This window comes from Nyctibius grandis, chromosome 10 (assembly GCF_013368605.1).
Source record: "Nyctibius grandis isolate bNycGra1 chromosome 10, bNycGra1.pri, whole genome shotgun sequence".
NCBI lineage: Eukaryota > Metazoa > Chordata > Aves > Nyctibiiformes > Nyctibiidae > Nyctibius > Nyctibius grandis.
Window position 1 is genome coordinate 1,700,632 of NC_090667.1, and position 61,926 is coordinate 1,762,557.

The 61,926-nt window shown below is 48.0% G+C and overlaps 2 protein-coding genes across 4 annotated transcripts; both read right to left on the minus strand.

Moving 5' to 3' along the window:
* Positions 1 to 4,119: 4,119 nt before the first annotated feature.
* On the minus strand, positions 4,120 to 33,282 carry LOC137667742 (organic cation/carnitine transporter 2-like). 2 transcript variants are annotated; one of them, XM_068408798.1, is made up of 10 exons: positions 32,812 to 33,282; positions 23,072 to 23,175; positions 20,294 to 20,448; positions 19,363 to 19,534; positions 17,901 to 18,027; positions 14,196 to 14,296; positions 11,555 to 11,769; positions 10,162 to 10,344; positions 9,572 to 9,707; positions 4,120 to 8,945 (listed from the first exon to the last, which is right to left on the minus strand). In XM_068408798.1, exons 1-10 carry the CDS (start codon positions 33,202 to 33,204, stop codon positions 8,927 to 8,929), a joined length of 1,605 nt encoding a protein of 534 aa, XP_068264899.1. In that variant the 5' UTR covers positions 33,205 to 33,282; the 3' UTR covers positions 4,120 to 8,926. The 2 variants fall into 2 exon arrangements, with proteins under 2 accessions (XP_068264899.1, XP_068264898.1); XM_068408797.1 differs by having other exon boundaries at positions 4,120 to 8,950.
* Positions 33,283 to 37,262: 3,980 nt separating this feature from the next.
* SLC22A4 (solute carrier family 22 member 4) lies at positions 37,263 to 60,393 on the minus strand. 2 transcript variants are annotated; one of them, XM_068408971.1, is made up of 10 exons: positions 60,001 to 60,393; positions 53,195 to 53,298; positions 51,377 to 51,531; positions 47,862 to 48,033; positions 45,102 to 45,228; positions 43,058 to 43,152; positions 41,844 to 42,058; positions 41,000 to 41,182; positions 38,158 to 38,293; positions 37,263 to 37,450 (listed from the first exon to the last, which is right to left on the minus strand). In XM_068408971.1, exons 1-10 carry the CDS (start codon positions 60,391 to 60,393, stop codon positions 37,378 to 37,380), a joined length of 1,653 nt encoding a protein of 550 aa, XP_068265072.1. In that variant the 3' UTR covers positions 37,263 to 37,377. The 2 variants fall into 2 exon arrangements, with proteins under 2 accessions (XP_068265072.1, XP_068265071.1); XM_068408970.1 differs by having other exon boundaries at positions 43,058 to 43,158.
* Between the last annotated feature and the right edge of the window lie 1,533 nt (positions 60,394 to 61,926).

Sequence of the window (61,926 nt, forward strand, 5' to 3'; positions counted from 1 at the left end):
TGCAGCACCCATCTTGGCGTGCTCCAAGGAAGCAGAGGGGTGTTACCTGCTCTTCACTAACCTACAGCTGGGGGAAAAGCAAGTCCTGAGCGTGGCCAGGGCTCTTTGCCATGTTGAGGGCTCCATTCTCACAGGGAGAGCGGGCAGAGATCACACCTGCTGCCACAGGAACAAACTGAATTTTGTCTGCCAAAAGCAAGGGTGAAGCCTGGGGCACTTGGCTACCTGCGAGGGGACGCCATCCCCACCAGTCTCTGTCCTCAGCAGCTCTCAGTCTAGTCTTAGTCTAGCCTTAGGCTCAGCCTTACCCCCTTGTCCCAGGCCCCCAGCTCACACAGTTCCACTGGTCTCCTCTAAATCCACATTTATTCCTCATCCTTTTCAGGCTCCTGACCTTAACCCGTTCTTCCTGCTGTGGCACCACCAGCAGCTGCGTGTACCAGAGCCACAATTAATGCTTGACCCAAGATAGAACAGAAGGAAATTAAGCTTATACTTCAATATAATGTCTGTAAATCAGCTTACATTTGGGCAACAGATCTTTACAAAATCTGTTCTCCCTTCCCAAATGCAAACTCCTTGCTCAGAGCAGAGAGGGAGGCTGGGCAGGCAGTGCTGCCCCAAGGGAAGGTCACCAGAACTACGAGAGACAAGGGTCAGTCCTTGCCTCCCTCTTGGCTGGAATAAAATAAATAAACACAGAAACGAAAGCCAAGCTGAGGCAGACATCCAGGACGGAACATTTGCAGCTCAAACAACTGAAGTTGGCAGAGTTATAAGCAACTGGAAACTTAAAAACAGGAACTTGCAGTGGGATAAACCAAACAACCCGAGCGATGGGCGGCAGTGCCCAGCTTGTCAAAGCCTGGGGAAACCTGGTATCTCTGGGAACACACGCACAAAAGAAAACTCCCCGAATCACAACGGAAAGGTCAGACTTTCGCAGGTGCCAGCTTCCACAGGAGCTCCCAGCAGTCCGAAACCCCGGCCCGTGGGGCGCAGGGAGCCTGCAGGACCCCCAGGAGGGGCCGGGCAGAGGCAGCGGGGATGGGGGGTGCAGGAGGTTTCATCACTGCCTCACCTGCCAAACGCGCAGTTATTTCACCCAAACTCGCACCTGCCCAGCGCAGGGAGCACCGAGAAGCCGGGAAGGGACCGGGAGGCCGCAGCTCCCCTCTACCCCCGCAGCAAAACCCGCCCTGCCCCGGCACCCTATAGATCCATAGGCGCTGCCCCCCGCCGCGCTCGGCCCCGCAGCCGCTTCCCGGAGCATCCTGACCCCCCGCTCCCCTCCCCGCAACGCCAGCCCCCGCGGTCCCCCCCGCTACCCCCTCCCCGGAGCCCGCGGGGGATGCCCGGGGACCGGCGAGGGGCACCGCTTACCTCGGGCTGCCGCGGGCAGGGGGGATGCGCCGGGGGATGCTCCGGGGTGGGGGGAGGCTCCGAGGGATGCTCCGGCGGGGATGCTCCGGGGGGGATGCTCCGGGGGGGGGAATGCTCCGGGGGGGGGGATGCTCCAGGGGGGGGGGATGCTCCAGGGGGGGGAAGATGCTCCAGGGGGGGGAAGATGCTCCAGGGGGGGGGGGATGCTCCAGGGGTGCAGCCGTCCGAGCACCCGCCGCGGCCCCGCTCCGCAGTGACACCGCGCTGCGCTTTCGCTTTTCCTTTCCCCTCGGTGAAGGGGCGGCCCCGGCTCCAGCCGCCCTCCCTCCCTCCGGGGAAGGGGCTGGGGGGGGCCCCGCACCCTGCCGGGCCCGAGCGTAGGGCTGGGGGGGGGCAGACGGAGCCCGGGGGGGGCCCGACCCGGAGCCGGGGGTGCCTCAGGTCGGTGGCCAAAGCGGCCCCTCGCTCACAGGTTACACCCGGGTTATTTCTTGCCCAGCGCCGTGTTTCCCGTGAGCAGCAGCTCAGCGCTGCCCCACTCAGCCCAGAAGCCCCGGGGATGGGGCAGGGCTGGCCCCCGGCAGCTGATGGGGCACCTGGGACCTGGAGCGGGGGCACTCGGGGTGTGGGGAGAGCAGCCTCTAACAGAGGGGAGCTCCTTCAGACCAGCCCCTCTCTGCCAGGGTAAGCAGGAGCTCTGTGAGCTGTGGCAGCTTGGAAAAAGCTATCGGAGCCATAAGATTTCTGATGGCTAAGGACAATTAATGAATAAATCAAAAGGAAATTAACTGGGTTCACCCCAGGGTCAAAGAACCCTCCAGCTGGTCACAATTAAGACGCCCTGAGACGCCTCACTTGCAGCAGGGAGCCAAGAGAGGAAGAGCTTCCCCACACCGACACGGCGGTGGGAGAAGAGCTGGGGCTCTCCTGAGCAATCCGTGGGACCAAGGAGCCTCCCCAGCTGCTCTGCCCCAGCCCTCCCGCACAGCCGGTAACCGTGCTTCAGAGCTACTTTCTTCAGGAACTTAATCAGTTACCCGGTGCTCTTGGGCAGCTCCTGCTTATCGCTCTTATTATTTACCTTGCCTCGAAGTAAAGCTAACACAGGAGCCAGCAGCAGGCATGCGTGGAGTTTTTCAGAGGGCAGGAGGAGGCAAGGGATGGAGGTGAGGTCTGCTAGCATGAGGTCAAAGACATATGGTGCGAGGGAGGCAGAACTGCCTCCCCCCAGCTCTGGCCATCCACCCCCAGAAGCTGCGCTGGATTTGCAGAACGCTGCTCGCAGGCTCCACATGGAAGAATGACTCCAAATCTGGAGGCGCCAAGGAATTTATATTCTTAAAAGAATTTGTTTTGTTGTTTTTTTTTTTTTCAAGGGAGGGGAATACCAAGGGGAAGGCTCGGCCTTGGATGCTGGACGGCAAGTCCTGATTGCACAAGGGCTGCTGGCAGCTCTCGGCCGGGCTGACGTGCACCCCGGGGCCAGCAGGACTGTTGCTATTTGGATGTACACAGCAACCCCTTAGACAAGAGGATCCAGGATACAGACAGTCCAAGAGATATCAGGCTGGCCGTCAAACAACGAAGCCTTTCAGCTAGATTCCAGGATGTTATTTCTAAAATCTGTCATGATGGGGTTAAATAAAGGAAAGCGGTTAGTGTTGATGAAGCAATACCTTGCCCTCCTCAGATGTTTCAGAAACTTGCAGAATTACGATCCTTATTTTGCAGGTGGAAAAAGTGAGCTGTGGGAAATGAGAGCAACTTCCCAAGGACCCAGCCCCAAAGCCCTCAGTCCCAGTACAGTGTCCCAGTACAGCAACCCACTGTTGACTGGGACTACAGAGGTTGCCAAGAGGTGCTTGAGTGATCTGGGACTCCAAGGCACTGCTTCAAAGGTGGCTTGTTACCTGAATTCTAGCTACTGGGGAGACTTACTGAACCTTCAGTTATCTAAATCATAGTTGAAGTGTGGGTCATGGGAACCAGTGACCCCAGTTGCCTCTGTGGTGCCGGGGGGTGCACGCCTCGGGGCTGCGCTTAGTCCTGGCCTTGCCCTTTGGAAAGCTTCAGACCCTGACCCAAGATCTGCTCCTGGCTGCCAGGTCTCCTGGTGACACCTGGTGCACAGCGCAGATCGCTGCATCGCTGCGAGACTTTGAACCTTTATCCTTGACAGAACTGAAGGGGAAAATCGGGAACTTGGGAAGAATCATTTCGATTGATGGATGCAGAGAGAGGAAAGTGTGTGTATTTCATGATGTATTCATGAACTCCTCAAATAACCTGGAGTCTTGCTTTACCTGAGGCTGTCACAGCTGCTCAGGAGGGACACAGAGCCCTGAACGTGCATCTCATCGCACAGAGATGCTGGTGACCCCTCTGAAATAAGTGTCACATCTCTTCGGCAGTGTAGGAGCTTTGTCTTAGAGATACACATCTCTGTTCACATCTCAAGATTTCTGCACCGCTTCATTTATTTCAAAGAAAACCAAAGCCAAAGCAGCCCACAGCCAAGCCTTCAGACAGTGCTCCAGTGGCAAAGACCATCTCTTTGCTTAGAACAAATACGAAAAAAAAAATTATGGAAAAAAGTCATTATCTATAATGTAAGATTAATCAAGGTAAAGCCTACAAGCTCATGAAGAAATGAAGCAGCTCTGTTATACCAAACACCTTAAACCATGAAGACGTAAAAAAAATTATGCAAATACTTCATTTTACAGATAACTCCAGATATGATTTTATTCTGATTTTTACAAATAACAAGCATTTTTCTATAAAAAAAACTAGGGTAAGAATCAATTTAGTTACAGCTAGGAATATTTACATTCTTAGAAGTTGTTTCTCTATGTACAAGGCTGTGGCCATTAGTAGTTTAAAGTACCCCCGAAGGCATTAATGGTGCCTGAGCCGATTCTATGCTTTAAGGAAGCTGTTTACAACTGCCAAGATTAAGGTTTATTAGTATTTATTTGCAGACAGTCCCATCAGGTTCCTCACGTGCTTGCTGTGCTCGTAACGCCCCTGGAGAGCATTAAAAAAAAGAATATCCCCTCTGGGTGAGACCATACCACGGAACCGGCTGTAAAGCAGAGAGGGGGATAACTCACGTTAAACTCAAATTCCATGAGATCAGCAATGCAGCACGAGCATCATCGGATCTCAAAATACAAGTGCCCTGGAAGAAGAGTATTTTTACGTCGTCGTTACGTGCACAGTGGAAGTGTTCAGTAACCCCTCACAGGCAGTTCTGTGCTATGAAGGGGTTGTGCAATCAAAAGAATATGATTAAGCATTCAAAACCCAGTCCTTGGCTTGACTTCAAGAGGACACAGCCTCAAGCTTGGCCAGGGGAGGTTCAGGTTGGACATTAGGAAGCATTTCTTCTCAGCAAGGGTCATTAGCCATTGGAAGGGGCTGCCCAGGGAGGTGGTGGAGTCACCATCTCTGGAGGGGTTTAAGAAAAGCCTGGACATGGCACTTAGTGCCCTGGTCTAGTTGCCATGGTGGTGTCAGGGCAATGGTTGGACTCGATGAGCCCAGAGGGCTCTTCCAACCTGATTGATTCTGTGATTCTGTGACTGACTGCAGTCCAGTTCCCTGGGCAATGCACCACCCGCTTTCTTCTTCCAAACAGTAACTTGGAAAGGGGGGAGGAGGTGTTTACACCTCTTAACAAAAATAGTGCCAGAAGTCACCCGAAGCTGCCTGCTTCTGAAAGGTGAAATACTGAATGATGCTCACATGAGCTTTACATTCACGGTCAGGAGAGTCCAACACAGAATCTGACAAACAGAGACTGGAGAGCACGAGTAGCACAAGAAATTATGGTACCTTTGGAGTCAATGGCATTTCCACTCGTAAGCAAAGCAACTGCAGTCACAGGATTATATGACACGCTCATGATGATGAAAGAAATCAGTCTAAGAGCTGGAAAGGACGGGATCCTACCTCCCAACTCGAGGCCATGTGCCATTTTCCTTGGGGAAGACACTGCAGCGTGCACTGCTCTCTAGCAACAGAGAGTTCTGCCTAACCAGATAAATCTGTATAACCTGTATTACTGCTGTAACCTGGGAAATACTGGACGGGTTTGGTGCCCATAACCTGTGTTACAGCACATTCCCCAAATTTCTTTCGGAAATACCCATTAGCTGGGTTCTGCCTACCCACTAGAACAAGCTCCTTGTTTTAGAGATAAACTTGTCAAGAGTAGGATAAAGGGGGGTTGGAACTAGATGATCTTTAAGGTCCCTTCCAACCCAAACCATTCCATGATTCTATGATAAAAAAGGAAATACAAAATAACCTAGTATGCTATATTAAATATATTCTACATTTCTGATACTTTTCGTTTTTAAAACAGATAAGCAAGGAAAAAAAATTTTTTTTTTTTGACATAAAGAGATTGCCGTTGTGTTTTGTAGTATTAGTCATAACCAGGAAATTCTCCAATTTGTCTGGATTGAAAAAAAACAAACAGCAAAAAACCCCCCTAAAATCTTCAGTAAACATCAGAATATTTAAATATTCAAGAACAAAAGTCTCACTGTCAAGGCACATACCTGGATGAAACAGTGGATAAGAAATGATAGCTAAGTCAGACGTTAAACAGACCCTGCACCTTAGGACAGGGATCTCTGTGCTAGATGGTGCATCAGGCAAGCACCTATCTTAGATTTCGGGATATTTTCTGAAACAGTTTACAGGAAGAGACTTATGGGACACGGCTGTTTACATTGGCAAATTCATTATGAGGAAGTTGGAGCTGAATGTGTTTTGCCTCAGATTCCTGCGGTTACCAGATAATTCTTCTGCACCACACAGAAAAGAAGCTGCTTCTGAATGTTCCAGTTTCTAGAAACAAGGTTTACAAAGAAAAACATCTGCACCAAGCTTTAGAACACACTCTTTTGTTTGCAGTGAGTATCTCCAACAGGCAGCAAGGCTGACAAACTGAATCACGTCTTTGGGGCAAGGGGGACTGGCTGTGACATGCTCCCTCCTGACATGTATTTGCTCATGTCAAGGCTATTGTACGATGTGCAGCGAGGCTTGCAAAATCCAGATTCTCGATTTTTGCCCTACTTTCACATCACACGCTGCATTTTAAACCCGCCTGCCAAGGGCCTGTCAACCTTCTCAAGAGGAGTGACACCGACCCTGCCCAAGCGTTGGGATTGCTCTCCTCAGAAGAAGGGACGCTACGACAAACCCACACTCCTCGGTGTCATTCCCTGACCCACTAACACTGGCCAAATCCTGCTGCATCCAGAAATTAAACCACCAAACAAGCAGGTGAGAAAATGCAGGGAAAAGCAGAGCAAAGCCTAAAGCTCAAGACACTGGTAGGAAGAGTTTAAACAAAACAAACGAGTCTATACAGGTTTTTTCTACTGTCTTGCTTCTAAGACAAGCAGCGTGGAGGGCACACACCAGTGTGTCAATCCAACAACTGGAGCTGGTTACCGAGGACAGAATAAGGGGTATTGGTTAAAAAAAGACCGGAATCAGACGATGTACCTTTGCATTTAAACACAGTAGGAAAATACTGAACTTCCTCGAGCAGCTGCTGCAGCAGAGAGAAGGCCCCTAACAGCGTTGGCTACAAAGGGTTAGGTTCTGTTTATTAAGTTTCTACAGGGCAGAACAAAACACAGACAAGTGCCACAAGAGAGAAATCCTTCACTGCTCACCTCTGTCAAAGCATGATCAGAATGGCACAAACGAGACTGGGTGTACATATATACTGTACATATTTAAAGAAAATACTGTGTCCAGTTCTGGGCCCCGCACTTCAAGAAAGATGTTGAGGTGTTGGAGCGAGTCCAGAGGAGGGCGACCAAGCTGGGGAAGGGTCTGGAGGGTCTGACCTATGAGGAATGGCTGAGGGAGCTGGGGGTGTTTAGCCTGGAGAAGAGGAGGCTCAGAGGTGACCTTAGTGCAGTCTACAACTACCTGAAGGGAGGTTGTAGTGGAGTGGGAGTCGGCCTCTTCTCCCAGGCAACTCGCGACAGGACAAGAGGACACAGCCTCAAGCTTGGCCAGGGGAGGTTCAGGTTGGACATTAGGAAGCATTTCTTCTCAGCAAGGGTCATTAGCCATTGGAAGGGGCTGCCCAGGGAGGTGGTGGAGTCACCATCTCTGGAGGGGTTTAAGAGAAGACTGGACATGGCACTTAGTGCCCTGGTCTAGTTGCCATGGTGGTGTCGGGGCAACAGTTGGACTTGATGAGCCCAGAGGGCTCTTCCAACCTGATTGATTCTGTGATTCTATATATATTGTACTTATTTAAAGAAACTCAAGTAGTGCTGAGGGTGCTTCTGCAACCCAAAGAAGAATTTCTTGGCAGATTGTCAACAAGATTTGTTTGTTTGGTTTTTTTTAAACAATTTGAAAACAATTCACTGATGACACAAGTTAAGCTCAACAACAGCCCTCACAGCAATTGCACAGCTGGCACTTGACAATCAAGACTCAGTGGTCAGAAATATATTCTGAATTTTGTTCTCAGTACATTCCACCACGAGGTCAATGCAGTGGCAAAGACTCACACAAAAAATCATCTCTAAATACGTTGTGTGCGTATGTGCATGTCTGAAAAGCACAGAATAGACAGCAGAACTGTTTCTGTCATCCAAATTGCACAGAAGACGTTAAAAACAATTTAGACAGAAAACTTGCAACACAAATCAAAAGGGAAGACCCCAAACCAACGCCACTCCTTCCACACACAGATGAAACCTTTTGCATCATTTAAAATAAATACAACCTGGAAGCAGGCCACATCCAGGGTCAGATATACACACAGGTACAGCTGAAAACCGTCACTGGAATCAAGTGAATTTTGTGAGCAAAGCTTCAGTGCTACAAATATTTTGTGCAAGACAATCGTTTCAATCTGTGTTGAGTTAAAACACATCGAGTTAGCATTAATTCTCAAAATCTTTCTTCGTATCTTTCTGAATCTGGTAACAAATTCAGCATGTGCAAAGTCGTTGGAGTAAGACCACAGACAGGCACGTTCTCATAACCTTCACTGTAATAAATAAGTTTCCTGCCCAGAGACAGAAGTCAAGGAATCAAAACCAATTAGCAGCTTTCTCTGGCAATTTCTACTTCTTGATGTGCATTAGCTGTGGAGAAGGTTCACTGAGGAACCCAGGTACCCTGCCAGCCCGTGAGTTCATTTTCAAGTATCTTTCAGCTGAACTATACACTTAAAGTTACACAGGATTGATCAGATATTGCTCCATGGTACTACTGCATGAAAACAACTGTGGCTGAAAAATCTCCTTGAAGGCTATACAGTATTTCTGTTCATATAAAAAGAGAATGTACGAACACAGGGTTTAAATTAATAAATAAGGTTAAAATTACAGGAAACAAAGTGTTGCCACTAGCCCTTTCTAGAATGAATATTAGAAGAAAAGTCCATTTAACTTTCAGTCCACCAAGAAGGACACAGGAGCTCCATCAAAAAGCTGTGCTTTTCAAGATCTCTGGATTTTCTTCTTCCTCCTTGGAATCCCTGGTGCTACTAGATGTAGGCCTGTATTCTAATCTGGATGGGTGGGGGGAGAAAAAAGAAAACTTAAAAAAAAAAAAACCAAACAGATGAGAGAACAGAGGAAAAAAAATCTTTGATATCCTGAGCCCTATCTGACATTCCAACCCCCTGATTTTAATATCCTGTTGACTTCTGTTGGACAGGTCCCTCTCCTACACCAGGTGTATGCTTATGTGCCATCTTCAATCAGAGCTGGGGCAAAAAGGCCAGATGCTCTCAAAGACTTTTTAGGTCAGTTGAACTAAAGTGGAAGAGTTCAGCCCTTCACCAGTACTTATATGACTTTCAGAACCTAGAAAGGTAGATTATAGCCCACAAAGTCTCCCTATACCTTTAAAAGCAACTATGTAAAGCAATACACTCTTACAAATGCATTCCTCATATATAGTTTTATTTAGTCCTCAGAGTAAAATGATAAATTTGGAGCCTAATGACGTAGCTACGAACATATACTCTTGGGAAAAGGGCCCAGGACTCCAGCCAAGCTCTTACATCTTCAACAGAGCACTAACTACACTACAGAAACCAGCCCCTCTCTCTGACAACACCTAGGCAAGTGCTCTCCTCTTCTCAGAGCAGAGAACAGATGTGTTAAGATCAGAAGGTGACACTTACCCTTTCACCAAGAGCATTTGCTCAATTGTGTCTGGAAGAGGCACACCATAGCTTTCTGGCAGAAACAAAGTCAGAATTCCTGACAGCACAGTCAGGCTCCCCATCAGGATGTAAGGCAGGAATCGATCGTAGGCACCTAGCAGAAAACAGAAGAACCCTCTACCATCAGCTCTAAGGCTCCCATGATGTTTGTACCGAGGTACAGGGCTTTATGCATGAAAAATTTATGCTTTCAGTAAAAACCAAACAAACCAACACCCCTCACAGTCTGGCATTCAATAAATGTGGTTTTAGTAACAAACTGGAACTTCTTATAGCTACTGGGAAACAATAGCTGTAAGATCTGTCCCTACTGAGTCAATAAGATCGTGAGTCTTCAGAGCATCCCTTCAACAGGGCACAAAACACCATTTCTCTACGTTATGACCACTGCTCAGAGATGTCGAGATCCCATTTTTACCTGCAGTTTCACAAGACACCTGGACCTGGAAACAGAGAACAGTAGAAAAGCCCAAAGACCCCCAGAAGCAGGACACTGATCTGGGTGAAACCACTGCTTTCCACCCACCAGCACAGAGGAGTTCACTCACCGAGGTAAACGAAGTAAGGCGAGAGGATGCTGCCCAGTCTAGAGGCCATGGAACTTGCTCCAACTCCCATGTTTCTCACTACTGTTGGGTAGAGCTCAGCCGTGTAAACATAAACCATTGAGAAGGCAGACGTGATCCCAAATTTCCCCAACATCACCAGTAGAATAGATACCACACGAATATCTGAAATCAAAACGCAGTAAGGATTTCAGTAAAGCTCTGACCATTCCTGGTACCTCTTAATGCCGTTGTGTTTGTGTAACTCCTGTCTAATTAATTCCAGTATTTGGTGTCTCTTTCCTCTGTACACATCTACAAGCACGGGCAACATTTTTTCTTTTTTTTTTTTTAAAATTACTAGGACTCAACATTTTCATTTCCTTGAGAACGGGGCTTCCTGCCAAGTAAAAAATAAGAAGAGAGCAAGAACTGGAGAGGTCCTCTCAGATTTCAGGGGCCAGATCTCTGCTATTGCAAACAATGCCATATCCCTTTTTAATAAGGTGAACAAAGTTCAACATTTGAAGCAAGTTATTCTTGGTTTCCTGCTCTGGTTCCTCATTAACATTCCTAGCTACAAGTCAGTAATTTCATTATAGGAAGCCGGGCTGACTTTAACTGGGACAGTTTGATTTGAAAATCAAAACAGATCATGTCAGTGTCCAATTGACTCAAAGGACTGAAGAAAGAGAATGCAACACCTATTACCTGTATAAAACAAGGCACTTCTTGTGCATTCTCTTTTGTTTATTCTTTGATATGTAAACAAGTGCTAAGCAACAACACCCCCCATCATATTCAACATCACTACCAGTAAGAGTCCATAACTCTCCTAAACTAACTGGCCTAAGGATACATATGGTTTGATAACCAATAAATGTTATTTTGTCCTCCTTTCCAGTAGCCAAATGTTATTTTAACTATCAACACCAATTCAGTACAAGCATCTTTGCTAATCAAAAATGGTTCCACAATTCCCTTGTATATTAAGTGTTTAAACAAGCCATAAAGAGACTAATTTACAGTTGTTTGGGAAGTAAGTTCTGCAGCCTCTTGGTAACCTCCGCTTACCGAATTCTGGTTGGTCTAGTCCTGGTTTTACACTCGGACCTTACCAGGCCCCCTTGCCAGGGATGTACATTAAAGGCAAAACTGGACTACAATGCTAATCCCAACAGATCACAAAGCCAATGACCCACCTTTCAAAATGTATCTGAACTGACATGTTGTGCGAGCTCCTTGTGCAGCAGCACTGAGAACCAAGGAGGGGCAAAGACAGGGAAGGAATATCTGCCTGGAGTCCCCTCAGGACACTTCTCCTCCACATCGGCCCAGTGCACGGTACCGCACTTCACCTATCATACATATTTGAGATCAACTAACGAGTCCATACGTGAAGGCACCAGCTGAATGAAGAGCAGAACACAGCCTCCCAAGAATAACGCAGCAGCCATTGAGTACCGTCGAGGGAGATTGCGAAGCAGCAGCCAGGAGATGATGTAGGCTGGAACTTCAGTCACTGCCGAGAGGAAGCAGTTCACGTAGACGTCTCCGTGCAAGTTCGGCGTGTCAAGAGAAAGTCCAAAATAACCAACAGAGATTATCATCCTGAAATAAGCAGAATAACAGCATCAGATAAATTTCTCTTCTCCCTGAGGTTGCCATGAACCTCTTCTACATGTTAAGCACAGACATCACTACGTAAGGCAAATTCAGCATCTGCCAGACTCATTCACCTCTGAAGCAGCTAAAGTGCTTAACTTCAGAAACAGCAAGGTAACAATTAATGAGTGCTGATGCCTTCAAGTTGCTCTTGAATTCAAAGAATAAAATATATTTTTAAAAAAATTAAAAATATCCTATTCAGCATTAACACAACTGGGTAACTCCAGAGCTGTTGCTAGCCCTGCTGAGGCACAGGCCTATGAGCCCACCAGTCTGCACAGTCCTAGAGCTAGAGTGGTCATACTTAATTTCTGGTGCCATTGCACGACTTTGTAACTGTTCATCCCACTCTCACTCAGACCTTGCAAGGACGCTCTGTTTTTTTGTCACTTTTAGACATCTCATTTGTCTCTGCGAGTTGTGCTGATGGAGAGGGGCCAACTACTTCTCAGGTGTGCCCCCATATTTCAGGTCACCCCTGAGAGATAAGTGATAATCATTCACAGTGCAGTGCTACAGCAGTTCCTATTACTAGTAGTTATAGCCTTAGCCCAAAAGTTTGGACTACTGAATTTTACTGCTGCTGAGGCCGACAGTAGCTTTTCATTCTGTTTACCAGGGAGCTCTGGGTGGAGAACATTGTTTCTGGGTCATTACCCTCCATGCTTTGTGTATAAAGTCAGAGAGGAGGAGTATGGCATCCTGGGTGACAAGAAGCCAAACTTTCTCCTCCCTGATGCAAACCCAGCAAAGGGATTAGTTTAAAGGCCTGCTACTTACTCAAAATTAACAAAACAGCAGTATGTAAAGGTGATATTCTGCTATCTGCAACCAGCCTCTTTTACAGAGCTGCTTTTCTGAGATCTTTCAATTCATACCACAATATACCATCAGTATACTATGGGTTGGAAAACACTGCTGTGAGTCAGCACAGGACGCTTTCTGTTTTGGGAAATGAATTAAAAGGAGGTCAGGCAACTGACATGCAAGGTAAAAAGAGTGGACAAATTGCCCAAATCAACTGAAGACTTTTCTGCAAGAAGAGGTAAGACTGTGTCAGTCAGTTGCACATGTTTGACTCTTCCTGCCTATCATAAAACTTCACTTATCATGTGGTAAGAAGCCCTTCAGCATACGGAATGGATCACATACTGCCACTCACTCTCTCTCTCAGATGCTTTGTCCTACCAGAAATGCTGTTCAAACACGTTTTGCATTTGATTTCTACAACCACACATGCAAAATCGGCTGTGCCTAAGAACTCGCTACTGCTCTACCCCAGGCAGATTAGAAGCAGGGCAGTCTCAATTCTCCAGCTCACTTCCAACTAAAGGTGAGAGTCAGCAACTGGACTGTGAGGTAAGAAAACAGTATATGGAAACTGTATTGACATTTCTGCAAAGAACCAACATTGCTTTTCTTTTTTTGAGCTGTTTTCTGCTCAAGTTCCTTTCTCAGTGTGTTTGTAGCACTGTGCTCCATGATGGGCAAGGGAATCTGGCTTAAATATTAGCCAAGTCATCCTTTGACCCAAAGGGCCACACTACTGGCAGCTCAGCGGTCTAAACTCCAAGGCTTTGCCTCACTAAATCACAGGAATGTTGTTCAGTAAGGCAGCAAACAGACTTCGTTAGCTCCAAAGCACTTAAGGGACCTTCTTGGTTAGGACACTGTATATATATGTACTAATTGAACCTCACTTTTATAGCCTCTGGCAGGCCATAAGTTACCCTCTCCATTTTCTCTCTTCTGAGCAATTACAGCTTCATTAAGACTTCCATAAAAGAAAATGAGAACCATTTAATCAAACTGAGCATAAAGTACGGCTTCAGCTAGTGTAAAACCAAGCTGAATATGGCAGGTAGACAGCAGCTAGCAGGAAAGTGTAGGGAAATCTCAGATTAGAACTTCAAAAGCAGCTTTATCCCTTTAAGAGACAACACAAAAGAGACAGGAGGACTCTCCCCATAAGCCAGGCACCCCTATGCTCAGACCCCTGGGCAGCAGCTCTCTGCCTGGAGACAGGGCATGACTCATTGCTCTTAAAAGACTTTGTTTCAGTCAGATGAGGATTCCCCAAGGCCCAAGATCAGGCAGGATTCCCACGCATCATTGCCAGCTGATCTGATTCTTGCTCACTTCAGGATATGCCTGACTGCTTCAGAAAGAAAGAACAATGCAGATGTGTTTCTACACTGTTACTGAAACGAAGAACCCATGTAACCAGAATTTTGTTGCTTCAGCCAGCAGGTCGTTGGTTTTTGAGCTTGTTTTGTCATGTCTCTTCAGAACACCTTAGTATTCAGAGAGCAGTTTTAAATTGTTTTGCTACTTTTGTTCTTACACGCTCCTGAACCACACTTGCTTACCAAAGAATCACCGACATAATTGTGATAGTCAGGATGTTTCGGGTTTTCATGAGATCCAAAATGGTGTACGTCTGTTGCTTCTGGGAATTCAAATCTTGCAGCTGGAAACAAACAAACAGACCAACCATGGGAACATTAACTTCCTGCAAGCAGAATTATTGTGAAAATAAGTCCCCCCCTCACCTTATACATCAGTATTTTGGTATGCTGCAGAGCTGAAACAAGTGCCTCACTTTTAACCATAAGCCATACACAAACACGTATAAGCCTTAAGAGCCAACTACCCATGAAGGTAGTTGTTCCTCCCTAATTTAAAGTCACTTAAAATTTAGGCTGAAATTAGTAATCATTTTCTCTGCCTGAGGCTTCACAAAGCAACTGCTTGTTGTTACTTTTACACTTGAATTATAAAGCGACAGTATTAATTCATGTCACTCCTGGCAGAGTTCTTCTGTCCAGTTTTGAGCAGCACACCTTGAGGATCATGCACATCAACTGCACCCAGACAAGAAGACAGCAACAAGGATGATGAGACATTTGGAAAAACTTCTGTAAAAAGATTTGGAAAAATCTGTAAATGTAGAGGGTTTATTTAGCCTACGGGCCAGAAGACAGAGGGTGTCTTAAAAGACCAAGAATGGTCTTCAAAGACCAGCAAAAAAAAAAAAAAGTGATAAACTGTCCTCTCTGCCCGCTGCAGACAAGGCAAGAAATAACAAGATTAAACTGCATCAGGACAGATTTAGTAAGTGACTCCTCATACTGGCCCTAACAGTGATGTATTTAAACTGAGGCAAACTGGCTAACGAGCTGAAGGCTCCCCGTCACCATCTAGTCTGTTTTTGAGATCTTCTAAGAATATAAACAGAGACAACAAACTTCTCCTTTCTCCACGAAACTTTCCAGCTCTTCAAAATAAAACCACTTCCATGTAAACAATGCACAGATATTCATCCATGAAGCATGTGAACAAGTTTTGTGTTCGATAAGATTGTAAAAAAGGAAATAATTTAAGTTTTTTTTAAATTTAGGACTTTAATTTAGACCTTTAACGAGGAGTAACAAGGGAGAGATTTTTCAAAATATGTAAAAGGTGATTTAAGAGGACAAGTTTCATTGATTAAAACTATCAACTTGGATAAAGCAACACTGTATGGCTGAAGAACCACAGTTTTCTAGACATGTCATATTTTTGTTATCACAAAAGATGGTATGTTTTCAGGATTTATCCCAGGCTACTTACTTTAACAGTCTCACAGTAAGAATGTTCACAAGATTTTGATCTTAAGAGTCTTCCTCAGAGATTCTTTTTTCTGTTAGGACATTTTATAGCTATCTGAATCTCTGAGTCTATCAACAGTTTGAAATCTAACCAGGAAACAAGCACCCACCTTAGCAGCTCAAATGAAAAAAGGCAATACTGAAATATTTTTAATTTTGACACTTCTTGAAGCTGCCAAGACACCTCACAATATTTAAGTGAAGACTTCTCTTTCCACAACTAGAAGAATCACTCTTGCCTGACAGACCTCTATTATGTGCAAGCACAATAAACTGTACACAGATTACTTCCTCCCTTGATATTTTATGTCAGCGTGACCTGAGAATGTCAAATTAAATTTTAACATGTTTGCAGACTGAATGCCTTTTGTTGGCACCGTGTACTCCTTCATGGTGTGTGCAAATGATTATCAGATAGAAGCAAACTACGACTGTAGCTTCAAAATAACGCAGACACTCACTAAAAACTTTTCTGAACTCTTTCTGCCTGATCTAATATACCACCTTCTACTCTGTATTAGTTCAACTTACAATACTTTTTTCCCTAAAACATCAGACTGGTCCAGCAGAAGTAGTTGGATGTATTGCAGGACACAACACACCAATAAAGAGACAAACCCAACTATTAGTTTAACTTAATTCCTCATCAATCTCTCTTCCATATTCAGTGATGGTTCCTTTGGCAAGCTGGTTGCTGGACGCTGATTTGGGGCCTTCAACTCTTGTCCCTCAACTCAAAATATACATTATCTTCTCCATGTCCTGCAAACTGTATCCTAGCTAATGGGAACATGAAGTTTATGTAACCTTTGTAGTCAGGTGAAAATTCCAAGGGATGTTTTGTTCTGAAGACCTGGAGGATAAAATAGTGGATAAAATAGTTCTCATACACACCAAACTTCAGTGTATTTGCTTTCCTAAATCTTCATTTTCTACGAAAGGCAAACAGTTCTTCACATTTGATAGCTCTGACTCTGCCTGAGGCCAAACCTCCCACCACACAAACTGCAGTCAGCTTTACAGCTCACAGCCCTTTCTCATAAATCACATGATCTTTCCTAAGTACTCTCCAGTTCTGCCACTATTCGTTGCCAAGAAACCAGCAAACAGGAAACAAAAAAAAGGAGAAAAAAACCAAACAAACCACAAAACAAAACCAGGAACAGTAATATTCAGAGAGTCATAGCTGATGAGAAAAAAGGACCCTGCCTTTTAGGAGCTAGATAAGCAGACAACACAATCCTTAACAAGACAGGCTAGAACAAGAAGCTATGAGAAGGGCAGATGGTAAAATGATGATTTGAAATTAAACCTATCATCCAGACGTTTCTATCCCCCTCATATGGGATAATTCAGCCAACCAGGCCCTATTTGTGCTCTGCAGCTTGTTTGAGACTAGTCACCTGCTGTATCCCGACCAGTTTTGAAATCTCCAGAGCCTAAATATTGCAGGTGCTGCTCTCTGGCTGCACGGGTTTGAGGAATACCCCAAACACGAGCTCGGGTTGCTCCTCCATCCAGAACTCACGTTCCAACTGCACGAGGACTAAGGGCCAGTGGATTTCTGAGAACCTCTCTGCAGCATAAACACAATTCCTAAAAACTCGAGACGGGCTGTGAGGCCTCGTAAAGCAAGTGAGTATTCAAGGGATTTTCACATAAATGACAAGACAATGTCAACCAGAACACAACGGGGCAACTGCCCAGACAGACTCTACACAACTGCCTAGAGGTGCCCATTCTCCTGGATTATGCAAACAGTTTATCTGCCTGACTTTTGGGGGTCATATTTGAGTGAGTGTGGAACTGCTTCCACACCTTAAGGTCACCAACAGCTCAGACAAGTAGGGGACACCTAGAGGAAACAAGGACATGGAAGAAACAGATGGGGAAGAGAAGATACTGCTAGCTACTCCACCTGAAAGGAGCTCAAGTTTCTCTCTCCTTAACATGGAGTAGAAACTGGAGTTGAATATGGAATTGAACGAGAATGACATTCTTTCCACTGCCACTGGCCAGGATTAGTCCTGTCTTAGGCTTTTATAAAACTGTATTAGACTGCACAAGCATAAAGTCTGTTCAGTACAAGTATTCAGATCACAAAGCAACAGGTATCTCAAATTCATTACCTTCCCCCAAAAACTAGAGTTTAAAAGGAAAAAGGTGGCTGTAAACTGGATCAAAAAGATGTTTGCATTAGAATGCACGTTGGCATTCCCATGGGAATGGGACAGCAAGGGCTTTGCAAATCTTAATGAACTGGGGAAAGGGTATTCTGCTTTCCAGGAAAGGGATGTCCTTTTACCCATTTGATAAGTACCTAATACACTGCAGGCATAACTCAATTCATATGTCTGGAAATTAATCACTTGACATGGTCATTAATAGGTCCAGCAAACAACTGGACAGCTGAATGACTCTTACCTCACTAGGGTCAAGTATTACATCTGGGGCTGTAATGCCATTAGTTTTTGCAGCCTTTCGGATGATGTCTTCTGCCTCTTGAAATCTTCCCTGGGAGATCAGCCACCGTGGAGATTCTGGTATGACCCTGCAAAAAAAGGTGCAGAATGATGAGCCTCCATCTCCACAGAAAGCACTGCTGCAGGCACCAATACACATTGTCCCAGGCATGGAGAGCTCAAAACTTGCCACATCTTGCAGACATTAAAGCAATGACAACAGAAATCAGATTTACAAGAGCACACGAGCATACAGGACAAGAACAGACTAAAAGGCATTTGTGGGTTTCAGAAATACTAAAGAAATAAGGAGCGACCCAGAAAAAAAGAGCAACCAAAACCTTCAAAGTATGAGAAAACAGTTTAATTAAAGAAATTCAGAAATGTGAATACACAAGCAGCATGCTGTACGTGAAGAGCTGAGAATAACACATAAAATTAGTAACTGTAAATACTGTCACATAAAGGCAAGTCAGAAAGTAGAATTCGCCTGAGTCATTCAGCTTTGTAAGAAACTGGATGGAATCACAAACATAAATGCGAGTGTAAGTGAAGAAACACCACCACCACGAGGACTATTTAAGCTTTGCAGGCCACCTAAAAGTAGTATTCCATTAGCTATGGAAGAAAACACGGAAGTCTCACAGAAGTGCAAGTACTGTTTTGTAGCTTGTCGTATCTATGTCACCCTAGCATTGCCCAGCTTCCCAAAACAACTGGTTTCCTCTTCCACCCTTAGTTCAGGCCTACTCTTAAAAAGTTCATGGATTTCAGCTGGTGCAGAAGGATGAGTTTTACTGATTTTTTTTTTTTTTCCTTTCCATATCACAGAATCACAGAATTACAGAATCAATCAGGTTGGAAGAGCCCTCTGGGATCATCAAGTCCAACCGTTGCCCTGACACCACCATGGCAACTAGACCATGGCACTAAGTGCCATGTCCAGGCTTTTCTTAAACCCCTCCAGAGATGGTGACTCCACCACCTCCCTGGGCAGCCCCTTCCAATGGCTAATGACCCTTGCTGAGAAGAAATGCTTCCTAATGTCCAACCTGACCCTCCCCTGGCGAAGCTTGAGGCTGTGTCCTCTTGTCCTAGCGCTGGTTGCCTGGGAGAAGAGGCCGACTCCCACTTCACTACAACCTCCCTTCAGGTAGTTGTAGACTGCAATAAGGTCACCTCTGAGCCTCCTCTTCTCCAGGCTAAACAACCCCAGCCCCCTCAGCCGTTCCTCGTAGGTCAGACCCTCCAGACCCTTCACCAGCTTGGTCGCCCTCCTCTGGACTCGCTCCAACACCTCAACATCTTTCTTGAAGTGCAGGGCCCAGAATTTCATTGGTACAGGCTGGTTGGCTTGGAGTCTAGATCTTAAAAATGTGCAGACAGGACCTTCTAAAGACTAAAGTCTTTTAAATTATACTCACCACCAGAGCGGGATGCAGAGCAGCCCAGGTAGGGTAAGCGCCAGCAGCAGCATCCGCCAGTCTCTGATGAAGTAAGCAAACAGTGGCAGCAACATGTAGCCCAACGCATAAAATATGCAAACGCCTAACGTGCAGAACAGCACACGGATTGATTTGCCAAGAATTTCTGCACCTGTTCAAAACAACAGAGTGAAGATTAGTATTTTAACTTAATAGCAACCAAGTAACTTACCCAAAATACCTCTAACGATTGGCTTTGAAATATCCTACCCTGCAGTTACAGCAGGTCACGGGCTCTGCCATCCAGTTCTAGAGGCACCACAGATCTGCTTCATGCAGTGATCCTGCATCAACCCAGGCAAATATAAAAGAAGAGAACGGGGCTGTACAGTACTTCTGCAGCTTGAAGTAGCTAAAACTTCTATACTTCTGTGTTCTTAGAATCCCACATTTTACTTGAGGAGCTAAAACCACGTGACATAGTACAAAACACTCACACACTTAACTGCAGCTTGATCTCTATAGGGTCCTCTCCAGCGTAGGGCAAGAGACCTGTCACACTTACTTGATCTTTTTTCTTTTACAAGTTTTTACATCAAACAGGCATTTAGGCCCCTAAAAATGGATGACAAATCTCTGAAAAATCATGTCTTACACATCTTATCTTTCCCATAATTTTTCCAATTTATTTGTTTTGAATAATCAATTTCTGGTTTTTTGCCTTTTTAGGATGGCAAGCCACAGATTTAACTCAGACTGCACTTCTACAACTGGAAACTTCCAAGGACAGCATGAGTTACCCACGTGTGGTGAGGGCACGCTCTTAACAGTGTTGCTTGGCAAAACAAATCAACCCTAAGCCAGTACTGAAAAGGAGTAGGAACAGCACAAGACTAAAGAACACACACTGTGCCCAGCGGGACTTGCATACCGAGAACAAACGCTGCCACGTAGTTAGAGATCTGTCCCACGCCGACCAGCAAAAAGAAGACCGAAAACATCTCCCAGCTGGTAGAGAAGACCTGTACGAAGCTGAAGCCAGTCTGCATTGCCATGGTTGCAAACAGCACGTTCTTCCTGCCAAACCTTCCATGGATAGATAAAGAAGAAAAAAACCAAAACCAACAGATGATTATACAACAACATGAATGAAATCTTCAGAAACAGAAAAATAAGATTACTCGTATGCATACTTAGGGAGATGCAAAACATCTGCAAAAAGCAGAGGTTCAGGAAACATGACACAGGCACAACTGTTCTAAGTACATTAAAAAAATCTACTGGCCAAGAGAAAATAATATTCCAAGGGCTGCTAGTTAAATTGCCTTTAAGTATGTGCTGGAATAGTATTCCTTTCTTACTGATAGGATGAGTGGGGAGACAAATCATCGGGAGCAAATTATTTAAAATGCAAGAGTAGTAGGTGCTCTTTCCCCTCTAAGGAGGATACAGTTTGTGACACAGAGAAGCATGTTAAAAAAAGAAAAAGAAGGAAAGCTGCTGAAAGAGAGGTAAAACTCAGGTTTGGGAGATGCTGTTATCAGTAAGTGAACCTATGCTGCAATCTTCCCTCCACTTGGTACAAAAATGAACCAATTTAAGGCATTCTAGCAATTCTATTGAAGAAGTATTAAAAAAAGAAAATAAATTAACCTAAACCCAACCCATCAAGCTGTTACAAGAGTCAGTGCCGCTGTCCTGGCCTGGGCAGCTCCTCACCACAAGCAGACTTTGCAGCCCGTGACAGGACATCTGCTGAGTGCAGGTTCACACAACCCCGCTCCGAAGTCAGACCTGACTGGGAGGTCTGCAGTCGGGTGCCACCAGTCTCAGGTAGATCACAACGCATTAAGAACAGACTGTTACTTGAACATGCAAAATATTCTGCCAATCTCACTGTTGTGCCTGGCCAGGCGCGGGGCTCAGGCTCACTGCAGGACCTTCTGTCCCAGACAGGCAGACGGCAGCAGCAAAGCAGGGTGCACAGCCTGGTGAGGATCCGTGTCACCACCCGAAGGAACTGCAGCAGGAGACTCCCGTGACTGTGAAGGTGGGAAGCTCACGGCTTCTGGCACCAGCAGAACAGCTCCTGCTTCACCTGCTGGTTAGTCACCGTGGAAGACACTTGGTGTCCTTGTAGCAGACGAGGGGCTGGGAGCTCTTTTGAACAAAGCACCGGAGCCCTGCAGCAGCACCAGGACAAAGTGGTGGGAGAATCCCCACAGCAAAGAGGGGAAATCTCCCCTCCTGCAAGCGAGCAGCTGGAAGGCATGGAGCTCTGCCTGGGGGTGGATGACGAGCCAGCTGGGAGCTTAGGGGTCAGGATGAGCAGGCAGACCAACGCTGGCACTGCTGTGGGTGTCCACTGCAGACCATCTGATCAGAAAGAAGCAAACGAGGCCTTCTTCAGACAGCCAGAGGAAGCCCCGTGTTCAAAGGTGCTGGCCACCATGGAGGACTTCAACCACTCCAATACCTGCTGGAGGGCCAAGACCCAGGAATTCCCTGAAGTGCATCAATGACAACTTCCCAACACAGATGACAGAGGAGCCGTCACGGGGAGACACTCTGCTGGACCCCACGCTTGCAAACAAGGGAGAACTGTTTGGGGATGTAGAGGTCGGCAGCAGCCACGGCTGCTGGCTGTGCAATGGGGAAGAGCAGGATTGTGAGGGCAGGAACAAGGCAGGATCACAGGGAGAGCAAACACTGCCCTGATCAGGGATCTGCTTGGAAAAATCCCATGGCATACGGCTCTAGAGAGAAGTCCAGGGGAGCTGGTTGATTTTCAAGGATCTTTGTCTCCAGGCTCAAGATGGGTCCAACTTGATGAGCAGGAAACCACGCAAAGGCCCTGAATGGATGCTACAAGATTTGTGGCACAGGGATTACATTTCAAAGAAAGAGAAATTCTACAAGTAAACCAGCAAACCAGAGGACTACATTCCCTTCTCTGGGAATCAGGAAGACAGCACACAATGCAGTGCACAGCAAATACAGGGAAACAATCCAAAAAACTGAGCTTGAAAAGGAAAAAAAAACCAGCCCCAAACCAACAACCTGTCAACATCACAAAAATTCAGTGTCTTCCATTTTTTCATGTTTGTACTGATAAACAAGAAAGCCAGTGTACTCTGGGACTAGAAATACAGAAAAAAATAATAATAAAAAGAAAATCCCCAAACAAGCAAGCCTTGCTTCTCTGAAGTATCTGAAGTACAGCTGAGCAGCATTCATGCTTTGCAGCTTCCACAAACACAGGTCATTGGACTTAGACATTGTCTCTGACGATGAAGAAAAGCTATGGGTGTTTATAAAAAGATAATTTTAAATTTGACCTCAAGAAAACAAGCCTCGGGAAACTCTCTGAACATAGTCCAAAGTAATTAGAAGATAATGTAATTGATCTGATTTTTCCAGATGAAACTTATCTCCTACACCTGTTTTCTGGCATAAAAAGAGTTTGCCTCAGAAGTGATTTCACAGAAAAAACAAACAGATAAAGATAACACTCATTAACAACCTTTGTAACATTCTGTTCTACTTCAGGATGTTTACTCCATACCCTCTGTGTACATTCAGATCACACAGTCGCAGAACAAAGACATGTTAGTAGTTGCAGAAAGACACAGAGGAAACTTCACACACAAGAATTGCTTACAAAAGAGCATCAAACAGAGAGCCAGCAGCTCTGGTGGATATACTTTACTTGTCTGAGAGCTGTCCTGACACGAAAGATCCGAGCAGGACGCCCACAAAGAACAGGGAGGTGCTCAGGGGTCCCTTCCAGTCGTTGTCACACACGAGATTCCACTGCGGGGAGAGAGAACATGAAAGTCTTCTAATAAACAGCATTTCCCCTCCCTCCTCCTAAATGCCTTGGCAGATAAAAATGTACCTTTTGGACAGAAAACCTCCACAGGAGAAGTGAGTGACTAACCTACGGTACAGATGCAGCTCCAGAGGGAAAAGGGAAAAAAAAGGGAAAAGGGAAAAAAAGGGAAAAGGGAAAAAAAGGGAAAAGGGAAAAAAAGGGAAAAGGGAAAAAAAGGGAAAAGGGAAAAAAAGGGAAAAGGGAAAAAAACGGAAAAGGGAAAAAAAGGGAAAAGGGAAAAAAAGGGAAAAGGGAAAAAAAGGGAAAAGGGAAAAAAAGGGAAAAGGGAAAAAAAGGGAAAAGGGAAAAAAAGGGAAAAGGGAAAAAAAGGGAAAAGGGAAAAAAAGGGAAAAGGATTGCAGGCAGCAGTGGGCAACGGCCCCCCTGAGCCACCCCCCGAGGCCCCAACACCACCTTCAGGTGCGACCCGTGTGGCTTCCTTTACACTGTCGTGGTTTCCCCTGCACGTATATGAGTGATGGTAATTAATAATTTCATAATCCGCTTGGTTCAGCCCCCTTCCAAAGGCTCTGCAGCCCCTTACACTGCAGCAGTTCTGCTGGTTTTGGAAGGAGTAAGAATAGACCCAAACTTGCTTTTCCCTGCATATGGTAAAGTTTGCCATTAAAAATTCACATTTCTAATTTAAGAGAAATTGAACTACATAAACAAGAATATAGAAAAAATACCTCCTCCTTTATTACATTTTAATATAGTTTTGAGAGACTGTTCACTGCTCACTGGGAACCTAACTAACGTCAGTTATAATCTTTGGAATACAAACTGAAATACACACCGAACAAACCAAGATTTCCAAAATGAAAACAAAAAAGGGTAAGAAAACAAGATATTTATGAAATGAAGATTGCCAGAGTTTCCAATCTCCTACTCGCTTCAGCCTGATGTTTTTGAAATAGCACTCGTGTTGTTTTTGTATCGATACCAACAGCTATTATTGAAAAAGTCTTAATTTTATTTTGGTTACCTGCAGGAAATAAGTGTGTAAATGTTTGAAGAAAGGACAAAACCCAGCAGGGACTCCTGGTCCCCACCTCACCGCTCTGCTGGGGCTGGAGCAGCTCCCGGAGCTCTCCCGTCCTGCCCGGCCACCCGGAGCCCGCTGGCACGGGGCAGGAGAGCTGCAGCCCCCCAGGACAGCAACTTGGAGGCAACCCATGCTTCTGCCCTGAGGCCAAACCCTCCTGAGCCGAGTTATCCAAATAGCTCCCAAAGGGCCCCTTCTGATGTTTACAAATGGAAACTTTTAGTTTTTAATCTGTCCTGAAAAGGTTGAAATAAAGAAAATATTCACCCTGACCCCAATAATTAATCCCTCTCGCTCCCCAATTACAAATAATTAAGTCTAGTATGTTTTCCTCTTAGTTTTTTTTTAAATTTGTACCAGGACACCCGTCAATGCTTTGAACTGCCCCGTACGAAGCCCAGCTGCTGGGCGTCCCAGCTCCGCCATCCACCTCGCCGTGGTCCCGCCATGGTCCCACCAGCGTTTCACTCTGCCAGCCCCGACTCCTCAGCATTCAGCCTCTAACTCCAGCAAAACCCAGTTGAACCACCACTTATTTCACAGAATCACTCAGGTTGGAAGAGCCCTCTGGGCTCATCGAGTCCAGCCGTTGCCCTGACACCACCATGGCAACTAGACCATGGCACTAAGTGCCATGTCCAGTCTTTTCTTAAACCCCTCCAGAGACGGTGACTCCACCACCTCCCTGGGCATTTCATGGAAGAACGTCCAGGTTTGAGCTGGAGCAGGACGTTTTTCTAGAGATTGATGATGCTTATTCACACACACAGCACTCTCATCAGCGTCTGTGTAACTTTAGCTGCCAACCCTTAGACTATCTTATGAATTCATCTCATTATTATTTTTTAAGGTCACGGGAGCAAACAAAACACATCTTTTCCCAATTTGTAACTGTATTCAAGTCATTTCTTAACCTCTCCTTTGATAAATCTGATTGTGGTTTTGGGTCTAAAGAACTTCTCCTTATATCAGACTTCACAGTCCTCAACTTGTACTTATTGCCCAAACTTTTCCAGCCTCTCACCCTGAAGCCCAGACACCAGCACTCAATGCCGTGCTCCAACAAATCCTACCAACGCCATCAATTATGCATCATTAGGGAAGCTGATTTCAGAATCGCCCCTTTCTAATGTGCTAACAAATTTATACCACTCATGTAAGGGATTTAACTATAGTTATCAATATCATTTAGATTTATAACTGTAATTAACATTTATAATTAAATCTGTATTTATTCAACAAAAGCCATACTTCATTATAGGTTAAAGAAACTTTGAGCAATTCTGTGACAACCCCAGAGGCTAACCCAGCCAGGGAGCTTCAGCAAAATATATCTGGCACCTTGGAAACACGCAGCAAATTATCATTATCAAATTTACATAGGCCAAAGGTTTCAGGGGTTATGATATGCCTTCATATGATGGCATTTATGAGGAAAACAAATACCACTGCCAGTACAAATCCTGCATTCATAAAGACTCGCCTACTCACAAAGAACCACCTTTGCATCAGCTACTGGAGCCAGACTTCTTCAATAACAGAACTAAAATCTAATCAGCCAAACATTTAGCTCAGTGATTTACAGTCCATCATTACTAAGTCAGTCATTAGTTTCCAGCAGATCTCCCTGTGCCTGTTAGCCGTCTCCATCTCCCTCCCACCCTGTCCTTGGGCACAAGGCTGTGCAACCCTCGTCTTTCCACACACTGCCGAGCTTGTGCCCAGTAACAAACGTTTTCTTCACACCACTGAGGTAGAGATGTTGCTTGGAGAAGTTCATCGTACTAAAATGGTCTGCACTGTTCTACCAAAGGCTTCTTGCATCGGCAGCTGGAAACATGTCAGTCCTTAAAATGTGGCAATGATTACCGGCTTGTTTGTCTGTCCCTTCTATTAAAGCGACGTCAGGAGCTGGTATGCCGAACATCACTTGAACCAGGCACCAAAGTGAACTTCAGTATCAAATTTCCACAGCAAAACTACCTTGGTTGTGCAACACCAGTTATTTACAGACTCCACAGATGCCCAACAACCAGAACAAAGGGATTTTAAGGTCTGTTACCCCTTGCCCCGCGAAATGAATGCTGACGTCTTCAACTTTTTAATGACTTACCAACAAGGTCTACTACATTGCTTGTCAGCGATGGTGGCATCAGCCTTCCAGAACCATTCTGCAACCATACCCTTCCCTCAACTGTACGTTGCCCAAGAAGAAGTCACCGAAGCATCACTGGTAGAAGACCAGCATCGCAAGAGCGAGTGTCCCAGGAGCACTTACGGATTGAGTCCTGCTGCTGGCAGTGCTGTTTGGACACAGTATACCATGACCCAGTGCTCTAAAATCACGTGCTATTTTCACTTCTTGGTATCCCCTGAGTTAGCCTGCCAGCTGTACCGGCCTTTGCCCCAGTGAACGAGATAAGGTCAACCTCAGCAAGGTATCAGAGCTCCAAACAGGAGAAAAACATTTCAGCTGCGTTTCAAAGAGCAGCTGCTGTTGTTGCAAAGCATCGAGCTCCTAAACACTGGTACCCCACACTCAAGGCACGGCACAGAGCATTATCACTCAATTTTATCATAACTTTAGAAGAGGACATCCTCTGTTTCAGTTTAAACTTATCTTCTTACTCAGACAGCTTGCAAATAGTGTGCGCTGCAGCTACTTCCCGAACAATTCATCAGGTTGGGGTGATGTCTCTGCAGCAGCCTCACACTTAGCAGCAATAATCACTGATGCATTGGAGGTGAGATGCGTGGTGAGATATGCACCTCCGTAGCGGGTTCCTGGCTGACACCAGCCTCTGGTGATGGTGGGTGGGAAGAGGGGATGGGGAGAAGAGGACAGGCTATGGAGACGGCCAGAAAATGCGGACAACTTTGGGGAGAAGGTGGGGGGACACCACAAGCGAGAGGGACTGAAGCAGTTGCTTCTCAAGCACAGGTTTGGGGCCAGAGTACAAAACAGTCGTAGGTACTTACAGCCATCACTTAAGCATCTCTTTAGGAGAGCACTTTCCAAGTTCTGCTTCATCTCCTACATGGCAAGTGACCTTCCTGAAACCACATCTCCAAACCCCTTGCTCTAAGGCAAGGCTAGAAAACTGAGAAGAATAAAAAACCTAAACTACTCCCTCAGATCCCTCCCTCTCCCAAACTCAACACCCTCCCCAACCACATTTGATTACCATCCAGCCTTTTAACACAATCCAACCCGAACGAGAAGCATTACTGCAGGTTTAGCTAGAATTACACTAAGCAGCACACGTACAAGGGTGTCAGTCTTGCTAGACCAGTATTTCCTGTATTCTTACACCTTTCCAATACTAAACTGAACACAACACCTCTATCCAAAAAGAAAACTACCCTACAATTTTCACACAAACTGCAATTACAACAAAATTCAGACTCCAAGATGAAATATTTGAATTCTTTAAACTGCAAACTGTGGAACAACATCCAAAGCATGAAATACCAGTATCAAACTAAAACTGCAAGGCAAGTTTAGGATGCCACAAGTCCAGCTGAAGATACTGCCATACCACAAATAAAAAAATATCATTCCTCCAAGTTCTCTAGGCACTGCAAAACCTTAAGGGGTAAAGACTAATTTCTGTGTACAGGCTCTGCATCCACTGCACTTGCAGAACACCACTCGCCTCGAAAGGAGAGCTGGCACTTCATGAATTACTAACACTAAATCCTGCAATGGCTCCTGTCCAGACACCGATGCAGATCCCTCATCCTGCTTCTCTTTCCTTGCTATTATATCATCTTGTAAGAGATGGGCAACCAGCGATAGGACAAGAGGACACAGCCTCAAGCTTCGCCAGGGGAGGTTCAGGTTGGACATTAGGAAGCATTTCTTCTCAGCAAGCGTCATTAGCCATTGGAAGGGGCTGCCCAGGGAGGTGGTGGAGTCACCATCTCTGGAGGGGTTTAAGAAAAGCCTGGACATGGCACTTAGTGCCCTGGTCTAGTTGCCATGGTGGTGTCAGGGCAATGGTTGGACTCGATGATCCCAGCGGTCTCTTCCAACCTGGTTGATTCTGTGATTCTGTGACAAAACAGGGAATAACAAAATTCTAGCTGCTAATAACAAGATGCTGATTCTATTTAAGCACAAAATTTGCCCAATATTTTTAATGCATCGTAACGTGGAAATTGCAAGTCTAATTATAGGGGAGCTCTTCAAAACATCAGAAGTTCTTACAACACAGCATCACAGAAAACACATACCACCACCAAACATACACCACTACCAAAGATGTGGAAAGTGATGGAGGCAGTTGCAAGGCCATCAGTGTAATTTAGTACCTCACTTGAGAAAAGCCTGGTTCTCAGATTATAGAGAACTGTTGCACCACAGAGCACTCACACATCCCTAATGCCCTTACTAGAACCCTACACAAAGGTGAACTACAACAAACACCAAAAGCTCTGAGAGCCTTACTCAGTTACGCCCCTGTTACAAAATGAAGAGCCTTATAGGAAAAGGAATTTTTACAGCTACAATATATCGTGTCCTCCCACTCCTTTATCTTTATATTTTTAAACTGTTTTCTTCTCTTGCTAAGAATAACACGCATAATTGAAAACCAAAGCGGGATAGTTCCATGTGCTAATATTTTCTTTTAAAAATCAACATGTTAGCAAGAATTTTTGAAGCTAATCCAACACACTGTACTCCCTCCTACCACCTGCTTCTCTCTGCAAGTAGAGGCAGGTTCTTAAAAAAAATGTCGCAGTCTCACAACTATTTACAACCTTCCCATTCAGAATGTGGTCTTGTTTATAGCCATATAAATATTCTCTGCTTACTCGAGAGCTCTGAGTGTTATTAAATCTGAAAACAGATTTGTGTATTCCAAATACTTAGAAGTTTTAGATGTTACATTAAAGCTTATTATCTAAATGTAAACAGAAATCTGTGTGTACGAAATATACATTCTGCTCGATTTCTCCCCTGGCAGTTGTTTTAAATTTTTACACAGGTAAAACTTGCACAGAACAGGAAGGAAAGTGCCAAATATTTTATAATTCCAGTGCAGAAACTTAACTCTCCCCCATACATCGCATTTTCGAGATGGCATCAGAAACTGAGAAAGATGAGCCAAGTTTTAATCTAAAAGGCAGCATAATGGGAACATTTCCCTATTATTCATCGTCTACGGTACCTCTAGAAGAGCATTGTTTCCATTTTAACGGCATCAACTGCAGGCCTATCATTCTTTAATAATACTAACCCTGTTTTATGTTACAAGGTCATTAATGGCTGTACTTTGTACAATTCTGGAGCCCTGCATTATGTGCTTCTTAAATCACACCCTGAAAACCTCAGCATTTTAGAAGTACTTTAGTACATCTGTCACACATTCATACTTATTAAATGAAAACTAGACTTTTTTTTTTCCTTCTTCTGACAAGACTGTTAATACTAAGATTTTGTACCTGCAAATCACCTCAAGGCCTTTCCATAGCTCTATCAGCTCCTGGGGCTGAGAAGCTGTCACTATGAACTTCAGCCAGAAAAATAAGCAGATACCAACCTACAGCAAGAATGAGGATGCGCCTGCTTTAAAAGATGAGAAATAATGGAGGTAACATCAATGCAGAGTTGGGTGAGAGCTGAACCTGGCTGACACAGGCTTGATTTACACCTCAGCTGCTGGCTCCACTCTTAGCAAAGCCTGTGGAAGTTACAATGTCTAGCACAAGCCTGTGTTTTTATTTTGGTAAAGCAAAACAATACATCCCTCTGCCTTCCTACAAAGCGTGAGCATCGAGACCTCCAGTTCAGCAGCGGCACCACAGTGTCCATCCCTGTCATTCCAGCTGTCACCTCTGCTGTCTCCACTCGTTCCCTGAAGGTCTGGCAGAACCCACTGATCTTCGTGGCCGTGGGTCTGACAGCAGAGCGGGGCGCTTGAATCCCTGGGGTGCAGGGAATGGAAACCTCAGGGCATTAATATTTGCCCAGAACCTTCTCTCCCTGCATGTCCATACAGGACAGGGCGCCAGCCCTGCGCCGAGCCTCGGGACACCCAGCAATCCCCACCACGCACATCCTTCCCCTGCGAACACCACACAGGCCCTGAAGCTCATTAAGAGCACAACAGGCCTAAAACACGCAGCTCTGGGTACCCTACCTGCACTGAACCAATTTCAAATCGATGAACAAAGCAAGAGGTTTTTAGAAGTTGAGGATGAGTATTTGCATACAAAATTCGGTGTCTATTTATGTTTCAGCATGTAAGAATTATTCCTGTATGGACTAAAATGTTTTCACTGCTGTATCATCTAACGTCTTCTCATTATATCATATTTCTAGTCCACTCCCACTCTTAATAACTCCACTGCTCAATTCTATTCCCAGTTATTCAGTATAGCCCCATAACAGGTATGAGCCTTTCACAGATATGACTGGCAGAAGTTAGCCTTTTCCCTCAATTACCCCTGGTTTTATTCCTTTTACTACCACATATGAACTTTTATTACTCCTACATTCTTTTTTTAGGGGACTTACGGAGGAATAAGAATGACACAGATGGCTTCTTGAGCCAAAGCAAAGCTTTTCTTATCCCCTGAGCTACAGCATTTAAAAAAGTAAAAGACACAAAGGGATTCTGTTACATGGGAGCTGGTTCAATACTGCAGACTGGCTAATAACAACCTTCTGTTGGTCGTCCGTGTGAGAAAAGGAACATTCATATGAGAGGGAACTGAATGTTTTAAGTCTCCCCTGAAATGCAGAACCATAAACGAGGACTTTCTCCAGAGTCATGAGAGATTCAGCAAAAAGCTTTCTTAAAAAGAAAAGAAAACTCCCAATTCCCCCTTCCCCCTCCCCAGTGTTGGCACTGAAATCTGGGACAAAGGTCCTCATGATTATTCAATGAGTTACAGATACTCAACCAAACACAAGATTAGCGAATCATAAAAGCAGCAGCACCAAGCCAAGAAATTAAACAAGTTTAACACCGAAAACCTGCAAGTATGTGAAAGGCCACAGCTCTTGCAAAACTCCCTCAGAAGCATTAATATTAAAGGAAAAAAAATACTGCCTCAGTGCATGATGTCTGGGCAGGCACACGTTACCTCCCACAGACACAAAGCATCTGCCAAGCCACACAGACAGCGGGCCAGAGCTGCTGGGGAGGCTCAGCAAAATGTCAGCAGCTCCTATAATTCTTACAGATTATAAGGCTCCTGGATGATACTCTGGTAGCTCAAGACATTTTAATTTGCACCAAGACAAAGCTCAGCAAAGAAGCTCCAGAGACAAAGTACTGGCTGAAAACCACATCTACACCAGGTCACCCGTGATAGCAAGGCACCTGCAACAAAACCCAACGTCCACCTGTGAACAGGACTGCCCCAGAAGATGCCAGCTGCAAGGACACCTCAGCCTTTCACAACAGGGCATTTCACAACACCCAGGGCCTCGAAATTCAGAGCAGCTTTCCTCTGGAGGAAGGCAGCAGTTCTTTAGAAATAGGTCAGGCAATCCCTTGTGCCACTTGTCAGAATCCCTCGAGCCCCTGCTGCTGTCTATGCTCAAGGGAGGTTTCCAACAGCTCCAGGGGCACTATTTCTGTGCATCCCTGTGCTCCTCTTCCAGGCTCCCTTCCTCACCCCAGTCCTCCTGGGGAGGATTTCTGAGCTCAGATCAGCTGATGGTCATTGAGTACTCACACCCATCACTACCCAAACACCCATCACAACCCATTTTGCAAAGCGAGGAATAAAGGCAAATATAGTTCCAGCTCTGTAAACTTGTCCACAGGCACAAACAGGCGATGGGACTGTACAAGCAGTTTGTAAGCCTTCTGAAAAAAAAAAACCTATACATATTTTGAAACTCAAGTATTCCTCAAAATCCATTTCCTTGTATCTGAAGTCAACCAGTGCCTGTGGGTCTGTAAGGCTTTCACCTGAAAAGAGAGGGACAATCAGCACAGCTTTAACTTTGGCTGGTTGCCCTGACCAGAGACTTGACTCCAGGGTGTACTTGAGCAGACGAGAGCCTGACCTGTCCCGGCAGGTGAGTGAGGACACCAAAGCAGAGGCACTGTAGACACACAGCAAAGTTCAGGGTCCTTTTGAACAGCATCAAACCAGGACACCCCGACTGCTGCATCTTGCACAACTCAGGGTGACTTTTACTGCCTTTTTTTTTTTAAAGAAAGAAAACAAACCCTTTTGCTCCCCCAGTTCATAGAGACATCTCCCAACCACCCGAGTGGAATCCCTTGCCCCAAGCCACCTGCACAGATACCAGATAAAACCCATTAACCAGTCACCACACACACGCCACACTGGTTAAGGAAACACGCTGCCTTTGTAGACCACTTTTGCAAGTGGCAGTGAACAGAAGATCTCAAAATAAATGTAGCACGACAGATCTAACCGCAGGGCGATGCCCAGGCAGGGACCCCAGGCCACGGTAACCACAGGTTCCTCCCGGTGCAGCCTGCCCGCCCCTCCTGCTGCGGGAGGGACCCCCGCCCGCCGCCCCCCCGCTTCCCCGCACCTCGGTGACGATGGTGGAGCGGTAGACATCGCGGCTGTACTCCCAGCCGTCCAGGCACGGCTCCTGCTCCAGCGAGCCCAGCTCCACGTCGGAGCCGGGCCGCAGCCCCAGCGCCGAGAGGTTGGCGAGCGCGGCCAGGCGGTAGCGGCGGCAGCGGCTCGGCGCCTCCCGCCCGCCCCGCAGCTCCAGCGGGATGCTGGCGTTGAGCCACTCGCCGCTCAGGTTGGCCCCGCGGGGCACGGCGCACCGGTGCTCGGGGGTGCCGGCCAGGAAGACGATGGAGAGGCCGTTGAAGCCGTTAGGGACGATGCTGGCGCTAAGGAGGAAGAAGACGAGGCGCTGGAAGCGGCCCCACTCGCCCAGGAAGGCGGTCACCTCCTCGTAGTCGCGCATGGCGCGGCCGAGCTGCGGCCGCCGCTACCTGCGAGCCCGTCTGGCGCGGCCAGGAAGCGGCCGCCCCGCGCAGCCCGCCGAGCCATAGGCCGGGCCTCGCCGGCGGGGGAGCGGCCGGGGGTGGGGTTTGCGGGCGGAGGCGCCTCAGGTGGGGCCGGCGCTGCCGCCGCCGTGGGGGAGCCGTTGTGACCCGGCCCGGCCCGGGCGGCTCCCGGCGTGCCCTGCGCCCGCCCGCCCGGGAGGCGCGGCGGGGGCTCGGCCGGGCCTGGCGCCGGCTCCAGCGCCCCGCCGCCGCGGGGGGAGGGCCTTGGCCGAGGCGGCCCTGTGCGGCGGGAGGGAGGGCCCAGGCCGGGCTCGGCCACCGCGGAGGCCTGCGGGCGGGAGCGCTGCCTGCTCGTGCCCACGCTCCCGGCCTGCCGCAGCGCGGCTGGGCTGCGGGCCCTGGGCAGGCACCGCCCGGGCCCGGCTGGGTGGCACGTCCCCCGCCCTCTCTGGACTCCTTGGCGGCAGCAGACCATTAATCCAGGCGTCAGATCCCTTATTGACTGCCCAAAGCGGTCAGGAACCGCGCTTGAGATGAATTGAATCATAATTCAGCTGCCTGCAACCCCCAGGGTTTAGCTACAAGGTTCTTCAGCGAGGCCTTGGTTTGGGCTGTTCCCACATACGAGCCAAGAGTTTTCACCCATCATTTTGCTCCTCGCACGATCAAAGGCAGGCAGCTTTCTGCAAGTCCAAGCCTTAAATGGTTCCTCACCTTGTTTCTGTTGGCAGCAGCGCCTTCCCACAGCTTCCATCATCCCTTCAGCAGGATTGTCTGTGGCTGTAAAAAGGGTTTTGCTGACCGTGACGCTGTTTTCTGAAGGAATACACACTATGCGTTTGACAATTAGTGAATGTAATAAGTAATATTCTATTCTTAGGCCGAAAATCCCAGCTCATTACCTGGCAGCGCTGTCAGGAAGACATGAGGATCGTGTCTCCCATAGAGCTCGGTTAAGAAGCTGCATAATTATCGCTGCAGAAGTTGGCCTTGCTCTCCATACAGCTAATTCACGTTTCCGACTGGCTTTTTGTGTCTGATATTTTCTCCACATCTAATTGATAAAAGCCAAATGTGTACCTTTTATAGCATTTTTGAATGCTTGTATTTAAAAAGAGCTTTTGTTCCACATTGGAATCGCACAGCTGTGAAAAAATCTCAAAAGGGGGGAACTGAAATGGACAAAATAGAAGTTAAACCTCAAAATCATTCTTGAGCCTGGCCGGGGTCTGTGCCTGGGGCTTTGTAGGATCACAGAGTCAGGACAGAACCAGCTGAAAGCTGTACTACACCGTAACACAGTCTTCCTCTGTAGGAGAGCTTAGTTTAGGGTTTTATTTTCATACTTTATCCATGCTAAATACACTTTAAATTACTTCTTTAAACTTTTTTGCACAAAACATTAAAGTTAGGAGACTTTATTCTTCGGTTGCAATCCACACAGAAAGTAGGTTATACAATGCCAGCGCACATTTTTATTACAATGAAGAGAGACGTTAATGAGTGACGATTACTACAGTGTCATATATGCTTTAGCAGATCCAATAAGCCAGCTGAGGATCAGAGGTCACACAGAGAGACCCAAGCAAACGTGACAGAGGAGGCAGGTCCCACGCTGAGCCCCGTCGAGGATCTGACACACAGAAAACTCACAACATTGCAGTAAGAGGCTTAAATACCTCACTAGCAAGACATTTAATTTTCACCAATAACTGTTTTCTTCAGTTTTACAATTAAAAATAATAGTAACTTGCCAGAAACGGGCACTCCTGCCCTCCAGCTTCACCCCTGTTTGATTCCTCTGCAGACTATTGCTCTTCGGGTTCCATCAGGAAGATACTGGCAGAGGACAGAAATTCTCCTTGCAAATGCTTCATCAGCTGAAGCAATCTCCTTTTCTCATTTTTACTATGCTCAGACACCGGAAGGTGTTATAACAACATCACGTACTTTTCAGAAAGGCATTCCACTCCCATGAAATATTTTTTTAAAAATCTGCCATTAAAAGTACTAAAATGTGACACTAGCTTGAGAGCAATAGTATAAGCAAGAAAAATGAGACTGATTAAAACAAGGTATTTTAAAAAAACACAACTCTTTCATATTTAAAAAGGGAAAACTAGGTTTTAAGATACTACAAAGTTCAAGAGTACAAAAATATTTACCTTTTAGAAACACCCAAGCCTACGATCACATACAATAAGTATCAACTTAATATAAAAATCTTCATAAAAATACAGCCACCTATATTTAACCAAGTCCTCAAACCTGTTCTACATGGATATAAAGGTTTTGTTGAGAAATTTACTTATGTCTAAACAGCTATTCTATAGATTACCTTGCAGTAAGTAAAAACAAGATTAAATACTGCTGTTATTAGAGAAATTCCAGTTTGAGAAGGGACGAGAATATCAGGAGTCACAGGGTAATAGTTGCCTCGTGCCATGTTACATTTATGGCAAAAGCATAACTGCAGAAAATTAATATGAAAGGAAACAGTATTTCTGCATCCCAAAGAGCAGCTTGAAATAATTGCACAGGTTCCTTGCATTTAAATGTTATAAAGCTTTATATTTGTGCTTGAACTTCGAGGGAGAGCCTCATTCCTGTGCCAAGTGCCAGCACGAGACAACTCGCCGTGAACTCTCACACTAGAGATGAGACAGGGTGCTTTTGTTGGTCCTTACGGAAGGTAAATCGTGGCTAATTGTTATTTATAGAGGATAAAAATCAGTCTACCAGGTCTGATAGGCTTTATGTGGCCAAGAAGTGCATGCACAGCCAATAAATAGAAAAATATAAGGTATTATTATACTTCTTTCAAACTACGTAGTGTTCATAAAACAGTAGTAGCACAACTCTAAGCTCTGCATTTGAGTTTTCATCCAGTCTAGCTTTGCTGAACTTTTAAAAAATGCATACATAACCTGTAGGATTTGAAAAACAAAACACTGGCTTTATTGGCTTGTTTGTTTGTTTTGAAAAAAACAGTGGTCCCAAATTAGTCCTTTTGCATTTTTAACAGCTGTAGGTGAACGTCTCCAGTACAGACCATCAGCTCTTGTGAGCATCAAATCCCCTTTAAATTTTTAACTGGTACAAAGGTTTTGCTGAGGCTTTTGAAACTGCAGTGAGCTTTCTCTGAAGGTACAAAACAACGTGGTATATATTCAAAGGAGAAACTAAATGCTTTGAGAAAAAAAACCCAAAATATCTAAAAAACTGCTGATGCCAATATACCATGAAAAGCCTGAAAGCTCAAAGTGCATGGCATGTTTGGGGAGGATCACTGACTCACTAAAGCCCCCATTTCTTTCGAAAGCGGGCATGGCCCACCTGAAGGTGAGCAAGCTATAGTCCTGGCTGGGTTAAAGGCTTCCCCCATCCCCAAAGATGCTGAACATTCACGAAGCCCAAGGACTTCAGCGGGTTCAGGCTTTATGAAAAAGCATCAGCTGTTACAGGGACATGTGGATCAGAAGTGGATCCCAGGTCCTGGGAAAAGCAAGCGACATCAAAAGATACTTGGATGTCTTGTTTAAAAACATGTCCTTACAGCGAAGTCTAGGTCTGCTCTGCTACAACTAAATTCTGATCCCACTTAGTCCATGGGCTTTGGTCACAGATTTCAAAGGAAGCTGGGAGCTTTCCTTTAGGGGCGTGTGCTGAGGTTTTCAAAGATAAGACACTCAGCTCCCCTTCATCCAGTCAACATGCACAGTGCAAAAAACCACCAGCATTACGTTTGCTGTCTTTTTTTTTATCCTTTAAGCAGCTTTCATTGAGAACCTGACTGAGTAAAGTCATTGCTGTATTATTCCTACGGCTCATTCCTAGCTTACTCCTCCAATCAATCGTGTTTAGCACAGGCAGGTCCCCATTTCTCATCAGGGACTGTATCTGCTGACAAACCCCAGGTACCAGGACACTGAATTCCAGACCGAGTGTCCTATGGGAGTAGGCAGTATCTGTTCAGTAAACTATGTGTTTGGGTACAGTAGCACAGGGGATAATAACTATGGTGCAGTAGCATCGACTATAGGGTTTTGTTTGTTTTCCTCTGGCAGAAAATGCATTTTGAGAAGATCTTGTTCTTCTTTCAGCCCCTCTGAAAGAGCCTGCATCCTTCTTCACAAGGGTGTTACCAGCATCTTAGGACTCTCCTTTGAATTCCTAATGCCAGTGGTTTGGCCGTTTCTGAAACTGAAAGCAAGTAAAAAACTTGAGAAGCTAGAGAACATTTTTACAGGGTGACACCAGACACTTCCCCCTCCTAATCATGGTAAAATAACCATGTTACACTACTAATATACACATTAGAAAAATGCAAGTGCTCTATAAAATCTGCCTTTCCAAAGCAGAAGCAGTGCAGCGAACAACGCTTGGAACTTGAATGTAATTCAGTGACTGTAATTTGGTTACTTCAGTCTGTCTATGCAAGAAGCCTGCAAAGGGAACCTGGTTTGATTCGAGGATTTCTAGCTACGGTTCATCGTGTTTAATTTAGAGTAGTACCTAATGAACTTACACTGAAAGAGTAAAGCGTTTTGTAGTGTAAATCATCCTAGTAAATTAATAGTTCAAATGCAGAGTTAAGGAGAGTGAATGATATAAAAGGCTGGAAAGTGTTGGGAGATATGAAGCAACAGCCTCAAGGTGATGTGAAGGTCAGCCTTGATTTGTGAGTGCCCACTTTCAAGCACATCAACTCCCAGGTTCAGAGATTCTGGAGAAACTGCATCATGTCAATGTCAAATTACAAACAGGAAAAAAAAAAATCTAAAGGGCACTTTGAAAGCTTTGATGTTTTGCAGTGGATCTGATGAAACATGTTGACTGACTGTGGGAAGGGACTATGTAGGAAGAGGTCCTGGATTCTTGAAGCGTGGGACGAGTGACAGCCGCCTTACCATTTCACCTTCAGCATCTGCTCAAAGCTCTCGGGCAGGGGATTGCCGTAGCTCTCCGGGAGGAACAGGGTGAGGATCCCGATCAGCACAGTCAGGCTTCCCATCAGGATATAGGGTAGGAATCTGTCGTAGGCCCCTGGCAGAACACAGGACATGACACCAGTACTTGTATGTTCACCGTACATCAATGAGCTTGTGTAAAATTTATATTCCAGACATTGCTGTAACGCAGAATTAATTTGGAATAATTAGCTGAAACCTTCATAAATACCAAAGGTGAATCCAAAACTGAGCTACACGTGGTGTCTGCTAGCCAACAAAGGGATTTTTCAATTTTAAAACTACAACCTACCATCAGGTTCATGCCATGCCCCATGTTTGTGTAGTGGCTAATAGGGTTTTTTTTGTACGTTTTCAGCTGGGATAGCCAACATCTTTGCAAGGTAACAAACAGCTCTGCTGGCATCACTGCTGGAATCTTCAGTACTACACTGTCATCAGGAACCAAATCCTCCGTTAAAAAATTCAGTATAAGGGAATAAAAGTGCTCATGAGCACCCAAGTGCTCATCAGCTGCCTGGGATTGTGTGTCCTGCTGGGCTTGTGCAGAAGAAGGGAGGAGACTGAACAGGCCAGTTCCAGACTGACGGGCCATTAACGGGGGAATCCTTAAATACCTTCCTTATTGCAAGGGCAGAAAGCATCAGGCCTCCTGTGACAAGAGGCTCTGACCTTGGTCTACTCAGAATATTATTTTGGACTAGAAGGCAGCAGCCCTGCCAGCAGCCTGAAGCTAGCGCACAAGTGTTTGGGCAGGAGGCAAGATCTTCAACTCACACTCTCACAGCAATGAAAAGGTCTTTCAGTAAAGGGATTAGCTAGGAGTTAAAGTATTTAAGGTAGAGAAAGGACCAAAGTGGACTTGACAGCTTTATTTTTTAGTTGGGATAGAGTAGTATGCTTTGTAACGTATGGAGTAAACTAGGCTTAAAGTGAAGACCTCTGGGTATTTCAGAGAGAGCCAAAGTTTGTGATTTGATCTCTTCTGTGTTCACGAGCTGGATGAACTGCATGGTCCTAATTTAGCTGTAGCAAATAGCAGCAGCTGACGAGTTTCTCCTAAAACCTCCTAAAGTTTAGGAAGCTATTCTGATGACTGGAACAAGAGTTTTTTTAAAGGCTCAGCCTATGGAAACTCGGGAGGGAAAAAACAGTAAAAACTTTATCCTGTCTACATCTATTACTGTTACCTGTGCTGCAAGGGAGACTGAAGACCCTGAGGAGCTTCAGTCATGCTGTCCCTTTTACTTTACATTTGCACTGTAAAAGTATGAAATAAAGACATATTTTCCTCACTCTTGGTACAGTGTGTTACAGTCACACTGGAATGTAGAGGTGAGACAGCCCAGGTGAGCTGGGCGCAGTAGTCTCCTCTCCCCGTTCCTGGCATGGTGACCCAGCACTAACCCCTTAGCAGTGCTCCAGCAATGCTCTGCCAGACTCAGCAGTCAGGCTCATTTTGTGTCAAAGGTTTCAGCAGGGAGCAAAACTCGTTAGGTGCAGGGGAGAGCTGAGTCAGGTCCAGTGGTGGTAGAAGGAAATAAAGCATGTGTGAAACAGGAGATTGAGCACTGGACTGAGCAGCCAGTAGTCACAGCTACTTCCAACCTTAATCCCCTAATCCCAGAATCAATCAGGTTGGAAGAGCCCTCTGGGATCATCGAGTCCAACCATTGCCCTGACACCACCATGTCAACTAGACCATGGCACTAAGTGCCATGTCCAGTCTTGTCTTAAACCCCTCCAGAGATGGTGACTCCACCTCCTCCCTGGGCAGCCCCTTCCAATGGCTAATGACCCTTGCTGAGAAGAAATGCTTCCTCATGTCCAACCTGAACCTCCCCTGGCCAAGCTTGAGGCTGTGTCCTCTTGTCCTATCGCTGGTTGCCTGGGAGAAGAGGCCGACTCCCATTCCGCTACAACCTCCCTTCAGGTAGTTGTAGACTGCAATCTCTGTCACCCTTTCCTGTCTGCAACATGAGGATCATTTCCATGTACTTTTTTTTTTTTTTTTAAAAAAAAAGATTCATCAATTAATATTTATGCAGCACTGAAAATGTGATGATAATAAGTGTCAAAAAAAAGCCTTGGAGGAAATGGGTAATTCTGCTGACAGACCAAGGCATGAACAATAAGAAAAAAGCAAAATGAGTGCCGAGGTGCCTGGCTTAGTAACTCAAAAAAAAAAAAAGAAAATCACTTTTTGAAGGTCACAATTAAATATGCTCTTGTGCTGCTTAATCTGCATATTTTCCATGTATTGCTCTGGAAAGCACAGATTCAGGCAACGTTTAGATTCCCACCTGGTTCATCTGCTCCTGACGTACCCATCTCAGGATGCACATGAGGGGTACAATGCAATGAATTTCCTTCTGGCGCTTACTTCCTAGATTGCTTCTTGTCACACCTTCCTGGGAAGCTAACTGGGGTCCCAGGGCTAACACCCATTGCCAAGATGTGACCAATTATCCCAGCTGCTCCGCTTGCACAAGTTTATAAACATCATCCTTGTCTTGGACCAGCCTGGACCCACGAATAGCCTCTAGCCTCAAAGGAAAAAAGTGCCTGATTCTTCTGTGAAACCCAAGGAGCTCTGCTTCGTTTCTACAGTGTATGACAGCAAACTCAGACCCAAGGTGAGAGAAGGGTCGTAAAAGATAACAAATTAAGGGACTTAAAGATAACAAATTAAGGGACTTAAAGGTGAGCCTGCGCTCTAGAAGCTCTGATAACTTCTCTGGGCAGTTGTGTAGCCCAAGGCAAGAAACCCAAGATATCTCACCCAGGTAAACAAAGTAAGGAGCAATGATGCTGCCCAGCCTGGAAGCCGTGGACGTAGCTCCGACTGCCATGTTTCGCACCAGCGTCGGGTACAGCTCCACGTTGTAGACATAAAGCATCGAAAACGCAGCTGTGATGCCAAATTTTCCAAGCATCACCAGGCCAACGGACAGGACATTAAAATCTGGAGGAGAGAAAATAAAATCAAGGTGAAAAAAACCAACACCCTGTGCTTATTACTTGTATTTCTTCTACATCCTAAAGATCATATCGCTGTTTTTTTCCTAGTGGTTGTTTGTTTGTTCATTTGTTTTAATTATACAATGTATTAGCCCCATCCCTACATGACCTGGCTCCAAGCATCATCTAGATGCTCTGGTTATTTTGTGCTTTTCAGATTTTGGTTCTCTCCCAGTAAAACAGCGTTCTTGAAATGGAACAAAATTCTGGATTACACAGCGACAAAGCACAAGCTTAAATCCACCCCTTTTCCACAAAAAACCTGCAGAGATTTACACACTGTGAAATCTGAAGACTCGTGGGTCCTTTTAGCCTCTATGCACAACCAGATAAATCACAGTACGCTTTTGGCTCTCGTTTTACAAGCTGGTTCTCCTGGACTATAAAAAGCTCAGTAACTTGACACAATAAATGAGAGCCGTGCATGACTCAGCATATACATATGCACATTAAAAAAACAAATCACGGCTGCAGGTGGTCAGCATAAACTTGACCTCGAATTCTAAATTTGATCATGGTTTCCAGTCATTTTACAGAACTATTAGATAGTACTGTAAAATATTTCTAACATTTTATATACTTAAGTCACGTCTTGCATCTTGTACCTGCAGGAACCAGCTGAATGAAGAGGACAACACCTCCCCCTAAAAATAAGGTGCCAGATAAGGAGTAGCGCCGAGGGAGGGAGCGGAGGAGAAGCCAGGCAATCACATACGCTGGAACTTCAATAACAGCTGAGAGGAAACAGTTGATGTAGGCATTTCCGTGCCAGTTTGGAGTGCTGAGGGACAGGCCAAAGTAACCAACCGACGTGAAAAACCTGAGAAAAGCAATAAACCCAAATGATTCCAGAAACAACCAGTCTCTGAACGCCTCCAGTGTTGCCTCAGATGTTGTTACAAAAATAGGATGTCGCAACGCATCGCCACAGGCATCGTGGCTTAAAAAAGAATCTCCGTGGCAACCCCATCTTTCTAATTCTGTCATCCCTTCCAGTGATCATATCCACAGCGGCTTGAAGAGACCTCTGATTTCTCTGTCCTTCCTGCATACACTATCCCAAGTAAAAGGCTTTGTGGAAGTTGTTCACAAAGGCTTTTCACTGCAATGGACTCATTAACAGCACAATGAAATAACTCTTGCAAGCTTCCCATTCCCAAGCTTCCTACTTGTAGCCAACTCCAGTGACAGGATCTCCCACCCTCAGCAGTTCCATTACATCTTAATTAATCTTCACGAGAGAGCTGGATGTTCGGGTGTCAAATCTCAAGAGTGCCCTACTATGGCATGCCAAGTGTGCTAGCCAGTTCCTTTTTGCTGGGGGAAATAAGTACAGAAAAGGGTCCTGGTTTGTCTATATGGTACTACTGGGTCCTCATTCCTCGTGGCTGCCCAGGCAGGGACCAGAATCTCACTGAGATGGGCTCTGTACAGAAACAGAACAAAAATGCTGGCCATGGGTCTGGTTCTTGTTACGTTACTGAGTTGCTGCCTTTGCTTCAAGAAGGATATTTCTCTTCAAATAGAGATTACAGAGATGGGAGCTTCTTAAAAAAAAAAAAAAGGCAACAAAATTTAAAATACCCAAGTTGTTACATATAGTTTCCTAATTATTTTACATCTGAGTTGAGGCTACTGTCTCCATACTCTTGTGTATTAATGCAGTGCGGGTGCAAGGACATCGAGGGCCACGTACCGGCCAAGGACCACGTGTAGATGGGCTCCGAGGCTGAGACTTATTATCTAAACCTGTGGCACATGCCCTCCAATTAGAAATTGTTCTATTGCCTGGGTACTGTAGGAATACACATTTCCTTACCACAAAAGTAATGACATAATAGTAATAGTTGCAATGTTTCGGGTTCGAAATAGGTCCAGAAGGATAGCCTTCTGCTGCTGCTGAGGCTTCGAATCCTGCATCTGAAGGAAAAAGGAAAACAAAACCAAAAAAATTCCCACACACCTAAGAGCAAAACAACCTCTGCACACCCACAGGTTTGGGTAGTTATGAAGTTACGACTCTACCAGGGGATAACTAGCCAGCCCAAGGGCCACTTCTGCACCAGGGAGGGCTGTCCTTAGGTAGAGCTTGTCTCTGCACCCAGCTGTACTTGTGGTAGTTTCCAGTTTTTTGTTAAAAAAAAGGTGGCACTGAAACACTGCACTGTGCTGACTGATTAAAAAGGAGCATCAGCTCACAAGAACGACGCATTAACACTTCCTTAAGGATCTAACACCGTACTTCCAGGAGCAACCTCATGACCAAAGGCATTTTTCTGTGCACTGTCCACTCAACTCTCTTCTGTTGAACCTTCACAAACGGTGTGAAATAAATGCAGAAAATCACCCAGTTTTGCTGCCTGCCTGCTGGCGCCCTGCCAGGGAGGGGGACAGATGCTAGAGCTCGGCATGGTGGCCAGGGCGCATCACGGGAGCATCCACCACCCCAGATTGGAGACAGAGGGTCCAGTTTGAGGCTCGAAGCAGGAATCTTCTGGGTGGCATTAGGGTGCCCTTCTGCCTGCATGGAGAGCCCTCACCGGGTCAAAGCCAGTGCTCACGGCCAGGCTTATCCCCAAGCCCGAAGAGCGAACCACATTTGAAAAATACTTCCAACGGAGCACTCAACGTGCCAGCATCATCCTCAGGCTTTTGTGGCCAGACGCTTTGGCACACAAGATTCCCACAAAGTAAAGGACAGCTGAGCTGCTGCTTGGTCTCAAAAATACACAGGAGTGATGAAAAGCAAACTCACGTGCCAGAACCTGAAAAAGTCATGTCCAGTATGAAAGACATCCGAACTCTGGCTGTGAAGCAAGGAAAGTGCTTTTCCATGGCTTCTGTAGGATGAGCTTCCCATAGCTGGAACATGCACTTGACTTTACACTAGAACGGACACTTGGAACAGAGATCTTCAGCAGCTCGGCCACAATGTGAGCATGGCCTTCAAGAGGGGATCCTGCCCACAGGAGGTGTAGCACGTGGCATCTCCCCCCTGCAGATGCTGCAAAGGAGCACGCGGGGCTTTGCTTTCTGCTCTATCAGGAGCCATCAGGAGGTGTAAAACGCAGGTGCTACTATAACGCAGTAAAGTAAGACCTGACATACAGACACGCTGACGCAAGGCTGGAAGCATTGCTGGTTTCTTTGCACAAGAAAAACGTCTGTGGCTCTTCAGCAGGAGCTCCGGCAAGGGCAGAGCCACTCCTAGGGTAGATGAGCACAAGACCAGCTGTCCTGCTGTGGCCATGGTGCTCCCCGGCTCGCTGGGGCACTAGGTTTGTGCTAGGCTTTCTCCTTTTAACTGATAAATATGAAGTACAAGAAAAGAACAGGCCTGAAGAAGAGCTTAATGTTCTTCACTGCCTTCACTACCATCATGGTTTTTAAGTGCCCTTGTAGCACTCAGATGCTTTGTGCAACCTGAGGAGTCCCTCAGGGCTCCACGCAGCCCTGGCACACGTGGGTGCCAATCTAGGGTCCCCTGCACAGACCCCCAAAAAGGGCTGCTGTTAAACTGCGAGTCGCTAACACCCCACAAAGCTGAAATGGGGACAAACACATCTTCCTCGGGTCTTCTCAGTGCCCAAAGGATGAAGCAATCTGGGCCACCCTTGCTCTGAAAACCACAACCAACCACTGCTGAGGAAGAGAATTTTACTGTAAAAAACCAAACAAATAAAACTCCCCTCTGGCTTCTCATTTTGAACTCTCTAACCCAGCACTTACCTCACACCAGCAGTCACTGCCAGCCTCTAAGAGCTGCTGGTGCAAACCGTTTCTCTGCTGGCATTTCCCAACAAGTAACTGGCCAAAGTGGGAAACTGCCGGCGAGGTAAAGCACCAGGACATATAAAACATACCTCCAAGGTGTCGAAAAGCGTGGCTGGGACTGGAACGCCATTTATTTTTGCAGCCTTTCGGATAATAACTTCTGCCTCCTTATATCTTCCTTGGGAGATCAGCCACCGAGGGGATTCAGGAATGATCCTGCAATAAGTTTCAGAATAAATGACTCAACATTTTCACAGAGGTTATTAAAAACACATGTATCATTTTTATGAGTTATGCTCTCATCTCACAGATTGCTTGCAGCAGAAGACAGTCAGCACAGAAGCACGTGGGCAATGTAATTCATGGATTTGTCCCACTGGGATCAGTGGGAGAATTCAAATATATGGGACATGTTTATTCTCGTGCTGAAGGAGATGCACGCTTGGGCCCTTGTCCTGAGATGATGTTTTTTTATGGAATAATTGATGTCCACCAGAAAAAATCCAGATGTCACCAGATAGACAGCAAAGATGGGGGTAGCTTAGCCAGCCTTGAGCAAAAATGTTCTCAGGAAACTGCACACAACGTGGAAATGCTTTAAATGTGCACAGGGTATATTTAAAGGCTCTGGGTCATAGGAATCTAATATACAAACCTCACAATGTAACCACAACTCTGAGGCAGGCTCTCCCAGGCAGAGGACAGTGGCACTGTCCCCTTGCGGAGTTGATGACATTTTCTCATCAATTCCAGGCACGTGTTGAGTGAATGACCACCAAACACAGGACAGAAAGTCTCACCTTTCCTTAACTAAATCCTTTGATCTTAACAGCTGCTACCTTCCCCCTTCAGCCAGCAGCACTTTTTCCTCTCCTTGGAAAAAAGCAGGTCAGACACTCCTCTGATGAACTCCCTAAAGGACTGACCCAAAGCCATGACAACGGTTTCAAGCGTCAGATGATTTCTATCAGATTGTTCAACGACTAACGTGACTTTCTGTGAGATGAGCTGTCTCCACTGCTCTTCTTTGTGGGCAAGCTGAGGAACACAAGACTGCAGAGACGATGCTGGGAACCTTCTGGAGAACTTGGAAGAGGAGTGAATAAAAGAGCAACTGTGGCACAGAGCAGTGGGATTTGCGAGTCACATCGCCTGTGGGAGCAGTGGGTCCAGATGCCCAAACGCCAGCTAATACCAACCTGCCTCGGCAGAGCTTTGCCAGCACACCTTGATCCCCACCTACCCCTGCATTACCCCAGACTGGAAGTGCCATCCGTGGAAATTTTTGGCATGTTTTGTGATGTATGCTCTTAAAAAGCATAGAAATTCCCACCAAATACAACTCAAAGCAGGACTCTGAAGCCATGCCTTGAGGACAAATTTCATGTGCCTCATAGTGTTCATAGCAGACATCTGAGAGGCTTCCACTGAAAACCAACCTCCCCAAAGAGCAGCTGCGTGATGCAGAGGGAAATGCTGCTGTGTTGAAGGAGTTTGAAACATTTCAAGTTAAATAAGCAAACTGACCCTTAAACAGCAGCAGACTATCTTTAAAATCAGACAGCGGAGGTGGAGCTAAAAACCATTTTAAAGGCTTGGTTTGGTTTGAAGACTAGGATTAAAAAAAACCCCAACAAACCAAAACCATCAGCAGAGACTTCTGACAAGACTGAGATCTGCAAGGTCTTTCCGACTATAGAAGAGTGGGTCTAAATCACTGAACTGTTATAAAGATATTAATCTCTTACATACAGGTATAACTCTTTCAACATACCAGGAAGAAAAGAGTTCCCCAGATAAGACTAATAGGAAAGGAAGGAACTCTGTCAATTATCCTTGTGTGAATGATACCTTGCCTTTCCCTTATTATTTTCTAAATATCTGCCTCTTCAGAAAACAGATGATCAAGGCAGCAACAGAACAAGGATATCTGCTGCTTCTGTCCAGCTGAGAAGAGCAGGGAGTTTTCCTAAACTGTTTGTCAGTCCCCCAGGGCAGAGCAACCACGGGCAAGTTGGGGTGCACCTACGTGTCCACCGGTGTGGGCGAGTGCAATGGAAAGATGAAAGAAAACATGGACTCAGGCACCAAGAAGACAGCGTGGGATGGCTGAGAGGAGCTGGGCAAGGAAGAGCCAACCTTTGGCTTAGCCAGACAGAGCTACTATGGGCCCAAGGAGCTCACAAATCAAAGTCCTGCTCCAGCAGCCAAAGCAAAGCCTGGGAGGACACACGGCTCCCGGCATGCAGAGCCCATGGGAGAGGGCTGGCCTGGTGAGCTCTGCCGGCACACGGCTCTGCTTAATGACACCCGGTACAACGACCTGCTTGGTGACACCGCGTGCAACCCACGGCCAGCTGCCGCGTGCCCAGGGAATGGGCTCAGCCGTTCGCTGAGGTTTTACCACCTATCGGCAGGTGAATTCGCATTACAAAATGGCTTAAATAAAGGAAGGAAGCAAAGTGAGAACGAATCACCCAGCAGTACTACAGTGGCAAACCTAGAGGTGGCTGGCAGTGTCCAGAGTTACGAGTCAAACGCAGAATTCCCAAGGTGCTCTAGAAAGCCAGTGAAAAAGTGGCTTCAAGCACGTGGCCAGCACCAGCGAGGCTCTGCGGGTAGTTTACTTGACTTAAAAAAAAAAACCACCAAACAAAAAATCCCCCCAGCTCCCACCTCAAGGCAAAGCCTCCTCACATGGCAAACAGAAAGAAAAAAAAAAACCCCAAAGAGGAGACACGGGACCCCCGCCACCCTGCTGTCACCCAGCACCCGGTGCGGGAGAGCACCGGGGCGAGGGGCAGCACGGGGCCGGGGGGAGCGTGGCCTCGCGGCGCGGGGGCACTCACCACCAGAGCGGGATGCAGAACAGCCCCGGGACAGTGAGCGCCAGCAGCAGCATCCGCCAGTCTCTGATGAAGTAAGCAAACAGTGGCAGCAACATGTAGCCAATTGCAAAAAATATGCAAACTCCTAACGTAGAGAATATAATACGAACTGATTTGCCAAGAATTTCTGTTCCTGTTTAAAACAAGGGAGGTTGGATTAGCATTTTAACTCTTTCTTTTCAGTCATGACTAAATACTTTACTGCATTTACAAAAAAAAATAAGTTAAAACAATCTTAGAGAAGAGCGGCACAGCACGGACCCACCCGGTACAGAAAAAGCTGCTGGGAGTATCGGGGACCTTCAGATGAAGGAGTGACTTCTGTTTGCTTTGATTAATGCATTGTCAGAGACAGATAAGGGCCAGCAGACTTTCAGGAGCCTTCCCAACACAACATAGCCTGCTCCCCCACTTAACCCATGGGGATTTAAGATGCAGTTCACTGCTGAGCACTTCTGGAGGAGAGCAGGTCTGTGGATGGCAGACCGACACGGGACGGAAGGACGTGAATTTACAGTGAAGTGGGAACAAATTTCACGTTTATTTTTTGGAGCAGAGGCTGGAAGGTCAGAATGGCACATCTGTAGGACACAGTCAGGGAAGATGCCATCTTCTAATCGCTACTGCTCCGGTAGGCAGCAGCCAACAAGAGCATCCTACAACCGCTGCGTCACGCACAGCCTCGTACCATCCACATATCTAATAGTAAAAATTGAGACCGTTGTAAGCCTTCAAGAGCACCTCATTTCTTTTCCAACAAAACACCTAGCCACTGCTTAAGAAAATCCACAGATGCCCTTGGGTCTGCCTCACTTCTTGGTGAGCTCTCAGCCCCGGGTCTACAGAGCTCTCCTCTCCCTCAGGAGCACCGCACGGGCCGTAACTCCCCCAGTGTGATCTGGACTCAATTAAAAAGCAAACAACACTGAGCCAACAGGAGGGTGTCAGGAAGTCTGGAGAGTGTGTTTTGGTTATGTGGTGTGGTAAGAACTCCAACATTTGATATTGAAGGGAAAACAAAAAAAAAATACCCAGGACTAAGAAAACCCTCCTATTTGATCGCTACATGAACTTTCATTTGAGAAACTTGGAGTAACTGAATAAAGTCACAGTAAAAAAACTGAAAATAAGAACTCCTAGGGATAAAATGAGTGTGTGGGGATAAATTACACCATCTTCCTCTACCGATTGCTCTTGTTTAGAGGGACTCTCTTGGGAGAGGTATGATACTTGAAACGTTGGTTTAGAACTATTAAACATTACATTATAATTTGTGGCAATTCAAAGCCAATATGAGACGACCTTTTGACTGCAATTCTCTTCTCTCCTGCCTCTCCTCCTCCCTCATTCTCCTGGCCAAGGAATAACAATTCTGGGACGATACCAACACGCCTTCACAAATCTATGTAGTGTATTACAGTCCCAGAACTTGAACCCAACAGTTTTGAGCACAGAAAACAACCGAGGCCTAAAGCTAAGGAAAAACGCTGCAGAGAGACATTTCATAGGATGTGGTTGGAAAAAATTAAATTATCTACAGAAGTTCACCGACAGCTTAGGGGGGAAATGATTCTCGTGAAGGTGGGCAGTGGTAGTTCGAAGGGCAGGAAGAGCCCGGGTGACTGAGGGTGCTGGGACAGGGTCTGAGCTGCGCAGGAGGAGGCAACACAGGTTCAGATGTTGAAAGGTGGAACAACAGGAGAAACCTGTGCTCAAGTGGCCACGTGAAAAAAAAAAACCCACTTGGGGACCGAGGGTGCCAGGGCTGCAGCACAGCCAGTGTCAACAGGGACTTCATACGTGCTAGTGTCACTGCTCCCCTCCGGAGTGCAGGTCACAGCCCTGAAACAAGGGAAGCATCTCCAGCGCATCCCATAACCAGGATGGGTTTTCTTAAGGAGCCACTCTTCTTTTCATGGGTATATTCTCCTACCCAGCACCTCTGTCGTGTGGGGCTTCCTGGAAGCTCCTGGGTTTGCCTTGCCAAAGGTGGTGGAGTCACCATCTCTGGAGGGGTTTAAGAAAAGACTGGACATGGCACTTAGTGCCCTGGTCTAGTTGACGTGGTGGTGTCAGGGCAATGGCTGGACTCGATGAGCCCAGAGGGCTCTTCCAACCTGAGTGATTCTGTGATTCTGGGCAGAGGCTGGGGCACTTGTCGGGGCACGCTGACCGTGCAGCTGTGCCGTGCGGGGTGGGAAGGGCCATCCTCCATTAGTGCCTCCCTCCCTACTGATGGCAGGCGGCTGATGAATCACCCCAATTAGGAAGCTGACATCTAAGTTAGTTTAGATTAATTCTGCCCTTAGTAACAGCCTTGAGGCTGCCGGGGGAATGGCCAGCACGAGGCACCTGCCTCTCTGCTCCCAGGGAGCCCTCGCTGCTGCACCAACTCCCCAGAAAACAGGATGGCAGAAGAGACAACGCAAGGGTTCAGTGTCAGCAAACTGCAGCCGTGCAATTAAACAAACTGCCGGGATGGAGGGAGCAGTGGCGATGGCAAGGGATGTCCCTGCTGAGGGCCTGCCCTGCTCACCCTCCCTCTGCCACCCGCAGCGGTGACCCAGGGCTGCAGGGGACACGGATCCGTACCCCCTCCATAGCACTGATTTCATATCATGCTCTTCTGCTCTATTTCCCCCCCTGTTAAATCCTCACAGGGGTAGGAAAGACCAGCATTAACTCTTAGTATATGGTTTTAATTTAGACTAGCTCATGTTACGATCTACAGCTTGTGATTTAGACACCATGGGATTAAAAGCTGACATAAACATATATACACATATTGTAAAGACAGCTCTTGCAAATCCCAGCTCCCCCCAGTCATCCCAGTAACTCATCCGTGTAGTTGCCCTTCCTGAAAACCCCGTGACTAGCGGGAGGCTCTGCAGGGTCCCCTTCCCCACGGGGTCCCTGGGCAGTGGCTGCAGCCATGCAGGCTCTTTTTTCCTATGCTCCCTGTAGAAAACAAACCAAACCTTGGCCTCTGAAATTAAGGACTTTATCGCTAACACCAGCACCGAGACCGGTGACTTTATGGCTAACGGGGCTCTGACACCCACCCAGCTCCTCCACTCTGGTCCCCCCTACACTACTCCTGGAAACACTGGTTTGCTCCAAGGCTTTGCAGCCCGGCCCCTCTGCAGAGGGGCAGAGAGGCAGATACACCCGAACGCCTTCTCTGTCTCAGACCTGCTTCTTCTGATAACAAACCCTGAACGCTTCCTGGACCTTCTTCTCCAAAGAGGAGGGAAATGGATGTTTCTTTAGGGGCTTCCTGCTCTCATCTTTTCCTCTAAACCTATAGAAAGTATAGGCTTGAAGTGTCCTAGAGCAAAAAAACCCATACTGGCCTAAATTAGGAATTGTACCAGTGAGGATTTACCCCTGTCTCATTAAATGATGCAGGTTCAGAGGGGAAAGAAAAATAACAATACATTAAGCAAGTATTTAATCTAATGCAAACATACTCATACCCAGTATGAAGGCCACCACGTAGTTAGAGATCTGTCCCATCCCCACTATGAGGAAGAGCACTGTGAACATCTCCCAGCTGGTAGAGAAGATCTGCAGGAAGCTGAAGCCAGTCTGCACGGCCATCGTCAAAAAAAGGATATTCTTCCTGCCAAACCTTTAGCAAAAGATAAAGATTATTATTGAAACAGCATGTATTTGTGGAGCTGGGCTATGTAAGAGAGCACGAGGGAGCACAAATATCCAACCTCACGCGACGCAGCTGAGCACAGCCTGAAGTTTGGTTCATCTTAAAGAATTCTGTTAATTATTTTCATAAGCGCTAAAAAAAAAAATTAAGATTTTCAAGACCCAGGAAATAAACCAAGAAGAAAAATTAAGAGCAGAAACTTCAGGGACTCACTAGACAGGGACTAAGGAGACTAGACAACAGCACGTAAGCGAGAGACACGTGAAGATTGCAAGCCACACAGCTGAAAATTAGGAATTGATGGCTTTTAGGCTACTGGCATCTCTACATTGCAACACCATTATGCTTTGAATGTGTTAAATAGCTTTATTGACTGGTTTCAGTCTGAGTTGCCCTATACATCACAGCCTTTCTGCATTAGAACTACGTAGCATTTTCCTATGGAAAGGCCAGAGGAATCTTACAGAGGGGTTCGCCCGCCCGCGTGCTCGCCGGGGCACGCTGCCCTCCGGACAGATGACGCACGGGCCGTGTCACCAGCCCTTGTTTTAGGCAAGGTTTCTGCAGCAGCACAGGGGAAGCGGCTCAGGTACGGGCTCAGAACACACCCCTTTACTGACAAAGCCTTTCCGAGATAATTCAACCAACAGCTCAGGCTCTCGGGGTGGCTGGGCTCTCGGGGCGGCTGCCGCCAGGGCACGCACGCTGCCTCAGATGCTCCCGGGGGCACATGGCACCAGCGGGATTTAGTGATTATCTCGTCTCCCTTTCAAACAGTAACACCGACTGACTTCTGCACTGGGGACAGGAGTCAGGAGATTAAATTCAGATCACAAGGAATTTAACGCTGGAGGCTTTAGGATTAAGACTCCCATTGAGTTTTGAAACCCCTCTGCCAAACGCTCCAAGGAGCGCCAAAACTCTTATGAATTCCTCACTAAGAGGCAATCAAAGCAGTATTTGAGACCCTGGTATGGAAAAAAAGGCTAAGGGATGTATAAAGAGGGAAGCAGACACTCACAGAAGGAACATATATTCTGCGTTTGACACTTGTAAGGCCAGAACTTCAGCACTGCTGAGGTAATTGTCAAGTGCCTGTAATGTTTTCTTGATATTTTGCATCTACTTAGTTAGATGGTACGATACGATTGCTATCCATTTACACATGATCATCCTTATTATTTTCTTGGCTATGCCTACTGTATTTCCAGCAAACCACCTCTTCCATGCAGAGCTTCCATTCAAAGGACAAGTTTCTATCCTGCAGCTCCAAGAATGGACTTTCAGTTAATGTGTGACAAAGAACAAGACCTTTTGAAATACTAAGACGACTGGATAAAGAAACAAACGTGGTCGTGAAGTGAAAACCCCCACATCAATCTGCAAAGCAGCCACGTGGGCTCCTTGCGGAGATCAGCTCTTGGTCTCCTGAAGCACCCAAGAGGCACTAATCCCACGCCTGGGATCAAGGTTGGGGTTTTTGAAGAAGCCAGGCCAGTTACCTCATTTTGACCCAAACTCAGAGAACTGGACATTTAACTCCCTTACGCCTCTTAAGAACCAGCGCAGCAGCCGTGGCACCAGGTTTGCCCGGCTGTGCCCACGGGCAGAGCGGGAGCAGCGGCGTTACCTGTCCGAGAGCTGCCCCGAGATGAAGGAGCCGATGAGGACCCCCACGAAGAAGAGGGAGGTGGTCAGGGGGGCTTTCCAGTCGTCCTCACACACCAGGTTCCACTGCAAGAAAAGGGCCCGTGCTCAGACGCAGCCGCGACGCCGCGCTGAGCCTCGTCCAGGCACAGGGGTCACTGCCTGGAGACACACGCATATTTCCGTGTAATTTAATTTCGTTTCCCCACACCCGCGTTTCCGCCCATCGCTGGCACGGGCACTGTTTCCACAGCAAAGGTCGCTGCCGGGAAGCCCTGCTTAAAGCATAAAAAACAAGGGAAAGCAGCCACCTCCCCTGGACAAGCCCCAACGGGCCAGAGCCCCCCGTAACACCAGCAGCCGTCTGACGGGACCCCATCACCTCTGATGCCCGATGGGCTGTCGGTGTGCACAGCCCAGGGGTTGCCCTGGCCCCGTTTCCAGCACGAGCTCCCCACCACACGCCCATCGTGCCCCCCGACACCCAGGACCTGGCTCCCTGCAGCCCAAGATGCTCCCCACCAGCAAAGCAGAGCGATGGAGAAGGGTGAAGGACTGCTCCAACCCCGGCTAGGGACAGTTTCCAGTTTACCCAACCTCTGCCAGCACAAAAACTGCTGCATTTCTACAACTTCTGGGTTCAACAAAACACATGCAAGAAGATGCACAGAATAAACTCTCTCTTTGCACATTGACGTGTTCCCAAATTCCTTCCCATGCCCACAACCTGCAGGGCTGACTCACTGCCCATCGCTCAGCCTCGCGACCGGACCCGGCTGGGGCTGGAGGCTTAGGACAGGAGCCAGCGTGGAAACTTCCACCTAAAGCCTCTCGTAACCCCAGACAAGGCTTAAAAAAAAAAAAATAAAACTAGCATCATGAGTCTCAGTCCACCGAAGTCAGAGCTGAGCGTGTCTCGCTCCATCCCGGTGACTAATCCCCCGGCTAAGGCACGCCTGCCAGGAGCGCTTATGGAGAGACTTCAAACATGTCAGTCTCAGATAAGATAATTCTACCACAAAGGTAAGCTAATTAGATGACAGATCAAAGTATAGCATAATTTTCATAATTATCCGTGCTATTGGAGAGCGGGGCCATCGCCCGCCCCATCGCTCACCCCGTGCCCGGGGAACGACGGGGCTGGGCTGCCTCGGCGAGCGGTGGCCGAGCCCAGGCGAAGGCAGGGGCGGTGGGGCAGAAACCTCCGCTCGGGGCTGCTCAGGCTCCTGCCCGCTCCTCAGCTCAGCCACAGGCAACAAGCTCTGGCATTAACAGAGAGACCCAGATGCCATCTGACAGCACCGCGAGTCCTGCCAAAACCAAACCAAACAGGCGACGGGCTTCGCTGCTGCAGAGCAAGCAGAAGTAAAGCCCAAAGCAAGGGGTGTGGTTCGACGCAGTCTGCTCTGGGCTATAATTTAGGAAAGAGATGCAATCAATGCCTATTTTCAGGCAGAATGAAGGTACGCTGCCAGCGGCGGGGAGCCAGGACAAAAAGAGATGGCATGAGCCTGTCTGGGCATGCACCTGGGCTTATCTGGTCTGTATTTGATAAGGTGGATGAGAGCGTGGAGGTCAGCAGGGCTCTGATACGCTCAAGGATGCTCGTCATGGAAAATACATACAGGGATCCGTTTCACGTGGCAAAGAAAACCGAGATTTCTGTAAAGAAACCTGGTGGAAATCAAGCTCCACGTTTAAAACGAAGCAAAATTCAGCATCAGGAAACACAGCATTAAAAGCAAGAGTTTCTTTAGCAGCGCAGGCAGGGAAGGGCAGGCGGCAGAGGGGCTGCTGTGGGAGCTGGGGCAGCTCACGCCAGCCGGGCTCACCCGGCCCCCACGCTACAGAGATGTTTTGCCACGTCCTCCTGCACCTCCCTGTCCCTGCTCGGGGAAGCTGGTGACCTTATTGCAGTCTACAACTACCTGAAGGGAGGTTGTAGCGCAGTGGGAGTCGGCCTCTTCTCCCAGGCAACCAGCGATAGGACAAGAGGACACAGCCTCAAGCTTGGCCAGGGGAGGTTCAGGTTGGACATGAGGAAGCATTTCTTCTCAGCAAGGGTCATTAGCCATTGGAAGGGGCTGCCCAGGGAGGTGGTGGAGTCACCATCTCTGGAGGGGTTTAAGAAAAGGCTGGACATGGCACTTAGTGCCCTGGTCTAGTTGCCATGGTGGTGTCAGGGCAATGGTTGGACTCGATGATCCCAGAGGACTCTTCCAACCTGATTGATCCTGTGATTCTGTGTAAAGAGGTGGCAGAACTTGCAGCTGTTACAGACTCTTATTAATTATGTGGGTGCTGAGCACCCCACTCTGGGGCCACCAGCGCAGTGCCTGCTCCCGGACCTTCAGACTTCAGTCGCTCGAGGATAAGGGTCAGTGTTTTTAAAATGCCTCCACCGTGCCAAAGGCACTTTGGCTGCAAAATAAACCCAGCTAAATAATAACTTGCCCATGAAACTGAGTTGCTTCCTGTGTTTCCTTGGTGCCAAATGCCTCCTGCCCAGCTGTTCACTCCACCTTTTCCCGTGACATACTGCACAGACAGCAAAAATTCACTATACAGGGGCGAGTCTTTAAGATTTGCGGGATGTGGTAAGCAGCATGCAGCAGCCAGCTGGCCGGAGAGGGGTTGCTGTCTGCAGGAACTTTCTATATTCGACCAGCAAACGCACAAACACAGTGAAATCCATCCAACTCCAAGTACACCTGCAGCTGCTGAGTGAAAAAACCACACTGCCTATTGTAGATCCAGCACCACACACAGCATGTGGGACCTGGGTGGTGATCTATAGAGCCCTACCCTACAGGGACACCTCGTCCTCTCCCACAACGCCAGCCTCCCCTCCCTGAAGGCACTGGCTCATGCCCCAGCGCTGCAGGGTGATCGAGCATGCATCAACATGGGAAGATTTCGTGCTTGAGTTTACAGGGCTTTAAGGTATTCACTGCATGCTGACTCCTCGCAGGCAGTACTTGGGGAAAAAAAACGACATTTAACTTATTTGACCTCTTCCTCAGAGGCTGCATCCATCACACCATGGGCGCAGGAGCTACCGCCCAGCCCCAGCTAACCTACACCTTCCAAACTCTCTGTACTGCACTAATTATTCATTAACCAGACAATAAGTAATTCTAAGCATAGTGGAGAGCAAAGTTCATGTAAGCTTCCAAGCAACTGCTTTGAGCACTAGGAATGAGAGAAGAGCACTGTTAAATCCCTTTATTCCCATCAAATCCCTCCAACCCTTCACCACAAGCTCCCAGCTACTGGAAGAGCCAATTCTGCCAGGCGCTGCTATGGACGGACAAGGTTTCTGAAGAACTGAAACTGCTGGAGAAAGTGCCCTGACTGGCTGAAGCCACGCTGCCGCCTGCATTCTCAATCAGAAATCACTAATTAACCATCCTGAGCATCAGCCCAATCACATCAGAGAAGGAAACGCTAACAGAGCCTCGTGCAAATGGCCGAGGCTGTAAACCAGGGAAGATATGACCTTGTTTCTAAGAGTAAATCTGATGACAAACAGCTCAAGAGATATTAAAAAGTCTTCGGTTGCCCTGACCACAGCAGCAGGGTGAGCTGCACCCTCTAAGCCCAGCAATGAGACTGGCTCCGCTCGATGCACGAGTGATGAGCACAGACACCTCCATGCCCAAGCGCAGGGCGGGCTACCAGTGCTGAGCAGGGCTTCTCACCGCTGCTGGAAAAAGCCAGAGGGGAAAAGAAAAATCCTTCAGACACCTTGAAACCACAGCAACTCGCATGCAGCTTCTCACCCCTGCCAGTCCCAAATGCTCCAGGTTTCTGCCCTCACTGAGAAGTCAGTGGCTGGGACAGGGGCTGAGCAGGGCAGTGGAGGCGAGAGGGGAGCAGCCCCAGCGAAGCTTTCAGCACTCAGAATCACAGAATCGTCTTGGTTGGAAAGGACCTTTAAGATCATCAAGTCCAACCATTAACCTACCACTACCAAGTCAACCACAGAAATTCAATCAGGTTGGAAGAGCCCTCTGGGATCGAGTCCAACCATTGCCCTGACACAACCATGTCAACTAGACCATGGCACTAAGTGCCATCTCCAGGCTTTTCTTAAACACCTCCAGAGATGGTGACTCCAGGACCTGCTAGAGAGGCTCAAGCCCTCTTCTACAAGCACAGGTGGCACCGACTCAGTGCAGCGACCATCTGGTTCAGTGGAAAACGGGGATTTTATGCTGGGACAACTGGAGGAGCTGCAGCAGCCAGGGAACTGCTCTGGAAGCAGGGGGAGGTGGCTGGGCCAAGGGGCTGCTGCACCCTGGGAGCCTGCCAAGGCTGAGCCCCACGAAGCAAAAGGGAATCCTGCAGCCAGATCACACCTAACCCCCCCACTGACCCCACGTTTCCACCTGCTCATCATTGCACTTACAGACTCCTTCTTATCACCCTGGCCTGACCATCACCACATTCACCTGTGCTGCAGACACATTCCCTTTTCCACCATCATCTCCATTGTAAGACCTAGCAGATGACCCAGTCTGGGATCCTCTGTTCCCAGGGTCTAGCACGTCCCCACAGACCAAGTAACACCGGTGCGGAGGTGGCATCTCCCAGCCTGTTCTTTTCAAGCAGCAATTACAACAGGATTTGATGCAACTGCATGAATCAAATAAAACCTCCAGCGCTCAGTCCTGTACTACCAAGTTTTGCTCCTCAGTTGAGTTCATGATCTGAAGAGGTTTCTTCACTGAGCTTTCCTGATGGCGTGTCCTGGCTTGTCTTCCCTAATAGGGAGAAAATGTTGGGCACAAAAATCATCATCTCAAGTTTAACTGATCTGCCTCTTTTCAGGGTTTCATCAGCGCTTGTTTTCCTCGTTTTAAAACCAAATTCTGTATTTTTTCCAAATGTCCATGACAATTTTAAAACAAAACAAGGATCCTTCTTTTCCATCTGGCTTACAGATGGGACCCTGGCACTTAGTTTCCATCTCTGAATGTGCTGTTGCCTCTCTGGCGTGCCCTGGGCCCTGTGGCAAACCCAACTGCTGCATCCCATCCAAACCTGGCACAGAAGGCTCCTGTTTGGCATCTGCCCACACAGGTTGGTTGCTGCTCCTTAGGAAGGAACAGCCTTTCTCCTCCTTTTGCTTCATTTAGTGTCTCCCTCAGAGCAACTGCTAACTCCCAACCACAGATTATGAGTTCGTGGCTACCCTGGGATAATCTGTTCTCGCTGCGGTGCTGTCTGTGCTGGCGGTGGCTACCAGGCATCCGCCACGCAGCCGTGCCAGCCCACGGGCTACAGCCGGGCACATCTGCGTGCAGCACGTGGGCTGCAGCTGGGCAGCCGCTATGGTTTGCCTACAGCCAGGAGTGGGGCGAGCTTCCCAGGCAGCCCCTGCCTTGATTTGGCGTTGTGAGGTGACTGAGCACAACTGCCAGCACAAATGGCAAGAGACATGCACACACCGTGTCATGCATGTGCCAACAGCCCCGCTCCAGGCACGTGAGAGGCAGCTGGCATCCCCTGCCCGTGTCCTGCCCTCCCCTAGCCCGGAGCCATCCCCTGCTTGCCGCCCTCTCCAGATGCTTCAGCGCAGCTGAGCCCATGTCTGCACACCCCTGGCACAGACCCTGGCTGTGCCCCCGTGTCCCCAGGGCACAGACCCTGACCATGTCCCCAGGGCACAGACTCACAGCCATGTGCCTCTCGGTCAGGACCTTTCCTGGCTGTGCCCCCACACAACGTTTCGTGGTGGTGGATGTTGCTGCTGAGTCACAGGGACTCGAGACAAGGGCCAGACGCTCGCTTCCTGCTGCGCTGCGCACCCCGGGCATGAGCCATCGGCGCGTGAGCGGGGTGCCCCTCGGCTACCCAGGGCACACTGCTCGGCCGAACGGCTGCGGTGCCCACCAGCTACCAAATCCAAACGCCGGCTGGCGTGAGGATGAACCCGTTACACCTTTACCCCTCTAACACAACACAAAAGAGCAGCAGCAACCCCGCAGCTCTAGGGGAATCCTGTTTTCCTTCTCTACCCCAGTTCCACGCTCCCCACCAGCACGGGCAGACAGAGAGCACATCCCTGCTGTGGCACGGCCAGAAAACCCCAACAAGTGCTTACATGACCTGTCACCATCCACGTTCCCACAAGACACCCTGTACAAATGATGCCATTGTACAGCCCTAAAAACCGAGCCCACAGCTCGGCCACAGACCGCGGGCAGCTCCCATGGCACCTGCCTTGCACCAGCTCACCTAACCCAGAGCCAGCGGCCACCAAAGCCACCAGCATGGCTGGCAGCACTGGCGTGGGGCGTTGGGGCCAGCGAGGACCCGCTGCTGCTGCTCAAGACCCAGCCAGGCTGTCTGCGTGTTTACCAGAGAGCGTCAATGTCCCCAACCAAAGGGAGATAGGGGACAAGTGGTTCCACCCGATGGAAAGCGCACCGGGACGGTCAGCGTGCCGGCAGAGGAAACTACCGGGCTTCTATTTCCAGCCTTTGCCCCCCTGCACAGAAAAGCCCTCTCCAAACAAAACAAGCTGAATTTCAATGGAAAACGCAGAGATAACACGGGTGGGCGGCTCCGGGCTGTACCCCCCCCCTCCCCGCAGCACCGCGCCCCCCCGGACCCCTTCCCACAGGCACTGCACCCGCTGGTTCCTGCTCCCTGTTCATCCCCCCCACCCCAAGGCAGAACGACCCCCCCCAAGCCCCGGCACAGCCCGTGCGGGCACAGCCTCTCCCCGGGGGCACCTGCGCGGGGGTGGCGGGGGGGGGGGGGAGCTCCGCGGCCGCGCACCTCGGTGACGATGGTGGAGCGGTAGACATCGCGGCTGTACTCCCAGCCGTCCAGGCACGGCTCCTGCTCCAGCGAGCCCAGCTCCACGTCGGAGCCGGGCCGCAGCCCCAGCGCCGACAGGTTGGCGAGCGCGGCCAGGCGGTAGCGGCGGCAGCGGCTCGGCGCCTCCCGCCCGCCCCGCAGCTCCAGCGGGATGCTGGCGTTGAGCCACTCGCCGCTCAGGTTGGCCCCGCGGGGCACGGCGCACCGGTGCTCGGGGGTGCCGGCCAGGAACACGGCCGACATCCCGTTGAAGCCGTTGGGGACGATGCTGGCGCTGAGGAGGAAGAAGACGAGGCGCTGGAAGCGGCCCCACTCGCCCAGGAAGGCGGTGGCCACATCGTAGTCGCGCATGGCCCGGCTCTCCCGCGGCTCTGCGCGCTCCGCGGACGCCCCGCACGGCGGCTCCGCCCCGGCCCGGCCCCCGCGGAGGCGGCGCGTCCCGGCGGGGGGCGGAGGGGGGCTGCTGCCAGCGCCGGGCTCCGCCGTCCCCCCCACTGCCCCGCAGCATCCCCGCAGCCGGCTCCGTCCGTGTCTTCCCGGACAACGTCCCGCAGGTTCATTTCAAGTCGCTGCCGGCGACGGGCTCGGGGGCCCGCGGCCGTCAGGGCTGCGCCGGTACCGGCAGCTCGGCATCCGCGCCCGGCCGGGCCGGGCTGTCCCCGCAGCTGCCGCCGGTCAAAAATCGGCGCCCGGTGGGATCGTGTGGGAGCGATGAGGGGGCTCCGCCGCCCCGAGCCCTCCCCGCAACCCTCAATCCACCCCCCTCCGAACCCAAACCCGGTTTCCCCCGTAACGCTGCTGCAAGATGGACGAATATCCCTGCAGAACTGGCAAAGCCGAGAGTCGCGATAATGGTCGATAGATGGGAAACTGGACCAGTTACCGGTCAAGCTGGGGGGCAGCGGGGTGTCTCCCCCCGGCGCTCCCCGGCAACAGCACCCGTGAAACGCGGGCAGAGCGGGGGGCAGCAGCGGTGTGAGCCCTCCGGTACACCGGGGCGAGGAAAAACATCATCAGACGCAGCTTCAGGAGTCAGATGTGCTCACAATGTGCTCCCGGCCCCCGAAATCCCGGCCTTAGCCGCAGCCCGGTGTTTTTTCCCAGCAGTGTTTACTCTGCGCAGCAGACAAGGTCAGCGGTGTCTGCTCGGAGGGAGCCTGCAGCGGCTCTGCCCTCGGGAGAGGAGCTTTTTATATTCCGGTTTCCTATCTGTGAACTATTATTGTTTACACGTGATGCTGGGCTCTGCCGGGAGTCAGACGGAGATAGCTGGTGAAGCCGTTGCAGAAATCCGAGCAAGGCTGGCTGGCATCTTTGGAAAGAGCTCAAGGGGTGCTCAGAAACGTGGGGATGCTTAAAATACACCCAGTGCTTGACTTGCTGAATGGTACGGTGCCCTGGAGGGGGACAGCGGGGTGCCCTGGAGGGGGACAGTGGGTGCCCTGGAGGGGGACAGTGGGTGCCCTTGGAGGGGTACGGCAGGGTGCTCTGGAGGGGTACAGCGGGGTGTCCTGGAGGGGTGCAGCAGGGTGTCCTGGAGGGGTACAGCGGGGTGCCCTGGAGGGGGGACAGCAGGGTGCCCTGGAGGGGGGACAGCAGGGTGCCCTGGAGGGGGGACAGCGGGGTGCCCTGGAGGGTCACAGTGGGGTGCCCTGGAGGGGGGACAGCAGGGTGCCCTGGAGGGGTACAGTGGGATGTCCTGGAGGGGGACAGCGGGGTGCCCTGGAGGGGGACAGCGGGTGTCCTGGAGGGGGACAGCAGGGTGCCTTGGAGGGGCACAGCAGGTGCCTTGGAGGGGGACAGCGGGGTGCCCTGGAGGGGGACAGCAGGGTGCCCTGGAGGGGGACAGTGGGTCACCTGCTCGGGAGCGGGACGGTTTGAGGG

Excerpts from the sequence above, each read along its gene's own strand:
- LOC137667742 (XM_068408797.1), bottom strand. The coding sequence starts at position 33,204 with ATGCGCGACTACGAGGAGGTGACCGCCTTCCTGGGCGAGTGGGGCCGC. Across the intron at positions 23,176-32,811 it reads GCTCCACCATCGTCACCGAG|TGGAATCTCGTGTGTGACAA; the intron begins GTGCGGGGAAGC and ends CTCTCCCCGCAG. Across the intron at positions 11,770-14,195 it reads ATTATGTCGGTGATTCTTTG|GATGATAATCTCTGTTGGTT; the intron begins GTAAGCAAGTGT and ends TGCTTATTTCAG.
- SLC22A4 (XM_068408970.1), bottom strand. The coding sequence starts at position 60,393 with ATGCGCGACTACGATGTGGCCACCGCCTTCCTGGGCGAGTGGGGCCGC. Across the intron at positions 53,299-60,000 it reads GCTCCACCATCGTCACCGAG|TGGAACCTGGTGTGTGAGGA; the intron begins GTGCGCGGCCGC and ends CTTTTCTTGCAG. Across the intron at positions 42,059-43,057 it reads ATTATGTCATTACTTTTGTG|GTTTTTCACGTCGGTTGGTT; the intron begins GTAAGGAAATGT and ends TGCTTTTCTCAG.